This window comes from Amphiura filiformis, chromosome 2, assembly GCF_039555335.1.
Source record: "Amphiura filiformis chromosome 2, Afil_fr2py, whole genome shotgun sequence".
NCBI classification, from domain to species: domain Eukaryota; kingdom Metazoa; phylum Echinodermata; class Ophiuroidea; order Amphilepidida; family Amphiuridae; genus Amphiura; species Amphiura filiformis.
The window spans coordinates 57,597,911-57,669,999 of NC_092629.1; the positions used below are offsets into that span (position 1 = coordinate 57,597,911).

The window sequence follows — 72,089 nt, forward strand, 5'->3', positions numbered from 1 at the left end:
TATTTAATTTCGCTAATCCAGCAATTTATGTGTACAATTCAATGTAAAACTGTTCAATTTGCGGGTATTTAATTTCGCGAATTATAGCTTCTAGCGAAATTAGCGAAATTAAATCCCTAGCGAAATTAAGTGGTTTTACAGTATATTCCCAGCTACTACTGTAGCTATCACTTCATCAGCTATCTACTGCTGATAGTTCATCATTCCATTAGCTATATACTGCTGATAGCTCACTACTACTGAGTGCACCACTTCTTCAGCTATCTACTGTTGATAGCTACTTTTGATAGTGCACCACTTTATCAGCTATCTACTGCTTAAGCTCACCACTTCATCAGCTACATACTGCTGATAGCTCCCACTTCATCAGCTATCTACTGCTGATAGCTCACTACTTCATCAGCTATCTACTGCTGATAGCACATTGCTTCATTAGCTCTCTACTGCTGGTGATCATTTCTGTATTAGCTTATACATGCATTATCATCTATCTACTCTATATAGCTCTAACTTCATCAGCTATCTACTGCTGAAAGCTCACCAATCCATCAGCTATCTACTACTAATAGCTCGCTACTTCTTTAGCTATCTACTGTTGATAGCTCACTATTACCGAGAGTGGACCACTTCTTCAGCTATAGCTACTTTTGATAGTGCACCACTTCATCAGCTATCTACTGCTGATAGCTCACCACTTCATCAGCTATCTACTGCTGATAGCTCACCACTTCATCAGCTATCTACTGCTGATAGCTCACCATTTCATCAGCTATCTACTGCTGATAGCTCACCACTTCATCAGCTATCTACTGCTGATAGCTCACCACTTCATCAGCAATCTACTACTGATAGCTCACCACTTCATCAGCTATCTACTGCTGATAGCTCACCACTTCATCAGCTATCTACTGCTGATAGCTCACCACTTCATCAGCTATCTACTGCTGATAGCTCACCACTTCATCAGCTATCTACTGCTGATAGCTCACCACTTCATCAGCAATCTACTACTGATAGCTCACCACTTCATCAGCTATCTACTGCTGATAGCTCACCACTTCATCAGCTATCTACTGCTGATAGCTCACCACTTCATCAGCTACCTACTGCTGATAGCTCACCACTTCATCAGCTATCTACTGCTGATAGCTCACCACTTCATCAGCTATCTACTGCTGATAGCTCACCATTTCATCAGCTATCTACTGCTGATAGCCCACTACATTATTACTTCTTCATCAGCTATCTGCTTCTGACTGCTCACCTCTGAGCGTTCATGTTCTGCATGTAATGCATTCATGCCGATAAATGTCAGAGATAGTCACAGACACTACAGACTAGTTATCAACAGTCAATGTCCAAGTGCATTGTATGCTGTGAATTCTCGCATATTCATGAGGGCTGATCGTTAAATCGTGCTGTGTCTAACAATCACGCCAGCGTTATGTGCTTTCTCATATACATGATAGAGCGTTATGTGCCTTACAGATTACACGATTGACCGTAAAAAAAAGTGTGAAGCTGTTGCATTTTCTGGAACAATCGGCCCTCATTATCGGGCGATGCCGAGACTTGTACGCAGTCAGTTATCTTTTTCATCCATGGGTACACTATTTTGGTCTGCATGCATGACAAACCAAGATTGGGCAATTCTGAGTTGGTACTATGTAAGTGTAATCTGTTTGGCTACCATATAATTATTCTCTAATAAGCATCCCTCGTAACATTAAATTAATTTGTATTATTTAGACAACGATAATTCCCATCGTTTGTACCATCTGGCAGTGCTGCGGTGGTCCACAAACAATACAGAATTTCTACCAATACTGTATACACTGTCAATAGTAATGGCCAGAACCACATGGATATTGTGAAATTGGTGATTGATGTTCGAAAATATGGGTACAGTCTGGTATTTTGACATCATTTTATGGACTAGTTTGGTGGGGGAGGAGGGAGGGATTATAAGAGGTGGGAGCTTTATTAGCGAATGTACAGTACTGATCCGATATTTACTACAGAGAACACATTTCTACAATACTGCTATCATGTACTACAAAACATGAGGCAAACATAAAAGGAAGACTGCAAACAAATTTTGATACAATTGTGATTTTTATTACAATAAAAATATACTTCATTCACGTAAGTTATAATACTTTGATTTTATACATAATTTCAGTAGAATTTTAAACAATTTCCACTTTCAATTATTTACAATACTAAAAAAAAAGATAATGTAGTGCATTGTTGAGTGGTCAAAGGAATAAATTGAGCCTATGCATAGGCGGCGTAAGCGGCCTTTTTTTTTCAGAGGAGACGTGCCTGCCCTAAAAATCCAAATAGAAGAAAAAATAAAGCAGTAAATGCCCGGTGTATTTTCCTATATAACCCAAAAAACTCTTTGTTTTGCACAATTTTGCGTGCATTGGCCTATCGATTAGCACAATTCATCTTCACTTGGGGCTAAATTCTGGTTTAACCAGATCAAAATTTCTTTGTCGTCCCTCAAATTTAATGCTTACGCCGCCACTGCTATTATGTGTGCACATGAGCACACGCCCAACAATATGTTTTTTAACAAAACATTAAAATCCTATTATGGTAAAAGAATTCTATTTACATTTCTATTTGACCCACATAGTAAAAGGATGTAACATAAAACAAGATTAAAACAATGTTACTGTCTTTTGCCATATGATGGTTAATAATATGGGATCCGAGACTTGCAACCTTTGAATTTCTTAAATAGCAACAATTGTCAAGCTTCTGTTAGGAGGATCTCCCACCACTTGGAACTGAACACAATTTGTTGTCCCAACATATTTTGAAATTAGAGAATCATAAACGTATTGTTTCGAGACCCAGAAGTATCTCTGCCGCCTGATATAACATGGGAGGTAGCATTATGTAATGTGGAACAACAAGGTGTTATATGAGGTGATACAGACAAGGCTGGGTCTCAAAACAATACTTTTATTCTCATTCTTAAACAGATCACCCGTAAAATCATGTTTACATGTAATTTATGTCCAATCTTTATGGCCATTTTTATCAAGTTACTCTCTTGGCACACTGTGCCAAAAATACTCACCAAGCATCACATGCCCAAACTTTTATATTGAGGTACTTTAGTTTGGCCCTATATATAGAACAATTCAATATGGCTGTTTACCATAGCATTATGAGCCCATATGCACACGGATAGTCTAAATCACCTTTGTACAGGCTGAATGAACACAACTTTGGTTCTCCGGAAGCAAGTGCTTAGTAAAGTTTTGGAAAAGAACTTCTTCTCCAACATTGCATTACACAAAACTGCGCTATAATTCAACTTAACTTACACAATTATCAATACATGGAGCAGGAAATAAACTACACTACAAGATTCCTATTGGGGCCGCCTGCACAGGTACATCGTAACTTACTTGGCTGGTACTGTGCAGTACCAGTGTAGTACCAGTGCAGTACCACTGCTAGTGGGTCCTGTGCAGTAGCAGCATTGGTACTATATAGGTACTTTGTGGGCACCAGTCAGGTACCATGGTGACGGTGTACCTGTGCAAGTGGGAAGCAGCTGCAATAAGTATCTTGTAGTGAATGTTTATGGTGTTGTACAATGCAGAACAAAGGTCCTTGCACTTAACTCTTATCTTATCAACATAATTATGGTGATTATCCATAGTGTGACCTGCTCTCACAAAAATTAAAATGAGCATGAAGTTGAGAAAATACTGAACTTTCTGAGGTATTCCAGATTAGAATTTTTTTTTGTATCAGTTTGAAAAAAAATCAAATGGGTAAAATTGTTCTCCAGAATGTCATGCTTAATTCTCACGTTTCACAATACAATACGCCTCCAGCGGTCGCTGAGTCAAGGCCAAAATACGCAGTGCATCATGGGAAAATGTTGACATCCAAAGCCCACGTAATACCAATACAATATAGGAACATACATCATTATGGGTTTAAATGTCATTATAATGATGTTACATTCGCATGCATACTAAAACAACAATTTACAATTATAGTAGATCCATTTTCTATCTATTGATCACCGGGAATCCTTCGTGGAGCTGTTTTCAACAAATTTATTATCACACTCGCGTGAAAATTCAATAGCAGCTAGAACGGAGATGCTGACTCTGGAGTCAAAAATTTGACTGCCAAGAGCATCGGCTGGCGGCGCATCGTATTGTGAAAGGCGAGAATTGTCTATATATTTTAATTTGTCTTGGCAACTTGACACTCATTTTTGTGGGTGCAGGTAACACTGAAAATGAAAGAGTAACATTGAAAATAGTCAGAACAAAATAAGAAGTAACACTGAAAATTGTTTTCAGCTAAGTGGTCTTTCATAATTTTCAGGTGGCTATTGTCTGCTATATGAGCAATGATCCAAGACACTAATTCGCATATTACTAGTAACAATGAAAGTAACTGGCCAACTCATTTAAATGTGATTAATCCATTTCAGTGTGATTAAATCCATTTCAGTGGGATCAATGAGCGGCCATTGATTTTCGAGGCGTTTCAGTGCAAAAATTTCACACTGATCATGCGATATCCCATCATTCTTGTCACTTCCTGCTGCACAAACCAAGGTAAGCAATGTTACAGGGCAAAGATCCTTAGAGTTTACTCTTATTACCAACATATCCATCCATGACCATATCCATATCATGTGATATCCCATCATTCTTGTAACTTCCTGCTGCACAAACCAAGGTAAGCAATGTTACAGGGCAAAGATCCTTAGAGTTTACTCTTATTACCAACATATCCATCCATGACCATATCCATATCATGTGATATCCCATCATTCTTGTAACTTCCCGCTGCACTACCCAATGTTACAGGGCAAAGATCCTTTTCACACCACCTATGAAAATAAAAAAGATGTACATTGGGTAATATTTTGGAAATGGCAATGACTGAGGCTCATGAAATGAGCAAATTAGATGATCTTTAGCTTGTTTTTGTTTTTGAAAGGGATTCAATCATGTTTCATTTGTTATCAACTAGGTGCATCTGCTTGGTTTACTTCACTCGCGAACCACGCGGACGACATGGATGCATCGTTGTTAAACGTGAATGAATCTGCAAGAAATATTTTGCAAAGAAACATCATATAGCCAGAGGTTACCGGTGGTATAAAAATCTCAACTTTTTTTGGAGAAAAATGGGAGATGAGGCTATAGATCACAAAATGCCCCTGGTTGGTTGGTTGCTCAACAAGTAATACCAAGTCAATTTAGCTTAATCGATAAAGTGTTCGACTATGGTAGGCTCTTGTGGAAAAATTGAGTTAACTTGAATTCCCCTGGACAAAGAACTTACTGTCGTTTTGTTGTAACCCGTATGAAACTCGGGGAGCTGATCCCCGGCTGATCCTAGGGCGTACGCTTCTAACCAGCGAAGACCCTAAATGGTTTATGGAATGAGGAGGAGGGGTTGGGGGGCTGCAGTGGTCAGCGACATCCTGCAAAGTGTGCTGAGGCTTGTGGATCAATGTCTAGGCATTGTGTCTGTGCGTAGCACACTACAAACCAGTATGCTTTTTTATGCTAACTCTCACCTGCTAGCCACTGTCACATCAACTTGCGACGATTCAGCCCATGCAGCGTGCTCAACAAGTAATGCCCCAATATACGTCCTAGCCAAACTATAGGCAAAATCTCTGGCAGCGACTTCCATAAAAATGGGTTCCTGAGTACTGGCTGATTGTACAAATGTCATTAGGTCAGCTTTGGCTTGATGGATTTTCTTCATGGTTGTGATCAATAGTTGGTCCTAATGGTGCAATAATAAAACAGTTAAGGTTATACACAATTTTGCCATTTTCAGAAGCAAAATGGGATGCACGTAGCCCCCTTTAAACTTATCTATTTCTGGAAATAAATATCGGAGAGAAAAACGCATAAACTACGTCTAAAAGCTGAAAGTGTAAGGGTCATTATTATGCTTGAATTTTCCACTTGGCTCAAAATGAAATGTACTTTTCAAACATTTCAAATTTTTTTCAATATCCGAGCATCAAGATTTTTGGGAACACGGCCATAATTTCTCATTGGAAGTGGCGATTTTGTTGGGAACTTCGACGCCATTACAAACAAGTCAATAAAAGAATGTGCATATTCATTCTTGATATTGGTTGTCTCGATTTTTTATGTAAGCTTAAAATGTTGGCCGAATTTGAAGTAAAATGGCCTCCACTTGTATGTCGTTTTGTAACCAGTAATAATAATTCCGTGCAAGATTTCATAGACAAAATTCTGACCTACATTATTTCTATAAACCCTCTTCTGCATGCAGGTGCTATTTAAATTTTCATTTCGATAGCAGAAAATTGAGATATTTGCTATTTTTCCGACTCGCTGCTGCCAAATTGTCTAGTTTAGCGATAAAAAGATACAGCGAAATCAATTTTTTTTCGAACCATTTCACCTCGTTTGACTTGTGCTTTGAAGTACAAACTTCAAAATTGATATAGTGATTCTATATTTCAAGCTGCGTCATACTGTGTTTTTCTTACCTCTGATTGTCGCTGCTCAAGGCCAAAATTCGAAATTTTTTGGACAGAAGTGACACTCTCATTTCTTTTTAAAACACGTTGTTTACGTCATTTACATTACTGACGGGCTGTATTTGCCAAGTGGTGTTGCCGAGGGCAAGTGGTGTTGCCGAGTTTGGATTTTAAAATATTTAGGTATTTTCTAGCTTAAAATCCAGCGCCAATGCTGCGCTTGCAACAGGTAGATATTTAGAAATCCATTTAAGGTATGGGTATGGGTATGGAAATTGGGGATCCCAAAAAATTGGCATATGCCTATATATAGGCTATATGCAAAGGGGATGGGGTATTTTTGGCAGGCCAAGGGGGGGCGCCCCTAGCTATAGCCATACCCGTGAGTGGCGGAACCAGAATTTTTTCGGGCATGGGGCCGGGGAAGTGAATTTGAGGCAGGGGCACTTATTGCACTTGAAATTGCCGCAAAAAGTGGAAAATTACATAATTGTGGGGATTTTGCCTAAAAACTGGATGAGAAAGAAAAAATATTGGGGAAATACTGCCCCCCTAGCGGCGCCACTGCATATCCATCCATGATGCTAGAATGACGGAAGTTCTGGCGCTGAAATTCAATTTCAATATCACGAGTTTTTATCAGGGATTTTACCAAGGGAAGGCGATAGTGTAGGATTTTGCTGATATACCAGGCAACACGAGAAAGGTGTGGCTAAATAAGGGAGTGTTCATTATAAATATTTTCCATTATCATACTTTTGGCGCTTGAGAGCATAATTATTTGAAGCGTACATCGTGTCAGTCACATGGTCACATTATTTTCTGTTGAAAGAAAACGCACATGTCTCTGATTAGCTCGGGATTAGCTACTGCGGCTGCGTGCTGGTCTGTTGTTGTCGAGTGGAAATGGGAAATTTATGAATGAACTTCCGCAACTTTGCAACATCATCACGCAGCGGCGTAGCTGGGATTTTTCCGGGAGGGGCAAGACTGTAGGCCCTATGGGGCGGGGCCCAAATCCACCAAATTTTCCCACTGGGGGCGGGGGCCCAAATAGACAATTTTGCCAGGCTTATCATAATCGTATATGGTAGGCCTATTGAGCTGTATTGCATATCGTTTGGATTCCCCATCTCTCTGCCCCTCCTCTCACCCTCTCCTCTCTTTTTCCTCTTTCTCCCCCCCCCCCTTTTCCCTCTTTTTTTTCCTTGCACTAGGGGCGGGGGCCCAAATAGGCAATTTTGCAATTGCCCCCGGCAGCTACGCTACTGTCATCACGGGAGACATACCCGGTAGGCCTACAAGCAGGGCTGTCAACTCTCACGCATTGGCCGTGAGTCTCACGCATTGGTCACTTTCTCACGGTCTCACGCCAAGGTAGTATAATCTCACGCCTAGGTAATAAATCTCACGCAAAAAGCTGGAAAATGAGTAAAATCTCATCGTCCTGAATAATTTGTTGCTCCTACCCCCCCGCTTTCTTTTCACATTCCCGGCGCCGTGGCTCAAATATTAATGGTTCAAAATGAACATTGGAGTCGGCAAATCCCGCATGCGCCTAGCTCTTTATACAGACAAATATAGTAGCCTAGGCCTATCAAAATGTTGTATTTTTATATTTTCTGGGGGACTCGCGGAGAATATCATGTCATGTAGGTCCCGGCGCTGGGTTGGGGGGGGGGGGGGTCTCAAGGCATTTTGGTAGGCCAGAGTCTAAACTAAATGGCTGAAAATGCACCCCAAATCTGCCGCACATCCCCACGACACATTTCACCTTATAGATTTTGAAAATTGTCGAAATAAAATAGGCCCGAACTTATCCCAAATTATCCACAGAAAAAATATTTTTTTTGCAGGTGAGGTTGGAGTCTTATTATTTTTATTCTCAGAGAGGATATGGGTTGATATTTTTAGCAGGGTACAATTTGTCTTGTTTTTTGACGTTGAAGTTCCAGATTCTTTTTTTTATATGTTATTATTCATTTATTTATTTATACCCCGGGATTTATACCCTGTACGTGGGGAAAAGTACACACGGCAGCTACAGAGAAACCACGAAAAACTCCTGTGAAGTGCATGAAAATGCCCCGAAAATGTCCCAACCGAAACACCCGACCAGGAAGATAAAATAAAAAAACAAAACCAGGCCCGTGCATGAGGATTTCTTTTGGGGGTGCTGATTTTGAAAAAGTGGACTTTTTCCAAAGGGGGGGCGATTTTGTGAAAAGTGGACTTTTCCCCAAAATTTGGACCTTTTTGACCAAAAAGCCGTAAAAAACCTGATTTTTTTGCTCGCTATGCTCGCAAATTCATAAATTTTGGGACTTTTTGTGTACTTTTGCAAATTTGGGGAGGTGCGGTCGCACCCCCCGCACCCCACTGCGTACGGGCATGAACAAAACCAAAAACCCAGCAAATTTCCCAAAATAAGTTCCAAATTCTTTGTCCCCCGCTAAAATATATGAACACTCCCTTATGAAGTCTGCCCTCTTCCGGCTATTCTGGTAGTAGGCGTTGACAATTACCTTCATATTTTTGAAGTATGTTTGAACCCGATTTGTTCTCTATTCACATTTTTAACGTTGCAAGTAACATTTCAAGACCTCTATTTGTGACAGGTATTTATTATCTTGCTAGAGATGTGCCTAAAGTTGAAATTCAATATTTCGGATCGCAAAGATCGAGAGATATAAAGTTGTTGAATATCAGTTTAACACCATGGATCATATGGGCGTCTTATATGAACGATTACGATAACTAGGCAAAAATGGCTGGGATACAGGTTGTGTAAATACTACATGAATATTCATGAACTATACAGATTCCATTCTTCTCTAATAATAAAGATGTCAATCACTCTCCCAGACGACAGTTGCTTGGCGCTTGTAAACAAATCGAATAATAGTGCTTGATAACAGCTAAAAAATAGGCTAAAAACACATTTTCACACAATTTTTCCGGATTTTTTATTTCACATGATAAGTAGACATATTTTCTTACGTATAAGGTAATAATATATTTTTTCTGGAGGTAAAGCCCTTCAACACTTTGTTTAACCTTAAAGGCATGAATTTAAATTGATGGACATGGGTTTGAAGTTCATCAGAGCAAATTTATTCGATCCTTGCATCGACCGTCGATACTGCTTCGATGCTTGTAATTAATGAACTATCAACAATTAATCAATTTGTATTGTTCGATATCATTACATGTACAAATTTAAATCAAATTAAATCCTAAATTTTACAAGGAATTACCTAGGGCTTAAAATCTATCAGTCCCGTTGTTGCTATGCGCCTCTGACTGACTGGTTCAAATAACGAGTATGCGTATCTCGTGCACATGTGCTGACCCGTGTTATATCATGTCATATCACACGGGTAAGAACCACTAAGATATTGCAGGAATGTTCTCAAGTGTTTAAAAATAGTATGGTGTTCATCAAACCATTGAACTATCTAAGGTTTCAGTAACAGTGTATGAGATATAGGTTAATAAATGTGCATTTTTATTACAAAATACTAAAAATGTTTGATTATTTTGACCAATATCAATGCACCCACCTTCAAGAAAAATGCACTGAAATGTTATTTCAGCAGGTTGCTGATAATATCATAGGACTTAATCAAGGCAAAACAAGTTCCTTTTCTGCCTGGAAAGCAACTTTACTTGCATGGCCTAACTGTTATGCGTTAAGTACCCTACCTGAGTTTTAATATTATCCATTCTAGTCTGGATGTCTGCGAAGAAAGCTTGCAATGTCTCTCCTTTTGTCTTTGTGATTGATCTCAACACGTCTAAAGACAAGATATTTGTTGTGCCTTCCCAGATGCTCAATACCTGTAAATGAATATAAACATACTTACATTAGGTTTCACTGCCTGAATATTTGTGGAATGTCTAGGGTGTGCGCTCTTGAAGCAGCAAAGTCCCTGAATTGTTGTTTAATTGTTTATGGAATGATGTGGGGCCGTATAGTGGGCAGCGACAACCTGTAAAGTGTAATGAGGATTCTGCATCAACGTCTAGCCGTTGTGCCTGTGCGTAGTGCACTATAAATCACTGCGCTATTTTTTTAAAAACAGAATTGATCATGTATCACCTCCTTTTACAACCAAATTGACGGTAATAACTCCTATAGTGATGAGGGTTCAACATTTAACCACAAATTGCCTCAGGCAAAACTCACTTCCTAGGAACTAAATACCACACAAGGTCATTTTTATGTAACTCATTGACCCATGTGTGTCATATGCTGCCTCTAGCTATAATGACAGCCTGGTGATTCCGGTCAAACCCTTGACAGATACTAATTCCTCTGAGGGAATTAAATTTTTGATCAATTCTCTTCAGGTAGTGAAACATAATGTATATGTCTTAAAACTATTAGATTACAGTTGGTGCTACAAATCCATGACATATCCATGAATATCTTAATTGTCATCTGCAATCACGATTGCTGTGATTAGTATGAATGCAAAAGCCAAAAGGGCTGTATCGCAAAATTTGGCAATTGCCCATCACTTTCAAAAGGCGGTGCATCACTATCACTCAGCGATCGAGTAAAAATTTGGCCATATGCACAAATTTTATTGAATTTCTTTGCAAGAAATGTTTCACATAAATGTAAGATTTACCTGTGAGTCCCGTAACCTGGATGGCAATCCTGTATCTTCAATGTACCCCTGTCCTCCAAAACTCTCTAGACCTTCAGATGCAACACTGATAGACTGCAATAGATAGATGTATAATTGTCACTCAAAATCATAAGGAAGAGTAGTTTAAGAAATAAGGACATCAGGTCAAAGCTGTGGAGGTCTAAGCACACTAACATTGTATGAGGGAGGAACATTCAACAGTCATTCCTTGCACTAGTATGTTTAGGAGTATTCTGCCATTCTTACATTCTAACATTCTCTTTTCATGGTATGTTTCAGTTGATATCCACAAAACAGCTTATTCCCAAAATTTCAGTTGATTCCTATTTTGCATTTGCAAGTTATGCATGATTATGTGTACTATACATATAATTTTTACACATGCAGGCTCCACAGGCCAGTGTTGTAATTTTGTTCTGAAAACAGAACATTATTTGACAATATATTTACCAAGCGAATGAGTGCAAGAAATATTTGCACACAAACATAATGTAGCTAGAGGTATAAAAATCTCAACTTTTTTGGAGAAAAATAAATGGGGAATGAGGCTATGGATCATGAAATATGCCTCACTTTGCATTGAAAGTTTGAGGTTTTGCAAAAGTTCATTCTACAAATCATATACTTTGAAAACTTCCTTGATTTATTGTTGTTAATGAGTTATATACCTTTTACAAAAGTGTTGTTGTTTCAGCCCTCTTAAATCATAACTCAAGAACCACAGGACCTACAGAAGTATATCTGTGATATTTAAATTCTTCTACACACTCTCTATGAAATGATCAATGCAATTTTTGCCAAAGCTCACTACCATTCGTAAGATGCTGTGAACTACCAAATCGCAACAATTTAAAATAGTTGCTAACCGTTAGTTTCATTATTCTGATACTACAATTATGCTTAATCAATGGGAAGAAAATCAAAATATATATCACTTTGATCTAAGTAGCACTAACCTGTTTAGCTGTATATAATTTGGTAATAGGCGTCAGTATCCTCATCATCTGCATATCATGTTTGGTTGCCAAGTTATTTTCCTCTAATCCAAGGAGACGAGCTATCTCCATTATCAATAGTATAGATCCTCTTGTCTCCACCTGTATCATACAAACAAATTGACAGTTACAATCTGATCTTGAGGATATGAGAAAAAATGCAATATTGTAAACATTCTTATTAGATATTTGTAAAATATTTTACTTTGCATCATAATCTGAATATTACCGGTAGTGATTGAATTATGTTTTGACCGGGGTGTGCCGCCCAAGCTTCAAAACCCTGAGAATAGTTTTAATTGAAAAAAAATGGCTAAAGTTGCTCATTTAGGGCAATTTTTTGAAATATGAACCCATGCCTAAGGATTTGGGGGTAAAAACCTGCCACATTTTTGTCCGTTTTGGAGCAATTTTTGGAAACATGGTCCAATGTCTAGGGATTTTCTGTGAAAAAAATGGACATAAAAATTTGGGCGGCACATCCCCATATACTTCAACATGGAAGTACCGCCCCCCAGATTCCTGTCAATCTTTGGGTACATTACTGACATGATAGTAGGGTGGACTATGGCTTACCTCCATCCTAGCTAGTGTTTGTATATGTAATGGATGATCTATTATTCTCTTGCCAAATGCTGTTCTCTTTGTAGCATAGTCTCGGGCAAAGTGTAACATTCTGAAAAAAAAACAAGCAAACAAACAAAATTAATTATTATTAGCTGATGGGTTCAGTTTCTATTCCTGAATGAGATTGTTGATTTGGTAAGGGATGGCTTCAAAACTCAACAACCTATACACCCTGGCAGAACTGAAGGTTGGGCATGGCTTTTATTGTTTTAAACAGGGTCTCCCCGTCAGTCTGAAACACTGTCAGTCAGAACCTCCTTAATAGAACATGGTAGTCTACACAGGTGGTTGAGTTTTGAGGTAATCCCTATGTTCCCTAAACCACTCAAACTAGCTGGCTGAGAGCTAACAAGGTAATTTGCCTCCCCTGGTTTCACCTTCATACCAGTGTTCACTTTAAAGCTGGCTTATGATTTGGTGACTGAAGACAGTGACACTCTCAATGAGAAATTGTATACTTTTGAAGCACATAATGTTGAAGCAGTCAAGTTAGCTCAATCGATAAGGTGTCACAAGTTAAGGTTCCAGCCCTATTGAAGGTGTCTTGTGGACATGGAACTTATACTGCGAATTGTTGTGTAAAACCTGTACGGAACGCAGGAGCTGATCCTGGCTACGAAGGTCAATGTGGAATGTCTAGGGTGTGTACTTCTAAGTAGCAAAATCCCTAAGTTGTTGTTAAATGGTTTATGGAATGGTGTTTAATCTTCTGCCCATTTTTAAATGTTATGTGTTTTCCTAGGTTGCACCTTGTCAATTATGTCTTGTATTACCTTCCTTTTTACACATGTATCTCTTCAGTTTTGACTCAACATACCTTCTCATGCCACCAACAGCAGCAATAGAGTTATGAATACGAGTTATTGTAAGCATTGGTGTTATAGATGCCACACCTCGTCCCTCTTCTGACACCTAAGGTTAAATGAAACAAACAGATCATTTTAAACATGAGTGGCATATGATTATGAACATGAGTTATTATAATTTGTAAGCATGGGATGGGGGAGGTTATAGATGCCACACCATGTCACTCTTCTGACACCTAAGGTTCAATGACACAAACAGAAGACTGGTGAGTTATGAATATGTGTTATTGCAAGCATTTGGGGTTATAGATGCCACACTTCATCTCTCCTCTGACACCCAAGCTTAAATGAAACAGATTAGTTCAAAGACTGGCGAGTTGTGAATATGTGTTATTGCAAGCATTTGGGTTATATATGCCACACTTGGTCCCTCTTCAATCTGATGCTTAAGGGTCAATTGAACAGATTATTTTAAAGCCACAGCTAGAAACAACGGATGTGGAAATGAGAGCATAAACTGACCAGTAGATACCAGTTGTAGACCTACCAATGCAATGGCACATTGGATGGCCTATAGGAGAAAGTTAGCCCATATCGTCGGCTGTATTCCATCCATAGTGGCATATAGTGGGGCACTGCGAATAAACAACTTTTCGAGAAAATCGGGTTTGAAGAAATGCCAATTTAAAATCGAGTTGTGTAAATCAGACACTCATCATATTTTGTAAGTGACGTGAAATATCTGTAGTAAACTAAATAGATTTTATTTTTTATATATTTTTCAAAAGAAATAAATACATAATATTGCTGGCAAACAGTAAGTACAAAACTATACGTCACTATGGAAAACACGCAAAAAGCAATACCCTAACGTTAACCTTACGCTACCTCGATCGCCATGCTTTTTGTCGGCTTCATTCTATAGTGGCGTATAGGTCCGATATGTTACTATGACATGTAGCGAGGTTTACACCACTATGACATGCAATGTTTTTCATTTTTGCCGATATTTCTTAATTATAAAATGTGTATAAAAAGTGGCGTATGGTTGATACGCCACTATGGAAAACACAAAATTTCACTTTGTAACTATACACCACATTAATTCATTAATTAGCTAACTCTGACTGATGAGACATAGAAAATTGAAAGAGAACATAATTAAAAACATATGTGGCAATTTTCAAAAAAATGACCAAAACTCACTATACGCCACTATGGAATACAGCCGATGATATGTGCAAGACTATATATATCTATGCATTCAAGGTGAAATAAACCTCTACTCATGTTACTATCTGGCCATGAGTTTGGTCTGCTGTTTTCCTGGGAAACGATGATTTTCAATTATGGGGCTTTAAAGCAAATCTTCTGACACCAATTATGGGATCAGTGGTACATACTGATTATGCCAATGAATAGTGTATGACTTGTGTTATTACTTTGCAAGCATGTGCACTGAACATTGAATATATCACACAAGCTAATAAATATTAATCAAAATTCAAATCTTACCAGATGTGCTACTGCTCCATCTAGCAGTAACTCTGCAGTAGGGAGTTGTCTTGTACCCAGCTTATCCTTTAGTTTATGTATTTCAATGTTAGCTCATAAATATTCATACAGTGTAATCAATATTGATATCTTACCAGATGTGCTACTGCTCCATCTAGCAGTAGCTCAGCAGTAGGGGTTGAGTTGTCTTGTACCCAGCTTATCCTTGATTTTATAAATTTCAATGCCAGCTCATAAATATTCATACAGTGTAATCAATATTCATATCTTACCAGATGTGCTACTGCTCCATCTAGCAGTAACTCTGCAGTAGGGAGTTGTCTTGTACCAAGCTTATCTTTTAATTTGTGTATCTCAATGCCATTTAATTTTCCATCTGCTCCCTTTGTTTCCAGGTAAAACATGGACAAGCCACGAGTGCCCTGTAGAATAAAATAGACTTAACATATAAAGTGTAGAACATGGACAAGCCACAAGTACCTGGTAGAATACAATAGACTTAACATAAGTCTAGAACATAGACAAAGACTTAACATAAGTCTAGAGCATAGACAAGCCACAAGTACCCTGCAGAATAAAATAGACTTAACATAAACAGATGGATGATTAAGAGCAAGAAAGCTTCACCATTTTTATTTTATTGTTTTTTGTGTCAGTTCCTGCAGAACTGACACCTTTAGTACAGGTTTGACGATCACGTGACAATTCGAATCATCATATCGAAATATCACGTGCTCTGTAAAAATATCAATATCGATATCGATACTATTCGTCAATTCAGCCCCAAACCAAATCGCCCACATGCCAATTCGAACCCTGTATATTGATGTACAAAAAAGTTGGCCAAATTTAACTATTTCGTGATTTTCTCCATAACCGTTGTTTTTACACCAAATCTGTATATTTAGATGAATTGATGTCTTGCATTCGGTCACAAACCAATTCGTTGTACTTTGTGCAATAACCATCTATCTTTTAAACCAAATATCCTAAAGAGTTGTGCAATGTCGAACTTTTCCTCTGGTCATAAAGAACAAAACAAGTCAGCGTTAGCGTATCTGTACGTAGTCACCGCAGTTTGTAGCCCTCACAACACGGGCTTCCGGTCCTAGGAAATGGAATATTACCGATAAATATATAGAGATGGCAAAATCAGTAAACCACTTTAAGTTACAAATAAAGAAAAGTCTAATAAAAATTACATCTAATATTTAGGGATTATTTAATGACCTCACCCATCCCCCCCATCTCCACTCCAACTATCAATTTCTTGTGTGGACTGTGGAATATCTATATGAAATGTTATAAATATTTATATTGAGTCTTTCTTTGCATGTTCTTCTCCTCTTTCTTTTTTCTTTTATTTGTTAACTTTGTGTAATTGTATGTTGTAACTTAAGGCAGTGTAAGGGGGTGCTTGCTTCAGGCCTTTGGGCCTTTTGAGCATCTCCTCATTCAAATGTTGTGTCTTTTATATTTTGTATGTTGATTTGAATGAAAATAAAATGATGATGTATGATGATGATGATGTACATCATTTCCTACAGAGTTGTGAGATATGTCAAACTTTTCCCTTGGTCATAAGGAACAAAAAAGTCAGTGGTCGCATATCTGTAGGATCATTGGTTAATAAGATATATTCACTTTTTTTTTTTTTTTAAACCAAATATCCTAGAGAGTCGTGCCATATGTCAAATTTTTCCTCTGGTCATAGGAACAGAAAAGTCAGTGGTCGCATATCTGTAGGATCATTGGTTAATGAGATATAGTCACTTTAAAAAAAAAATTTGTGCACTTAACCCTCTATCTTTTTAACCAAATATCCTTGAGTCGTGCCATATGTCGAATTTTTCCTCTGGTCATAAAAAAAAAAAAAGTCAGTGGTCGCATATCTGTAGGATCATCGGTTTTAGATATAGTCACTTTTTTGTACGTTGTGCACTTAACCCTCTTTTTTTTACTTCTGGATATCGTTTGGAGTCAAATGATTTTTCATTTTAAAGCTTATGATATATTTTCTAAACACGAAATAAAACAAAATTGACCACGAGCCGACTTTACAGCTGTTTCGAGATGGACGGTCACATATATTCATTAACATATTAAATCGTTTATCCCTTTTGGTCAATATCGAATTGGTTTGTGGCTGACTTAGCTTGGGGCAAATGCATGAATTGGCATATGGCCAAGTCAACTGTGGACGAATTGATTTGGCGAATCCACCTGCTTCCATGCTGACCAGGAAGTGCCGAAAAATTACGTACTTTTACAAGGCAAAAAGCAACTTTTCTAGGCATTGTTGACATGGTGCTTTAGCCCAAAAAGGTTTCCTACTATAAAGACTTAACTTTTGAGATGGTTTGTATGTTTGAAGGTGCAAAATTAACAATAAGCTTAAAATCATGGCCCGGTTTACCACGAGTTTTGCAAGTCATCATCAACAGATGACGTCAAACACTTGATAATATCGACATAAGTCTTGATAGTAATACGCTGTTTTACTTAGCCTATATCTGGTGGCAGCAGCATTTTCTACAGTCACGTGATAATGGTGCCGGCGGATAATACACGGGGGGTACTGTCGGTGTCCACATCTTTCTTTTTTTTTTTTTCTTTCTTTCTTTTCAGTTTTTTGTATTTTATCAGTACTTGGAGCTGGTGGGGGAGAGAAAGCATTAAAATACATTCAGGAAAAAATACAACTCGAACCAAAGATGAAGGCTCCATTTCAAAATCAAAATTACAAAAAAACACACACACAAAAAAAAAACACCAGACAATGAGCAGGTTCAAAGACCCACAGAAGGAAGATGACAAAACAGAGTCCTGACCCTATCCGAATCCTATTTTGACCTTTACACAAATAAACCACCAGCCCCCTTCTTCATCACATACCGGTACAATATTTTTATAAAAACATCCAGCATGTCCAGTGTTAATTAAACAAAAATCTTTTTGTATTGCGCTAGTATAGGAGTTGCAAGGGCCTGATACTTTGCTGATATCGAATGATGAAATTCGCCATCTTCCTCCTGTGAAAAAATTTGAAGAATAGAAGGCTGACGTTATGCCCAAAACACGCACGCCTATGTAAGTGTATAATTAGGCCTATTTAATGATAAAATGAACTACCACTAAATGTTCTTGTCAGTGCTGCAGTGCAAAACTTCTCTTTAACATTACATTAAAATAATAGTTACATTGTAAATTGGAACTGACACCAATTTTTTTCAGGAATACTTGTTACTCCTGTCCAGAATGACCTCTAACTTTTGAACTAGTGACTGACCTGTTGTTCATACACAACTTCATGGCATTTAGCATACATGTTGGAGCAACTTGTGCACACGTGCACATACGTACAGTAGCATACACCATCACATAATTGTTTTTTACCCAGGGGGATCAAAAGGGGTTATGAAGGCTTTACCTTTTGAATATTTCAAGTAAGCTAGATATGGCTCACATGAGAATGCTTAGGGGATCTTCTTTGGAGCTTATAAATTGCAGACTTGGATCAAAACATTCCAACTTTGCTTATCTGGAGCTCGTTTATACAGCGCTATTTTCGTTGGGCGGTCAAAAAATCTGATTACGTTTGTAAAAATCTATAGTTAAAATATCAAGGGTCAAAGTTGATCTTCCAGGTTCAAATTGTTAACATTTCATATTTACGTTTCAGGGAAGGAGGGGCCAGTCTCCTAATGAAAGCACTTTCATTTCATCCAACTTTTGGTTTGTTCCCTTAAGAAAAACATGTTTTTCAATGCCACATAACACATTATTTTCATGATCTGAAGCTTTGGAAGGATATCTTCATTTTGCACAGCACTATGTTTTAAAGAACTACATGTATATTAACAAAGAATTGAACAATCATGTAATTCACTTATCCAGATTATTTTTTGACCAATGTCACATCATCGCCGGATAAAAGAGGTTGAATGTATTGAAGTAGTTAAAATATGTGCCTCTGCACAGGTTTTCTTTTTAAATACATTTTTTTAAATTATTTCCACACTCCTTACCTTGGTGAACTCGCCACTTTCATCCACAATTCTGGCCAAAGTCAGCGTCATATCAGAGTCTGTTGCTGATGAAAACCATTTATAGCCATATAACTTGTATGAGCCATCTGCCTGTCTGATGGCTCTTGTATCTGTACCATCAGCTGCAAACATACAAACAAAAATATAATAATTGTTAATGAGGTCAAAATGGTACACATTTTATTAATGCTGATATAAGAAGAATGTTTAGCTCTTTGTTATTGGCAAATTCATACAACTAGTCTAATAAATTCCACTAACATGCAGACGTTTCGAAAACCACCAGTTTACTTTTTCGATGCTATTGTTGCAATGACGATCTGTGTACAGCTGATGTTTTCTGCTGCTTGGCAACGGAGTCGCTAGTTGATTTTCCATTGGAAATCAGATTATCAAATATGTGACTTAAGTTGTACAGCTCAACTTACCGTACTTTTCCTGACCAGACAGTCCATGCCAAAATTGATACTACACCTTTACATTTCATCGAATCTCTTTTTGATGTCTGTCATTTTGAACATCACACTTGAAAGATGTATGCTATGTAGAAACTTTATTTTGCAATTTCATAATTTGCATATTATTAGCATATTTGCAAGAAAAAACATGAAAATCAATAAATACCTATATTTTTCACAATTTCAATATTTTATTAGAAATTAAGCATGTAGGCCGTTTGTTATGACTTGATGAATGAAGCTGTTAAAACAGATTTTGATATTTTTGCTTATTTTTCCTTTTTTGCCCCAAAATGTGTAAAAATCAACATTTTTTGGATGACCTATATTTTCTTTGAATATTTATAAAATTTCTTAATTTAGGTATAATACAGTGCAGAAAAAGATGTCTAAAAAATCTGTTAAACAGATTTCCAATAAATTGTTCCATTTTCCATTTTGGGTTAAATACTCAATTTTCATGCGCGGGATATTTGAAACATAAAATGAAAACATGTCCATTGCACTTTTTCCTCGAGATGTACTATAATATCAAGGTTACAGATATATTATAATCCCTTCTTATCTTCACTGATCCATCAGATACCTATTGTTATGAATGATCAATGAAAAGGTTCAGAACTGGGCTACTAATGGTCTGTCAAGTATCTATAATTATTTTCATGACTGTGTCAACTCAAAAATCATGCAAGGTCGAATGTAGGAAAAGTATGATCAGTTGAGCTGTATTGCCCCTCGTCTCTGTTCACGGTATACAACTTAAGTCACATATTTGATGATCTGATTTCAAATGGAAAATCAACTGGCAACACAAGCAGCAGAAAACTAAGCTGTACACAGATCATCATTGCATCAATAGCATCGGAAAAAAAAACTGGTAGTTTTCGAAACGTCTGCATGTAAGTGGAATTTTATTGGACTAGTTGTATGAATTTGCAAATGACAATCTACTATGAACAGTCCTGATGAATATGTTCAAGAAAATGTTTAGCTGTTCACATTTTCTGTTGAGATCGTTAAGGTTTATTGAAAGATGATTACACATTGAGTCAAGATGGTGACCAGCAGTGTTTTATATTAATTGTTTTTATTCATAGATGAAGACTTAAGAATACACCCAAATGTACAACTTCAAGATATACACCCAATTGGGGATAAACTCAAAATGTATTAGGAATTCTAAATGTATTAGCAATCAGGCCTGTAACCAGAATTTATTTTTATTGGGGGCTGATTTTGAAAAAGTGGATCTGTTTTTAAAAATGTTGACCTTTTTGGACTGGGGGCGGATTTTGAAAAAGTGGATTTTTTGTCCAAAATTTGGACCGACCAAAAAGGCATAAAAAACCCTATTAGCAATACACCCATATGTATTAAGAATACACACATATTTGATGTGATCAAGCAAAATGAGTCAGATGTCGGGAATATTGATTTTAAGATATAGCCAATAATAGTATTCAACTTCCTTTGCATTTTATTCTTCTGAGCAACATTAAAATGACCATATCTCTAAACCCTAAAGTGTAATTATGATGGAGTTTTCAGCAAAATGAATTTATGAAAATGGCTCATGCAACGAAACTGAGAACAGAATTTTGCTTTTGATCGACACCAGACTCATTTAGCTTGACCACATAACATATACCCAAATGTACTAGAAATACCCCTAAATCTATAAGAAACACACCCAAATCTATTTGGAATACACCCAAATATCTTACTGAGGAATACACCCAATGTACATTTGTATCCTTACCCACATCAGAGCCACCTCCTCTCTCCGTCATCCACTGTCCAGAAGTCCAGAAGGTGTTAGGATCACGACTGGTCAACCTGGGGAAAGCTTTGGATTTTTGGGCAGCCCAGTTACCGTCATGAATCTATGAAAAATTTTTTTTAAATAATTTGTCTTTATATGCATCGATAAATAATGTACAAATATTGACTGCTATGGGGCATGGTTAAAATTATAGGCATGCAATGATTTCAAAACCTTGTTATGACCCATGGATGCATAGCTTGATTTTGAGATCATCAAGGGCTGGGGGGGGGGGGCTGGGGGGCAGTCAAAAATTTTCCTCTGTATTTTTTGTCAATTTTCATTAGTATCTATCACATTAAACGATATTGCACAACAACAACATCCCAAGTCAGCAACAACCGCAGATTGAATTTTTACATGTATATATGACTTATTGTAATTTGCCAACAATCTTATGGTTTTGCAGACAAAACTAAGGATTGGAGGCGTTTCAACCCATACCCCCTCTAGCGACGGCCCTGTCTGCAACTTACATGCATTTGGCAAAGTTTCGCTGCCCCATCAGTCATTGCCAAAGGACACCAATAGAGCCCTGATGATGGGGTGTACAGTAAATACTTGGCAGTAAAATATACACGACTGTAAAAACAAACAATAACATCAAATCAAAACTCGTTAAAAACATTTTTTACTGAACAGTTCAACCCTTAGAAAAGGTCTTTTGTCATTTTCTAAAACAGCGAAAGATTTTTTTGAGAATATTTGATCAAATGTCTAGGTTTAGGGATAAGATTCGAGATGGGGGTTTGTCAGACAACATCTTTTCCATATCCCTTTGTTTTATACCAGATACACAGAAACCTAATTGACCAAAATCTTTCAATTTTGTTTTAAAGTCTTAATGTACGATCTTTTTAAATTTTTAGATTTTCTTTTTTTCTTCCAATATGATTATATGCAATCATTATGAAAGTTCCCAATACATTTGGACACGAAAAACATTGAGAATTTGAAAAGAAACAACATCATAAACTTCAATTCTATTACTCGAAATATCTCACTTTTTGGATTAAAACGCCGAGTGCGGCCTCAGAGTTAGTCTCCTACGCAGCCAGTTTGGTTACGCTCCCTACACATGCGTAACCAAACTGGCTTTGTAGGAGACTATGATTTGAGATTGTTACGACATATTATCATAATCTGAAAAATTATGATAATATGTCGGACCAACAGAAAATCATCCTGTTTTACTACAAATAGGGCGAATTTGACAGTTTGCTCATAGATTTAAGTTGGAACATGTGTAATATGCCAAAAAATCGGTTTTGGAAATCAAAGGTATATTCTGAAATCTGAAAAAAGATCATACATTAAGGCTTTAATTAGAAAATGAAACAAAAACCGTTAACACAAACGTTGGAACTGTTCAGCATGCACTTCAAGCTTGTGTACTCACTTGAAAGAACTTAGCAGCGCCATCAGTCATGGCTAAGGGGCATGAATAGAGGCCAGACGAAGGGGCATAGAGTAACAACTTGGCTGCAAAATACACACGACTATAACAAAATGAAAACAATGAATAACCATGAATGATTTGGAAGAAAAGTCACTTGCATGTAATATCTTTGCCAATGAATTAAATATGAGAACACCTATGCCACCATGTGAAACTATGCCAATGAATTAAATATGAGAACACCTATGCCACCATGTTACACATTGTATGAATATGGAACAGGAAAATGATGCACCACATGTTTGCTTTAAATATAGGCCATTCTAGTTGAAATCCATACACCCCCTATGGAACACATGACCTTAATCTCTCACACAGGGGGTGTAGATAGTGTCTTAGCTAGCCACCCGTCTGGCCGTCATTTTAGACGGGGAGTTTGCTCCTGGGACGGGCAAAATTAATGCCTTTGACAGATGTTATATTATAAATTGTATGTGTTGAGAAGCTAATTGACCTTTTTAGCACACCAGATTTGTACAACAAGGCCATATCAGCACATATTTGAACTCTTTGAACCCCCAGAGGGCTATAGACCTCTGGCAAATGTTTTAAATGTCAAATTAGGGCAGGCAATTTTATTCAAATGACGGGCAACCCCCAATTTCTAGCTAAGACCCTGGGTGTAGATTTCAAATGGAGTCACCCATTCAGGTAAATGGCATTTGAAATTCACACTCCTTGTATGGAATATTATAATGTCATGTCTCCATAGGGGTGTACTAAATACTAATGTATGGCTATCAACTGGAATAGAGCCCAAAGTATTAATTCATAATATCGTAACAGGTTGTACAATGTACAATGTACTTAATAAACACAAACTTTATGCAGGTAGCCTTTACTTCTATATACTGCAAATTACTCGGGTGGGGGACTCCTCATGTATAAAAGTTGTAAGCATCCACATGAATGAACTTTCAAAAATGACCCTAAGCTATAGGATGTCGAAAATTTGTCAAACTAGCCATAAACACGGATTGTACGCAAATAAAAATGCCCTAAGTGAGGAATTGGTTTGAAATTTGCCCATAAACAAAAATAGAAGAGTGTGTGTGTCGCAAATCTGGTTTATAAAATCGCTCGGGAGCCTCTCTTTTGTGCCGAATAACTTGATAAATATGTCACCACTAATGACTAATGACCGTTAATTGGGTCATTTAAAAAAAACTACCCTAAGCGATGATTGTCCTTAAAAAACACCCCTTCTTCTAGTAAAATGAGCGTTTTGAGACCCTAATCGTGGATCTGTGCGGATTCCTGTTTTGCTTTTCAAAACCACCCTACAGCCATGTTTTTTTTTCACATGGATGCTTACAACTATTATACAGGAGTGCCCCAAGTACTGTCTATCTGTTATTGTTATAAGCAACTACTATTCCAGAAAATATACAGCACTAATTTTCTTGGGATTAATAAAATATTATTCTGTTTTGCCAAATGAAACATAGCTAAATCTTAACCCTTTAGTTAGTTTTAACTGGAAATGAAAAGCAAATTTTATTATTTGGTCAATTTTTGGAAATAAGGGCCAAAACTTGTAAAAAGACTAATTTCAAGTGATGCATTTTAATTTTTGGAAAACAATCTTTTTCATATAAACCAAAACCATCAAAAAAGTTTTCATATCATGAACTAACTCTTACATTGTAGCCTATACTCAAGAATTTGAATGCTTAGACAAGTTAGTTAGACTTGTGCCAAGTCTTATAATTTTGTGACTACAATTCGCAGAAAACATGCAAAATTCCATGTTTTTGGCCCGTTCTCCCTCAAATTGCAAAAATATTAAAATTGGACTTTTACTGCCTGTTAGTTAAAGGATTTAGGACACACTACTAGATATTATCTGGGGGCCTAGGGAGTTACGAGGAAGTTTTGATGGTGGATTTTTTTTCCTTTCAATTTTAATGTATTATACAGAGCTGGGTAGGGATTTTTTTTTAAAACTCATCAGTGAGGCAAATTGTTTTTAAACCTTAACTCATATTCAGTGAAGCGAGCTTTTTTTCCAAAAAACTCCCTAGACCTCCAATTATATCTAATAGTGCGGTATGGTATGTATTCCCGTAGGATTTGTTTGCTAAAATTGATTTTTTTGGTGATTTGGCTTCTATAGGGACCAAACTATCAGAAAATGATGGGGTTCAAATTTTCACACCCCTCCCTCACTTTCTAGGGGCACCTCATTTTAGGTCCCCTTAACCTATTTTGACACATATTTCTGCCATTTGTTAACAAATTTGAATAATGTTTGAAACTTTTTGTATCTTTTAAGGTATACTGAATATATTTACTATACTTTCTAAGGCACTTGAAGTGTCTTTTATTCATTTATATGGTCTCTCCTCATCGTTGGACCCCCCCCCCTACAGCTATGTACATGTATGTCACTAATCATGCTAATGGTCCAATGCACAAAGTCATGTTGTTGGTTTCTTAGTATTCTCAAGTTATATATAGCATTTTTTGTAAGAGACAGTTCTGGTTGACAGGTATTGTTTAATTTCAAACGTTTAGGGTGATCTATTCTAAGCAGTCATCCAGTCCTGGGGGGGGGCACTCCCATATAGTAACATACGTTTTTTTGGCCAATCCTACACCCAATGACCCCGTTTTTTCAGTAGCCTACACTGAATGAACCCCTTTTTTGAACAATTAGTCCTCAAAATTCAAATTTTGGCGCGCTTTTTTTTCGCGCATTTTGAGCAAAATAAATGAGTTTTGTCTATTTTGTACTGTAAAATTGGGTAAAAGGCTATTTTTGATTGTCAATGATGTGAAATTTTGGGCGCTCCTATACAAAATCACCCCATTTTTGACATTGCCAACACCGAATGACCCCCTTTTCCTGAAAATAGACCCCTAGTTTCGTACGCTGGTGGGCACAGGTACGTCACTTTCATATTCGAGTGCCCCCCCCGGGCATCCAGTCAAGTTAGTTCAATCGATTAGATCTATTCATCATGAAGTATCATCTGTATATCCATGGCATCATCTGTAACATCAATAGCATTTGCATAGAGGGGTGCAAGGCAGGTTATTGTTTGAGCAGCTGTACCGTCCCTTGGTGAAGGTATATTATTATACAACAACCAACAGGAAAGAACTGTCACTTGAGAAATATTTAAGCAGTCCCTGGCCTAACACACATGTCAGCTTCTTCTTGGTCGATGATGCAGAGAGGAGTTCCTTGATGGACACGGTAAGACTCATTTCTGGATGGATTCGTATTCTACCGATGTAGTTGCTCTCTTCTGTCGAGTCTTATTCTTTAATGACTGACCCATGTATCGATCAAACACAACTTGACCCTCATCATAGCCTTCCATCATCTTTTCAATGCGTTAGTTGAATGCATTCTGAAAATCCGACACAGTTTCAGCATGGTTGGTGTCTTATACTCTGAAGCACAGCCATGGCATCAACTATTAGAACTTTTGGCTGTGGGACATCTGAAGGATTTTCCTGCATCAGGTCAGGTTGTGTGGGAACAACTAAAGGCTCTTCCTGCATCAGGTCAGGCTGTGGGGCAACTGGAGGATCTTCCTGCATCAGGCCAGGCTGTGGGGCAACTGGAGGATCTTCCTGCATCAGGTCAGGCTGTGGGGCAACTGGAGGATTTTTCTGCACCAGGTGAGGCTGTGGGACAATTTCAATGGCATTTTCAACAGCGTGCATCACACTGGCTTTGTCTGTGGGGATGTACATGGTTCCATCGAGCGGGGAACCATTGACATCTCATACTCGCCGATTGTTTCCTCAAGTATAGGAACTAAACTTGGTCGACTGTCTTGGACTATTAGATATCTTCCAAGTAACTTATGTTCCTCACGCAACTTCATGACCTCGTCTCCAATACGCACTTTCCTTTTCGAAAAGGTCTGCAACTTAAGCTTCTTTATTTTGTCCCACACCGAGATTCTTGATGTATAGATCAAATGATCAGAGACGAACTCCTCAACGCGATTCTGGCCCTTCTCTGCAAATTGAGAATATCATTATTTGCCTCATCTGACACAAGCGCTGATGAAACCAGATTCTGTAATGGTGTTTTCTCTTTGAACGGATTGTCTCCATAGTGCAACTAAATCAAGTAACGTAGCTTCACAGCATTTGCTCTTGACCTGACTGCAATCTCTCCTGAGAGCTGATAATGTCCAGTCCTTACAAAAGATCTGGAAGCTTTTGAGGTATTGATTCACTAGACCGGCAAGATGAAGAAAGGTAGTGACTAGTCGGTCCAGAGCAGCTTCATCTCTACTGAGTCCAACCAACCCACCATGTCCCTTTAGCTTCTTGATTTCCTGCTCGAGGGCTTGATCAGTGAAGAAGCGGGTGAAGGGTTTCTTTGATCTTGCCACTACAAATTCACCAGATTTCAGTGAATTCCATGTTTCTGTGTCATCTTTTTCAAGAGCATTCATTTGAGCAAGATAGACAGGCATTCATTCATTTATTCATTCATCTTTATTTCATTCGAATATAAAACATAACAGCACAACAATTAAACACATACATTGAATGAGGAGTTTCACACATACATTGAATGAGGAGTTTCTCGGAAGGCCAGATGGTCTGTATTAAACCCTTGTCCTAACCAAAAAGCATCAGACGGGCATAGTTTAGGAGGTCATGAGCGAAGAAATATTGGATAAGGCTCTCTAATGATGACATGACAAGTAGCCCTTCGAGTCACCTGAACGACAAGAGCTGATGAGACGAAGAACACTATCTACCTGGTGAAGATACTGGATCAAGAACTGAGCGAACTTGCCAATGTCGTTTTCATCTTCCAGTGGCTTGACATTTCTTGAGTACCAGGATTGGATTTCTCCAAAGATCTCTACCATCTGTGGGTTACGTTTATGGAGTTTGCTCTTGAGATCACTGCACTGGATACGAACTGGACCTTTTGGAAGTGTCGATAAGATGGCATCAAAACGCAACATCATAATCGCAAGGCTGGTAATGATGTGGCACGTGGTACTCAAGGGCTTGCTTGTAAGCTTTGCCACCGAAGATCCCACGAAGAGCTGCTGATATGTATGCACCACTTTCAATAGCACATGTGTCAAGGCCACATCCATCAATTGTTTTACCAAGAGCATGAAAGGCAGAAAATGCAATGTGGAGACATCCCGCTCTTAGGATCCAATTAGTGTTTCCAACTGACTGCTGAATCTTCAAAGCACGGGAGTAAAGGTCAAGTTCTAGTGTTATCAGTGTCTTTCTGTGAGGGCCGACGACAGTGACAGATATTCCCTGGGTATACTGCAGAGCGGTATAGAGGGTCCCGTAGTCTGTTGGTGAGGTTTTAAGCAGTGGAGCAATCACCAGTGTGTTTGTACGAGTGCAACTTTCGGAGGACTGTGATAGCAGTAGTGATTTAGTAGCAGCCCAATTAGTTGTCATCACATCTTCTTGCCAACTTCCCTGATTTACGTATTTGTTCTTTGATTGACGGAATAGAGTTATTTTGATTCATATCCTTTGAAGACTCAGCATGGCTATTCTCTTCACTGTCCTGTGTCTGTTCGCTTGCCAGCTGCCGTTCAGTTGATGTTGTCCCCTACCCTATGAAGACTTATCATGACTTAGCGTCTCTATCTTCACTGTCCTGGATCTGGTTGTCTGCCAGCGGAGGTTCGGTTGAGGTGGCCTCCTTGTTATCATCAGTTGCAAGGCATTTTGCGCGAGCCCAGGTGTGAGTGAAGTCTTGAGTTCAAGATTGTTTCGCTTTCTTATCCTGTAGGTTTCAAATCTAAGTGGAGTGGTTTTGATGATGGGCTCTTGCAGCATGTTCATTTCAAATATCAGAGGTGCCCACCAGGAAAAGTTCTCTGGTATAACAAGTGGTTGATTCATCTGCTCTCCAGCTTGTACCCCTCGCTTGAAGGGTTTTTACTTGTAAATGGGTTTTATTAATATTCTTTACAAGAGTACCGATAATTAAAAGAGCTTAAAAGAAAGGAAGGAAACGGGAATCAATGACATATCTCAACCCTTGCTTTTGCAGAATCAGAAGAAAACAACAGGAAATGCCCTTCATAATGTTCTGCACCTGCAGTAACAGGTTAATGCCCCTGTAATGATCAAATAATGGTAAATGTTGTTCTTGCATTGGCCAAGAAAAAGAGGATTAGGCTGAGAAATGCAATGATAACTGAAAAGGGGACATGGGCCAGTCCAGGCAGGGGGTCTGGGGGTTCCAACTGCACAGAGACCCTAGGTACTGCTCCGAAAGTCAGAAACAGACACTTCTGACTACTTTAAAAGTGTAATAAATCAACTCAGAATATTTCAAATCCTACAAAACAACTTTAGTTTTATGAAAATTGGTTCTTAACTGGCTAAAATGCTGTTTTGAGGGTCCCAAAATGGATGACCCCCCAGAAAGTGGGCGAGGGTCGGGAAAATTTGAACCCCGTCAATTTCTGATAGTTTTGACCCTTTAGAACCCAGAACTGCAAAAAAATCAATTTTAGCACTCTAATCCTACGGGAGCTGTTTTCTTGACATACCATACTACACTGCGTCCCTTAAAATTTAGCTGTTTCATTTAGCAAAACCTATTTAATATCTAACCTCCACGTCCCATATGATCTCTCATAGGGTATAGCTACAATGCCTTCTTCAGCTGAGATCTGTTTCTGTCTCTTCCACGCATCACATGTGATCAATTCGTCAACTCTGTTCCCCCATGCATCGTACGGCTGGTGCTTTGGTGGGTTCTCTTCGCAGGCCCGGCCTAGAGACTCTATCTCCGAAGCGACACGGTGGCCGAATCGCACAAGATCTGGAGTGAACTTGTCAAGAATCTGTAAAAGTAAATTTCAAGCAAATGTCATCATGACAAGCTTCGAAACAAAACTTTGCAGAGCTTCAAGTAGGGATGTTAAAATTTAGCTACCCATGTGCCGGGGTGCCAACCAGTCTTTACCCCCAGGATGTTACCCAAATACATGTAGATAACTGCCTGGATTGACCTTGACATAAAAAATTTACAAGAAGAGTCTGTAAAAATTTCTGGGGGGAAAACTCACTTCAAATTTTTCAGGGCGAAAATGTGGACAGCAAGGAGTACAATGCCAAGTTAAAATGACTTAAAATGGGACAAAAAATTGACAAATGGCAACGAAAATTTGGCTTTTCCCCCTGCGCCCACAGACTAAAATCTGAAGTTCATTAGGAATGTTGATTTCAACTGTAAATATTGTTCAAGAACAATTCCTATAAAAATCGAAGTTTTTAACTCCCATTTTAGTGACATTTCACCACTAAACTAGTGGCTTCATCAGACTGGCAACTAATCACATCTGACTTTTTCTTTTTATGGGCAACAGGAACCGCTATAGAGGGCATGATGAGTTGGTCAAAGATGTTGAGTGCGTAGGCCCCCTCGTCCTTATTTAGATGTGATGATTTGCCAGTCTGATGAAGCCACTAGTGTAGTGGTGAAACGTCACTAAAACGTGAGTTAAAAAATTTTGTTTTTTATAGGAATTGTTCAAAATGAACAATATTTAGTTATTTGTGAAGATTTCGTGATTACGTATTAATCCAATGGTGACGTTAAAAATGGCGATATCGCATCTGAACCCCATGAGTAAGTAAATACTTACCTCCTTGGGTACCATTCGTCTTAATGCAGCCTGCAGAAAACCGTCTTCTGTGAAGACATTTCCTAACAATGGTTTCACTTGAGTAAATGAACCTCTCTTAGCTCCAGAGTATGGCATTGTGTTCACAGGATCCTCACCTGGAGAAGAAATAGAATTTAAGATCCGTCGACCCACAGATTAATATACGGGTCATTCCATGCCAACTCAATAAAGGGGTGTACACCATACCTCATGATTTTTTTCTTAAATTGGTTTATACCGTATCAATGAGAAATGTAAATCCTGCAATTTGAGCCTCTGTTTTGTTTTCACACCGTGAGCATCAATTCAAAATTTAGGGGGGGGGCGGCACAAAAAGCGCATCGTCGCACAAAAGTGCAACTTTAAGGCAGCAGAACTCCCAAACTACACCCCCCATAGAACATTCGAATGCTCTACATACTCAAAGGGTTTTTTGGGTGTAAATTTCAAATTTGCTAAAATCAAATCCATACCGTATTCGTTCCAATAAGCGCCTATGCCCCAATAAGCACCCACCCCGCTTATTTTCAATTTGCTAAAGGGTACAATCAATATTGAAGTGACGGATAGACGTAGATACAGTGAAATAGCTTTAGACTAGAAGTCCTGTGTAAACTTGCAATACGGTCATTTTCACAGTAAAGGGTGTAACTTTTGATTTTTGGGGTCAAAATTTCAAACAACTTAAATATGTTTCTGTTTACTGAAATCATGCATAGAAGCAACTTAAATTCCAGTAAAATAATATTTCAAGGCTTTTAAAAACCTTTTGATTTATAATAAAAAAATTTGACATCTCCATAACATTTTGGTTAAAAATCCAAGAAAAAATGTATTTTGTACGTACTGTGTGTTATGAACATCGTGTATGCGTTCGACTAATAATTCCATCGTAATAATAAAGTGTTTTATTCAAAATCTCGGATTTTGACAAAACTACAGCACCTAGAGTCTTGATTTTTGCAGGGTATATTGGTTTAATAAAGTACAATTTAATCGTGTAAAAAAGGAATTTTAAATGTTATAATATGGCTTTAAGTAATCAACTGTTATGAATCAAGAAGAAATGAAGAAATAACAAAGAATTATGAACCAAAGCTATACCCACAAAATTTGTTAGCAATTGTTAAAAATCAAGCTTTCAAAACGACAAATATCGAAGTCCGGTTCTCAAAAATACAGGGCTGTTCATAATTAAAACTAATGTGGCAGTTTTTACTGAGCATATAATATGACTACACTTTCAGCATGTAAGAAAAATTATCCATGAACTAACTGAAGAAAACACAGGGCTTTACAAAAATGTTACTATTTTTTTAGTACATCAAAAGGCCATATTTATGGACATTTTAGCCTGCCAAAACTGAACGGAGTAACTTCCAATGATGATTATGCTACCCAAGGTAGCTGCTAACTAGATGACTTGAGTTATGTGGCCAAAAATCGTGTAATTCTGTAGCTTTATTTAGACCACTATGGATCAAAGTGTTAAAAATCCAAAGTTACACCCTTTACCGTGAAAAAGACCATACATTTTCTGCATCAGAAAAGCTACTAGAACGTTTCAGGACCCTTTTTATAACATAAATTTGTCTCTAATAAACACCCCTTTCGAAAAAATGAGGTAGGCCTAAACCAGGTAAAAAATAAGTACCCACCCATAGAATGAATATCTTGCTTTTAAACAAAGTTATAATAAGGCTCTCAAATCAGCAACTCCTGTACCTAGAGTTACAGTTCACTCTATTGCTATCTTTTCCACAAATAAGAAACATCACAATATGTGGGCTCATTTTGGGCTCTAAGGATGTAGCTGAGGAACTCTCTCAAGGACAGTTTGGCATGCACTGATGATTTTAATCCCATTGTTATTGTACCAGAGTTTGGGCGTGCACTGATGATTTTAATCCCACTGTACTAGTCTATGATACTCACAAAGTTGAGATAATTGATCTACATTGATCTCATCTTTTGGGTGGGTTCAAAATTCCTTGAGTTGGCAAAACCTGCAATCTGCATGGGACTAATTTACTTAGTGCAAAAGTGGTAAAAATATTGCTCTGCAAATTGTCTTAATTTTCATGATTTGGATTTATCATATTGAGCAGCATTCTACTTGTGATGTTTCTACACTGTGTAGAGAGGGTCTACAGCATCTCTGAGGTAAAACTGACAAATACAAGGTATATTTCTTGATGCTTGAAGTTTGGATTTCTTAAACGTACAGTGCATCCCTATATACCGCTGCATGACTTCAGGTCCGTAGATGTCATTATGATAAAGACTGAAGTCTTGCTGGCAGGACTAATACCGGGGTACCATATGTTAGTTAGTATTGTGTACATGTATACATATGTATGGTCTTGTTTGAACGAGAAAGTGCTTTAGCACCAAGCTGGAATCGAGCATAGGAGACTTTTGGGCAACTTTTCAACAATTGACTTCCTCGACTTCTCTGTAATTTCTATGAACCATAGAAACCATGCAATTAATGGTCAAGAGAAAACTTGGGTAACTTTTTGATTATTTGGCTCAAATAGCCCAGAATTAAGAATGTCTTAATGCTCTACATAAAGGGCTAGGGGGGTACTCAGTACAAACGATGACCATACAGGGACATGCCGCAAACCCGGGTAGCATTTTCAGCTCAAAATTAAAAGGGGACTGACAATAAAAGCTAATCGATTTTATTCTCTTGGTCGGGCTGACGGGGTGATGTCACAAAGGGGAAATAACCTTGTAAAACCAGTGTGCGCATGTGCAGTTCCCCTTTCTCGAGCTGGTTACTACATGTATGCACGCGCTTGTGCAAAGGGGACAGGGTTCGATAATAGAGGGGTTTTACATGCACAAATGCATGTAACTTTGGCTCTGTGCATGTTGAATTTTGCCTGTGATCATGTGCATGCAAAATTTTGTGTTATTCAGCCCATTTTGAGGAAAAAATCAGAGTTGTGCATGTAAATTTTATTTTCTAAATCGAACCCTGAAAGGGGACGAAGGGGACAATGTTCCCGGATGTCCGACCGAGTGAATGGAAAAGAAATGTACCGGTATCTATTAAATTTTTTATGGAAATGTTAACTTTTAAAATAATAATATTTTAAAAGTGATCATGGTAGTTACTTAATCCGATTCATTACATGTACGTCACTTCTACGGCGAATTACCTTCTGTTTCTGCACTATAGTGGGAATTCCAATTGAATGAACGCAGCTTTCAATAGCATGACGAATTTTTGCGTACACTGTGCGATGTACGCCAGTGTGTGCGACTGTACGTACATGAGTAACGCGGAAGTGAATCCAACCATGCCAACACACTCGTGATTGGATTAGTTCGCAAGGCAAACTTAAAAAAACCGGGCAAAACAGATGTGTCATTAATATCGGTATGACATTTTCGTTATTGATGCTGCCCTAAGTACGGTATGGGTTCCTCGTACTATGATTGGATAGCATATTGTATTCAGGTTGTGTGTTCGCGTTGTAGTTTGAAATACGCAAAACGATCGCGGTTGGATCGAGTGCAGCTGTTAAAAGCTGCGTTCATTCAATTGGAATTCTTAAGCCTCCAGCATACTTTCCTGCCGCTTGCCGCTGCGGCAAGCGGCAGGGCGTTTCAACCAATGACTGTAAGCCTTGATTGTGTCCGTTTGTCTGCAATACGCGTGCGCCACGCCGCTCAGCGGCAAGCGGCAGGGTAGTATGAAACCAGCATTACTATACCTTGTGATGATCCTTTTGTGTGCATCAATGGTTCCACTACCGTAGACGATGCTGCTGTGCTTTTGCTACGAAAATTGTGCACTGGGCATGCTGGATGTGCTGCAATACGGCACCAACTCCGCACTCCACAGATTCGTAACTGAAACATGCTAAGTTTATGCACAATGGTCAATGTCAACCCAGTTTAAGAATATTCACCTGATATCAAGAATTATTTTTAGAGCATGTTTTATCAGCGTTTTCTAGACACGATCCATCCACAAAATTAGCCCCATGCAAAAATACTTTAATGAGTTCACACTTGTAGTCGCTGTGCGACCACTGATAAATTTGTGCTCAATGAGCTAGAGCGGTTTTCAATATTGCTCGGTGTTTGGGACATTGATTGGTCGAGAATCAGTCGCTACTATCGCTCAGCGACCAAGTGTAAACTCAGTTTAAGCCTTGGGCACACCACTAATTTAACACTGAGTGTAATACACGTAAAAAAAAGTAAGTCGATCCCAAATTTAGTCTACCGTGTGTCTGGACCAATTTTGATAATATTTGAAAGTTTTGATTGAATTTTGAAAGTTATAAAATTTTACAAAATTGGAATTTTGATTTTACAACTCCATTTCACTTTTGAGGAGTAGACTACAGACGTGCAGACCTATTACCGCAATTACCTGGTGGTGTGCACCCGTAAATAATTATGATCATCGAGACAGCTCGTAGTCAAATTAATTAATTTATGTAAACATGATGAGCAGGGCAAAGTGCAACTGTTAACTGTGCAGCTGCTAATTCGGGCTGCTCATATGTATGCTTTCATTTTCAGTATTAGGCCAAGTAAAATAAAAAACATGTTTCACGTCCGGGTTTTTGAAAAAAAGGAGGAAGAGGGGACTTTTTATTTTTTATTTTTTATCGCAAAATCAGTGTAAATACCCATAATTAGAGCTGTTTTAGTAGTGTTTTAGCGTATACAATAATGCCTGGAAAAAGGAGGAGGCCTCTTTTTATTTGTAGTTCTGAGAGATAGGCCCCCTCTAACTATCACAAACCCTTATAAAAGTGTTTCTTGTATATAAGCAAGGCTATAGAAAGCATCTCTACTTCCTAGACATATTTTTTGTAAAGTTATAACTGAATTTCAAAAAATAAAAATAAAATTTAAGAAACCTCAAAAAAGGAAGCGGGAGGGGACGTGAAACATGTTTATTTTTTTATTTGGCCTTATTTTGCTTCAAAATTTGGATTTTATGCTCCGGAACTGGACAGCCCGCAACGGAGTCGTGTATGTGGTAATCTTATTTTTTTTCCACCAATAATCGCTATTCTAACTTCCGGTTTTTGAGAGCAGTTTTGGGACACTTTGACCTCTGACATATCGGGAAAATTTACGTAATTATTATTAATTTTCTTATTATTGTCACAATTTTGATCATTAAAAATACCAAATAATTAATTTTAAAACATTCATATTTTTTATATTAATTTGTTTTAAATATTGTAAAACATTTTAGATTATATTTTGAACGTACAAAAACCCAATATTTCTGAAAGGTCAAAGGACAAAGTGTCCTAAAACTGCAAAAACTGTCCCACAATGCATTACAAACTTCCAATGCCGATTGGGCTTACTGCTTTGTCTTGGGTCCAATCATGGAAAGTTTGCTATATCTTTCTAAATATATATGATTGTTTGTTCTATATTTGGGTTTTAGCGTTTCATATTTGAAAGAACTAATGTTTAATTGCAACATTTCGAAACCACCAACCAAAACTGGGTGCTATGATGTACAAGATTGGGCTACGAGTATGCATTTTACCAAGTTAGCAATAAGTAATTGCTTCATTTTACATATGCATAATGCATGACTTTCTTTATTATACTCAAAATCGGATTTTATTATACATGTTATAAGGAAGTTGTTTACGTGCATTAGGCTCCTTCACAGCCGGTTTCTGTCGTGTATGTTTGCGAGTGAGCCTCAAGCAGACTGGGTTGCCAGGGACTACAGGACAAAATACCTGCTGACTATAAGTATAACTATTAGCAAGGTCTGGATTTGGCACCCTACCAGATAATACTGATTTAATGGTTAATTGGAAATCTGAAAATAAACACTTATTTTGTAAACAGATGATACTCTGTGATTTATGGATGGAAACTTGCTGTTAATGGAATAATTGATATATTAAACATAGGCCTACATTTTGTTTTGTCAATGATAAAAATCCATTCACAAATAAGGTTTTTAGGAACCATTTGACATTAAATATTTTGAACAATTGCTCTATGAAAAATGATATAAATCATTTATTAAATGCACCCCTGTTGATCCAGGCTACTGATAAGCTGTCAACAAGTGACCACTAATTCAACAATTATAATGAGCAATTATCTGACCAGACAGGAACCAAGCTGGGTATAAGGTGCCCATGCACCTGCACTGTTAACTAGGGGGTCATTATTTCTCAAATCACCCAAAAAAAATATGATTTTACACCTCACCCCCTTCAAATTTGTTCAAAATTGGTATACAGGGTGATTTTGGCTGGCAAAGCTCAAATTTCAAATTTTAGCTTAATCGGACGTACGGTTTTTGCGCTATGCCCCGCCCATTTTTGGCGATTTCGGCGAAAAATGGCGCGCCCATCAATATTGTCGTGACCATATCTCCGTAACCGTTGGTCCTACTGAGCTGAAATTGGTGTCATTTTTTAGCTAATCTCTCAAAGAATCCAAATCTACTATAATTTAGTGTGTAGGAGGAAGAGAAAAAATATGACCTTTTTTTCTGTACTTTGACCTTGAATTTGACCTTGTTGCCCACGTGACCGCGAGGCGAATTTGCGTTGGAATTACACCTCCATATGTTGTCTACATAATATCAAAAAAATTGGAGGGGTAATATTTTTTGTTTTCTTGCTAGGCTTTCATAAAGCAAGCATGTGGTTGAAAAACTGTAATTTTGTATGTAGGCTCAGTATATTGTACACATGATACTATTATAAGATCTCACACCACCAAATCAGAGTCCCATAGAGATATGTGCTAAATTTGCCTTAAGAAAACGTCATTTTTTCTTCACAGGAGCGACTCAGTTTTAAGCGACAGCTATGATGGTTGAAATCAGCCCTTGCCTGATCCCTCTGGCTGGGAAAAAATATAGGTTGACCGTCATTATTTTTTACGACTGGCCCTCAAAGTCTACGATGTCTGGGAATTTCCTATTTTTCAGGCAAAACCATGCCGGTGTTTCTGTAAAGAAAAGGCTGCTTAAAATCATTAAAAGTTATTCGATCTCTCCCATCTGTGGTACACTTGCAGGAATTAATATTACTGATCATGACCAATCCAAATTTGGCTAAAATTATGCAAATTTCTGCTCATTTTAATGCTTATATTCAGAATCAATGGGTTTTTCTGAGAAGTGAAATTCAAGGGCGCACAACCATATATACTATTTGGTGGTGTGAAATCTTCAGATCTCACACCACCAAATCAGAGTCCCATAGAGATATGTGCTAAATTTGCCTTAAGAAAACGTCATTTTTTCTTCACAGGAGCGACTCAGTTTTAAGCGACAGCTATGATGGTTGAAATCAGCCCTTGCCTGATCCCTCTGGCTGGGAAAAAATATAGGTTGACCATCATTATTTTTTACGACTGGCCCTCAAAGTCTACGATGTCTGGGAATTTCCTATTTTTCAGGCAAAACCATGCAGGTGTTTCTGTAAAGAAAAGGCTGCTTAAAATCATTAAAAGTTATTCGATCTCTCCCATCTGTGGTACACTTGCAGGAATTAATATTACTGATCATGACCAATCCAAATTTGGCTAAAATTATGCAAATTTCTGCTCATTTTAATGCTTATATTCAGAATCAATGGGTTTTTCTGAGAAGTGAAATTCAAGGGCGCACAACCATATATACTCTTTGGTGGTGTGAAATCATAATATAGGCCAATTGTATATAGGCCTATATGTACATGCATTAAATACATATGTTTTCACCTGCATGCTTGCTTTGTGAAAGCCTAGCAAAAAAACAAAAATATTACCCCTCCAATTTTTTGATATTTTGTAGACAACATATGGGGGTATAATTCCAACCCAAATTCGCCTCGCGGTCACGTGGGCAACAAGGTCAAATTCAAGGTCAAAGTGCAGAAAAAAAGGTCACAAATTTTCTCTTACTCCTACATACTAAATGATAGCAGATTTGGATTCTTTGAGAGATTAGCTAAATAATGACACCAATTTCAGCTCAGTAGGACCTACAGTTACGGAGATATGGTCGCGACAATATTGATGGGCGCGCCATTTTTCGCCGAAATCGCAAAAAATGGGCGGGGCATAGCGCGAAAACCGTACGTCCGATTAAGCTAAAATTTGAAATTTGAGCTTTGCCAGCCAAAATCACCCTGTATACCAATTTTGAACAAATTTGAAGGGGGTGAGGTGTTTCCCATTGGGTGAATTGAGAAATAATGACCCTAGGGTTAGTTTATACCATCACTAATTGATGTTGGGAGTGACACTACATGTACATGTAGTGGGGGGGGGGCTAAATACCAGTAATTGGGGTAGATAGTTGCTTTAGAGCAACTGGGCAGTTAGTAGTAACAATTATAATCAACACATTCAGAAAATAAAGATTGAATTGAGCCAGGGGCAGGGAACCCATGGGATTGAGTAATCAGTCTTTTTGATTATAATTGTTAAAGGTCATCTGAGCCTGATGTGGAATAAGTATATAATGTTGGATTGTCAGAATGTTCAAAGTCATGTCATAAAACGTAATCACAAAGTTGTCTGAATATAGATTGTTGGATTGATGCGAAACTCGGTGGATGTGATTTCCATTGATCCCTTTGTACAAGTATAAATTAAGTATAAATTAAATGTAGACCTATTTAACACACATTTTTCAATTTAGCTTATAGTATGTCATTGGTGGTATTCGTAGTAACAACATTTCCAACCCGATTACTAGCATTCCAAGTACTTGTCAATGTAAAATTATGAAACATGAATTTCATCCATGGTGTTGTCTTTTTAAAGACATTTCTTGTTAAAGATTCTTTTCCCGTTCTTTTCTTGCTATACTAATATAGGGACCGTTCACAAAGTAAACACTTGACTTGTTGGGGGGCCTGATGCAGAAAGAGGGGGCCCCTGAAAATTTTTGACCCTCCTTAGGGGGGCCTGAAAAAAATGACCACAAATTTTCCTGGGAAAATTGAGTTTACATGTATGCTTTTCTATGGGGTTGACCCATGATTTTCATGTCAAAAAGGGGGGCCCTGAAATTTTTGAGATCTGTAATGGGGGGGCCTGCTGTTTTCTTCGTTTTTAGCCAAATTTTAATTTTAAAAATATCAAATGATATTGAATGACTTATCCTTCACTTTTCAGCAATTTATTAAACAATTTTTTTTTACACTTGCGCTGGGATCACTGATTGAATGGGTCTTTAATTTGTCCATGATTATTTTTAGTTCAATTGACCTTTTCACCCTGATGTCCGTCTGTCGAATAAAATGATTTAATATTGTGTTTATGGAAGCAAATGAATGTTATTCTAATTTCAGAGCCATGGAATTTTAACAACAAATTCAGCATTAACGGAGGTTGATCTATCAGGGATTTTGTCTCATATCCCTGGATCTATCAAGCAGAACCTGAGCCAGATCACTCAAAACATTTCCATGTATAAAAATGGTATGTTTTTGCAGATGGTTTTTCAGTGATTTCGGATATTATTTTAAACACGTCATAAGACACAGAGCTAAATTGCACAGGTACAGCTAACAGCTGTAACCTGTATCTTCATACATGACAGAGATGAAACATGTTACAATTTATAACATAAAATGCAATATCACATGTGATGTAAAGGACCGTATATCCAAAAGTAATGATCCTCAAACTAGTCATGAACAAAGTCACACCATAAACAAACAATTTATATTTTCTGGACATTCGTAAGGTGTATGGGACTCAAACTCTGTGTCAACAAACCTCATGACCAGGGAATCATTTTTGGAAAATCTTTCATGGGTCAGATACCTCCAAAACACCAACATGCCCCAGCTAGGTTTGTGGTCTATGACCACCATTTGCCACTAGTTCATACTGTGATCTAAATGAAGTGGCGCTAAAGCAAAAGCACAATGTATGGATGAATGTGGCCTTATATCTATCAATAGATCAATATTCCGTCTCTCCATTTTTCTTCAAGGTAGGTGTCAAGCAGCTTGAAGCTTTACTTTACAGCTATGAAATTATTCATAAACAAGCTGCATTTCTTTTCATTTCAGAACCATGGAATCTAGACAACAATTTCAGCATTTACGAAGGTCCATCTACCAAGCGGAACCTGAGCCAGATTACTCTAAACATTTTCAGCCATACAAATGTATGTATTGCAGACGGTTTTTCAGTGATTTCACATATTATTTAAAACATGTCTTAAGACATAGAACTAAATTACACAGGTACAACTGTAACCAGTTTCTCTTGATGACAGAGATGAAATATGTTATGATTAACAAAATAAAACGCAATATCACGTGTGATGTAAAGGACTATATATCCAAAGGTTTATGTGGTCCTCAAACTAGTCATGAACAAAGCCACACCATAAACAAACGATACCAATGTAAATATTGTGAAAAGAGGTTCTCACACCTGGGTAACAGAAATAGACATGAAAGGATTCACTCCAAAGAGAAACTTCACCAATGTAAATATTGTGAAAGGAGGTTCTCACACCTGGGTAACAGAAATAGACATGAAAGGATTCACTCCAAAGAGAAACTTCACCAATGTAAATATTGTGAAAAGAGGTTCTCCCTTACCAAAGTGTCAGGCCTGAATTAAACCTGAATTCAGCTAGAAATCAGGCCTGAAATAATGACTGAATTCAGGCCTGATTCTAACCTGAAAAAGGGCCGAAATATTTAAATGAGATAAGCCAGAAATGTTAATTTCAGGCCTGAAATTTTAGCCAGAAAAATTTAACCAGAAATAATAAGCCAGAATTTTAGCTAGAATTATTAAACAGAATTATTAGCCAGAAATATTAACCAGAAATGAAATCAGGCCTGATTCTAACCTGAAAAAGGGCCGAAATATTTAAATGAGATTAGCCAGAAATGTTACGGCTGAAATCTTAGCCAGAAAAATTTAACCAGAAATAATAAGCCAGAATTTTAGCTAGAATTATTAAACAGAATTATTAGCCAGAAATATTAACCAGAAATGAAATCAGGCCTGATTCTAACCTGAAAAAGGGCCGAAATATTTAAATGAGATTAGCCAGAAATGTTACGGCTGAAATCTTAGCCAGAAAGATTTATACAGAAAAAATTAGCCAGAATTTTAGCTAGAATTATTAAACAGAATATTAACCAGAAATATTAATATTTAAATTAAGTATGTGTATGTCTCTGGCATGGTACAGAAGATAAATCCCCCCAATATTTTACAAGGGGGGATGCTCCATACAATCATCCCCCCAATGTTGATGCCTGAATATGGGTTTCTGACCAAATTAACCTCATATTTGCCCATTTTAGACTCAAAAGTGCAAATGTTGGCGCGCTTTGCGCGCATTTATTCCACTTTTGCACCATATTTCATCAGTTTAGCTTCAAAATGGCAACATTTTTTGCACTATAGACTTCTTCTGTCGCCAAAAGGCGCTGGATTCACTATACTTCCAACATTTTTTTCCAACCCCATCCCCCCCAATGTCAAAAAGAAATCTACGCCGCTGGAATGCACCAGTGGCATAGCATCATAGGGGCGGGGTGTGGGGGGCACATGCCCCCCCCCCCCCAATCGATTGCAAAATTTAGGAAAATTGCCAAAAAACGTACAGCTTGTGCCCCCAATCAGACCCGGTGCCCCCAATCATGGTTGGTGCCCCCCCCCCCAATTGGATGACCCATGCTACGCCACTGGAATACACCCAGGTGAAAAGTGTTACTGATGTTCTTCGGGTGTTATGAAGTGGGGAAGGATATTTGGAGAGTTCAAATATGGTGAGTTGTCATTTGGAGAGTTCCAATATGGTGAGTTGTCAGTTGGAGAGTTCATCTATGGTGAGTTGTCATTTGGAGAGTTCCAAAGTGGCGATTTGTCACCTTGAGCATATTGGAAGTTTTGTTTGTAAAGTTGGGATGTGGTGTGCTATGTCAATGTAATGGGAAGGTTTCTATTTTGAAGTGGGGAGGGTAATTTAGAGAGTTCAAATATGTATAGCTACCTTTAGCATATTGGAAGAGTTTATGTTTACAAACCACATCCTAACGGTACTACACAACGCTCCCAATATGCAGAAGGTGACAACTCACCATATTTGAACTCTCCAAATAACCCTCCCCCACTTTAAAGTACAAAAATCTCCAAGACATTTACATATACCACATTGCAACCTTTACAAAATATATAACTCCTGGATGTAGGTGATAACTTAGTGCTCATCCTGGTGCACTAAACTCTCCAAATGACCCTCCTCCCATTTCAAAGTATATACAAACACTCCCAATTTATGCATCAACAGGTACACCACACCCCAAGTTTACCAAAGCACTTCAAATTTGGTGATGGTGAAAACTCACCACATTTAAACTCTACAATGACCCTCCCCCACTTCAAAGTAGAAACATCTCCAATGTACATCAACATTGCCCGAAAATCATCCCAACTTTAAAACCAATACAAACGTACCACTATGATGTGACAACCTTATTTGAACTCTCCCAATGACAACTCACCATATTTGAACTCTCTAAATAACCCTCCCCATACAACCTCCCCAAGACATCGGCATAACACCCCAACAACATTCAGTAACACATTTCACCTGGGTCAGCCAGCATCAACCCACATAATTAAAATGATACATGCATAATACATGCATGTCTGCTGAATTCAACAACCTTTATAATAGGCAATGTTTCCTGGGGAAAAAGAATGACAAAATATAGACTTTGAAACTTACGAACAGCTGATCTTCCTTCCACAGACATAGTTGGTATGCTCCCCATCAACTAGACACCGTTAAAAGACCCTAAAATACCCTTTAAACTGTTAATTTTTCAAAATTTGTGGCAGTTTCTGAGGAGCCTCAGTATATCTGCTTCCTTACAGTTGGTGACCTATGACCTAATATCATGTGACCATAATTAGCCTGAAAAATAATTAGCCAGAATACCAAATCTGGCTAATATATAGCCATATTTTTGATTCTGGTTAATGTTTTAACCAGAATACAAAATCTGGCTAAATATCTTAGCCAGAAAACTTTTCAAGTTAAGACTTTAGCCTGAAATTGGATTCAGGTTATGATTTCTGTTTATTAAATAACCAGAATTGATATTTTGATTAATTTGTTAACCAGAAATTGATATTCTGGTTAATTTATTGGTCGTAGAATAATTTCTGTTTAGATTCAGGCTAAATTAACCAGAATGTTTGGTAAGGGCTCACACCTGGGTAACAGAAATAGACATGAAAGGATTCACTCCAAAGAGAAACTTCACCAATGTAAATATTGTGAAAACAGGTTCTCACACCTGGGTAACAGAAATAGACATGAAAGGATTCACTCCAAAGAGAAACTTCACCAATGTAAATATTGTGAAAAGAGGTTCTCACACCTGGGTAACAGAAATAGACATGAAAGGATTCACTCCAAAGAGAAACTTCACCAATGTAAATATTGTGAAAAGAGGTTCTCACACCTGGGTAACAGAAATAGACATGAAAGGATTCACTCCAAAGAGAAACTTCACCAATGTAAATACTGTGAAAGGAGTTTCTCACATGCAGGTAACAAGACCCAACATGAAAGGAGTCACACCAAAGAGAAAACATTCCATTGTAAAATTTGCAACAAGAATTTCTCACGTGCATATAATAAGATCATACATGAAAGAATTCACACCAAAGAGAACCTACACCAATGTAAATATTGCAAGAGTTTCACACAGGTATGTGACAAGACTGTACATGAAAAGGTTCATACAAAAGGAAAACCATATCTATGCAAATATTGCAACAAGAGTTTCTCACAGACGAGTCATAGGATTGTACATGAAAGAATTCACACTGAAGAGAAACCATACCAATGTAACTATTGCAACATCCGTTTCTATAGTAAAAGTAACAAAGCAAGTCATGAAAGGACTCACACCAAAGAGAAACCATACCGATGTAACTATTGTGGAAAGCATTTCTCAACACTAGGAAACAAGAATGTACATGAAAGGATACATACCAAACAGAAACCATTCCAATGTAAATATTGTAACAGGTGCTTCACACAGGCAGAAAACAGGAATGTACATGAAAGGATTCACACACAGGAAAAACCATTCAAATGTCAATATTGCAATAAGAGCTTTATACAGCAAAATCAGAAGCATTCACATGAAAGACTTCACACCAAAGAGAAGCTATTCAAACCATACCACTGTAAGTATTGTGACAGGAGTTTCTCACGGGCAGGTCACAAGACTACACATGAAAGGATTCATACCAAAGAGAAACCTTACCAATGTGAATATTGCAACAAGTGTTTCGCAAAGTTAGGTCAAAAGACTAGACATATAAGAATAATTCATAACAAAGAGAAACCTTATCATTGTACGTATTGTAAAAAGAGTTTTTCAACAGAAGATAACAAGACTATACATGAAAGGATTCACACCAAAGAGAAACCACACCAATGTAGCTATTGCAACAAGAGTTTTAGCCAGCTATCAAACAAGACCGTACATGAAAGAATTCATACCAAAGAGAAACCTTATCAATGTAAGTATTGTAATATGAGCTTCTCAATGAAATATAACAAGACCATTCATGAAAGGACTCACACCAAAGAGAAACCTTACAAATGTAGCTATTGCAACAAGAGTTTTAAACGGACATCAGAGAAGACCTTACATGAAAGGATTCATACCAAAGAGAAACCATACCATTGTAAGTATTGTGACATGAGTTTCTCAAGGTCACATCACAAGGATTCACATGAAAGGATTCATACCAAAGAGAAACCATACCAATGTAGCTATTGTAATAAGAGTTTCGCATGGGGAAGTGGCAAGACTAAACATGAAAGGATTCACACCAAAGAAAAACCTTATCAATGTGAATATTGTAATATGACCTTCGCAGTTAAATGTAATAAGACACGGCATGAAAGGATACACACCAAAGAGAAACCATTCTAATGTAAATATTGCAATAAACGTTTTTCATTGGCTATTAACAAGATTGTACATGAAAGGGTTCATACCAAAGAGAAACCATACTGTCAGTGTAAGTATTGTGAAATGAGTTTCTCACGGTCACATCACAAGATTACACATGAAAGGACTCATACCAAAGAGAAACCTTTCAAATGTAAATATTGCAATAAGAGTTTTGCTCGGGCAAGTAACAAAACATGCCATGAAAGGGTTCACACCAAAGAAAAAATAACATATAATTGTAAATATTGCAATAAGGCATTCTCATCATCGAATGGCGAGAGAAGACACGAAAAAAGGAAGCACACTACAAATGATGCAAATTATAGAAGATTTCAAGACTAAAAACAAACAAAAAATCAAAATACCAACATTCACCTGGAAAGAGCTTCCTCCTAACGAAATCCGGAGCCAGTAAAGTTTCATAACATTTCCCTATAGTCACATTTTGATCGTTTATTATGCAGGATTCAGCCAAATTTTATAATATCAAGTTGTAAATCAGTTGCACATAGAAATCAAATATTTAATATTGGCATACGTCATAGAATGGCACCACTGAAGTTAAATAATTCTGACACTTCATAGCACAATGTATTCCTCTGATATTTATTGTCAGATATAAACTATATTTAATAATGGGCTGTGCAATAACTATGAGCCCTGGGGGAGGGTAAAATTGGGGGAGGGCAAGAAATTTTTGGTGAGCCAAAAGGGGGGGGGGACAAGCAATTTTTGGCAAGGCGAGAGGAGGGGGCAAGCAATTTTGGCACACATTCATGGGGCGCCTTTTAAATAAAACGCTCTAAAAAGGATCAGGAAAACAGTTCAGAAATGCTTTTAAAAATTTAAAAATAGGCAAATTTTCCTGCTCGCTGCACTCGCAGCATGTATCTAGACCATTTAAGGTTGATCAATTGGGATCCCAAAAATTTGGCATGCACAAGGGGGGGCAAAAGAATTGTTGGCCGGCCGAGAGGGGGCAAGCAATTTTTGGCCGCCAAGAGGGGGGGATGCAAGCAATTTTTGGCGAGCCGTTGGAAATTTTACCCCTGGGGCTCATAATTATTGCACAAACCCTAAGCTATTGTAACCAGAATTATTGCATTATATTTCTACATGTACAGTGATCAATGTGAAATCATGTAAATAAATAGTCATAAAAAGTCGAGTGCAAATTATATGGTTCAAATTTATAACCCTTTTGTCCGCTCAATATTCTTTAGCCCCTACGAAATAACTCTTTGATGATTAACAGAATATATTAGTTTCTTTAAAGAGCCATCACAGGTTAGCATAGAACCTTGGAAAATTTCAAGTTATTTTTAAGTTGTCCTGTAAACGACTACTCATTTGAAAATGTAATATTTTCAGCCTTGATTTGTTCCTCTAGTTAAGGATTCAGAAAATGCACAGTTGGACCTATCAAACATTCTATTTGATGTAGCCTATAATGTAACTATTACTTGACCTGAAGTACAATGTAAATACTATATGTAACTTTTGCTTCCATGTATTGCTTTTTATTTATATTAATTTCTGTATTGTGTGTCAGTTGTAAATTGTCACTCATGGAGATCAGTACCAATTATAATAAATAGGACGTACCGTTCTTGAGTTATTACCAAAACGATCAAAGGTCACGTTTTTTGCTCTTTGGGGGTCAAAAACACAAAGTTCTCCAATTTTAATCAAAGATACGTTAAAATATTTGTTTTGATAAAATAATTCAAATAAGGATAGGATTGCACAATCTACATGTAGTATGTTTTGTTATCAAAGTAATGCATCAAAGTAGGTCAAGGTCAATAGGCCTGGTACTTGACCTTCTTTGCTGTGTTACATAGGTAACGGAAGTATATAGCAATGTCTTCATGGAGTGATTATATTGCTATCTCCAGTAGATAGCAATGTCTATCAAATATTTTAATTGAGTGATAACTGTTAAATTGTCATCTTCAGTTGAAATTGAAAGCAATGTCTTTGTGGAGTGATATCCATGAAATTGCTATCTTCAGTAGATAGCAATGTCTTTCAGGGGTGCAAATTGTGATTACTTCCTCAGGAGCAAGGTTTTTAAGTTCAAGATTTTCTCAATCATACCAGACATATATTATTATGCACTTCGAAAGATGGGAATGGTAGCATAGCATGTATTTTTAGAGAGACTCCACATATAAAGTCTTTGAGCTTAAATAAGGGGCTTTATTGGGACATTGTGTGCGCGTAGCGCGCACAAATTTGGTATTTTACACTTGTTCGGCGTGAATTTTGGGGACACAGGCTTCGTTCCCCTTTGCTTCCTCCCTGATCATGCTGATTTTCTCTTCCATTCTTGGCCCACACATATGTGACATGATCAAGGGGAATGAGTCACATGTCGGCAATTTTCAATTCGTAGTTTGTTACACCATTTTCTGCCAGTTTACAAATGCTACATTTTGATGCAAACCCCATCAAAATCAGACATCTGATTACCGAGATATGAGCAATTTACCAATGGCTAAAAACAATAAAAAACAAAAGAATTTGAACACTGTTTTTGCCAATATCTCAAAAACAATATTAGCAACATCCGACTCATCCCCCTTGATCATGTCACATATTTGGGGAATATTTTATCGCCCAGATGGTTCTTTATTTTTTTCGTTTGGCTGTCTAGTTTGTTTGGCCTGGCTAACCATTAATCCACTGTGCAGTTACAGTGCAATAACCGATCAACTTTAATCTTAGTTTGGTAATTGGATATGGTGACTGATCTGATGTGCTGTATAGTTTTGTGTCATCTTATTTCCATATTTATGAATATTAATGCGCTGATTTCCATATTTTGCTATCATTTCCATTAATCCGCTCTGCAGTGTAAGCCTGAGACGAATTCGTCTCAGGTGTAAGCAATATCAAATGAATGGTACAAATATTGAATTATTTACTTTTAATAGCATCTATATCCCACATACAATATACATTCAGCATCCCCATAAAATCCTCATTGCCGCCTCTGCAATAATTTCCTCAGATATGTGCCCTGTTTCCACATGCCTTCACCCAACTTCTTTTTTCCCCTTTACATAGAATACCTCCTCTGGTGATGGTTTGTTAATTTCCTCAAATATGAATTATTACCCATTTTCATATTCAAACACCCTCACCTTCCTCTTCTCTCTTATTTCTTGAACAATTATGTGAATTCCTCAAAATTTTGCACAAACAATCTTCAAGTTTCCTAGCTTCACTGCCTCATGGCCCTCACCAATTACTTGTTATCTTTTGTTGACATCTGTTTCCCTAGCTACGTCATCTTTTACTTCACTCCTCCTCTTCTTTTTATTTCCTCTTTTTCCCTTTTCCCTCTTCCTCTCCTCTTTTCTTTTTTCTCCCTCCCTCTTTTTCCTCTCTTTCTTTTTTTTCTTCTCAAGGCATTATTTCCTCAATTTTGACTGCCATTTCCTGGGAGCGGTGCTCCCCGCTCCCGCACAATTTGCATCCCTTTGATACCTATTAAATTGCTATCTCCAGTAGATAGCAATGTCTTAATTGAGTGATATCTATGAAATTGTCATCTCCAGTAGATAGCAATGTCTTCAAGTAGTAATAGTGATACCCATCAAATTGCCATATTCAGTAGATAGCAATGTCTTAATAATTAGGTGATATCTATTAAATTACCATCTTCAGTAGATAGCAATTTCTTCATGGAACTGCCACCTATTAAATTGCTATCTCCAGTAGGTTGCAATGTCTTAATTGGGTGATATCTATTAAATTGTCATCTCCAGTAAATAGCAATGTCTTAATTAGGTGACATCTATTAAATTGCTATCTTCAGTAGATAGCAATGTCTTCATAGAGTGATACCTATCAAATTGCTAGTTAAATTTGGTGTCAAATTAAAGCTTGTGATGAGACCAATACAGTAAATATAATACAAGTTGTAAAAAGTTATTAACATTTGAATAATTAGCATCTGAGACATCAGACATCATGGAGGTATTTTAAATGTGTCCAAAGTTGTAGAAACATTAGGAATCTTAATCGTGATCATTAAATGGTACAGAACGACAGAACATATAGAGTATTCATTTATGCATTACATTACACTATTAAGGGAGCTCAATTATGACCCCTACCCTCCCTCAGATATGTGAGGAGGGGGCCGGGAGGTCATCTTTTGTGCGGTTACATTAATGACTTTACCCACCCCGGGGGTACATTGAGGGCATCTTATACCCACTAATGTGACGTATAGACCTAAGCACACAACACATACACAAACCCATCTCAATATGTGACTTGACCTTGACCGTGGTGACGTTTGAAAAATGGCTTAAAAATCGAAATTTTAGCCTCCATTTTCCCCCCTCCCCTCAAGATGTGGGTGATATATCCAATATTTGTAATGAGTGAATTTTATTTACAACTTAGGGAACAAGTTATGTAATGAAAGATCAAGCTAAATTATCAATAATATTACCACCATATCCAATGTTTTCAAAAATGTTGATTATCTTCAACTGATCCTTTAATTCTTTTGAGGAGTGTATAAACCCGACATTAAAATGTTTTGAATAAAAACAAAACCTGTTTACAACACAACTTTTTTCAAAATTTTTTATCTTTACTGGGTTGATAATTGTCAATGTTGTTACTGCAGTACAGTGGAGCTTTGACTGCAATTTTTCTAGTTTAGTCATCAAATTTTGCATCAAGTGCATCAAACCGTTTTTCAATGTAGCTCCTTAGTGATGCAATTGAATTTGTTACTTGATCTGAAATATTCTGAGCACCTTCACTAAATAACAGCTGCCCTATTTGCTTTTGCACACCAATAAGAGTACCCCGAGCACTTTCACTACCCAAACGAACAGCAGTCACATTCGTCCTTGTTTGCTTTTGCACACCATTAAGGCTACTCGGACCACCTTCGCTACTAATACGAACAGCTGCCATCACATTCGTCTTTGTTTGCTTTTGTACACCATTAAGGCTATTCGGAGTCGGGCTCGGAATCCATTCACTACCCATACGAATAGCTGCCACATTCGTCCTTGTTTGCTTTTGCACACCATTAAGGCTATTCGGAGCACCTTCGCTACCTATACGAACAGCTGCCACATTCGTCCTTGTTTGCTTTTGCACACCATTAAGGCTACTCGGAGCACCTTCGCTACCCATACGAACAGCTGCTACATTCTTCCTTGTTTGCTTTTGCACACCATTAAGGCTATCTGGAGCACCTTCACTGCCCATACGAACAGCTGTCACACTCGTCCTTGTTTGCTTTTGCACACCATTAAAGCTACTCGGAGCACCTTCGCTACCCATTCGAACAGCTGCCACACTCGTCCTTGTTTGCTTTTGCACACCATTAAGGCTACTCAGAGCACCTTCGCTACCCATACGAACAGCTGGAACATTCGTCCTTGTTTGCTTTTGCACATTATTAAGGCTACTCGGAGCACCTTCGCTACCCATACGAACAGCTGCCACATGCAATCTGGTTTGCTTTTTCACACCATCAAGGGTGCCGTCATCTAGGGCGCATAACAGCTTCCCTGTGTAATGATAAAAAAATTGAGTGCTTTCAATCGGTCATTTAAATTTCAAAGTACCATTGTTTTATTTGCATCATGCAAACATGTTTAATATATTGTGTTACAAACTGAGCAGTCTTAAGGTTAGCAACTATTTTAAACCGTTGTGATTTGGTAGTTCACAGCATGATCAACACTGATTTAAATAATGAATTTTTTTTGGCTGCTTCGGACGCCATCAGCTCCCGAAGACCCACAACCTCAACAAATTTCAGAGGTTAGCCACTAAAAATGTATGATGTGCCCCCCAATTATAATCAGCAAGAATTAATAACATCTATTTTGATGGGTAATGGAACTCAGGGGCCACTTGAATTTGAAGTTGTATATCACCCGCATACAAAAAAAGGAAGTAAAAATGGTATTTTTTCACGTTTCAAGTATCTCATTTACTATTTTAGGGTATCAAAACAGCAAAGACCCCACCCGATATGGATTACCAGGGTCTTTGACAAAGACTAGGCCAGATATAATACCTTGACTTACTTTTTCTAGTTTCCTGCTGTTGAAGGATCTTTTGGACACCCCCAGTTTCTAAGAGAGAAAACAATGAGAATATGAGGTAAGTTCTATGGTGCATGTCTGATGTCAATCAATACTTAAAAGTGCCTCATCGGGGTCATAACCCACTTTTCTAAAAAAAAAGTTAAGATATTTATACCACTGGAAACCTCTGGCTACATGTTTATGTACAACAAATTTCTTGCATATTACCGGGTAATTCATTTAGCAAAAATATTGTGAAATTTGAATTAGGTTCTGGTGTACCAGAACGAAATTACAACACTAGCTCTATGGAGCAGTGTAATACACATATTCATGCATAACTCGCAAACGCAAAATCAGAATCAACTGAAATTTTGGGAATAAGCTTCTTTCGTGGATATCTACTGAAAAATGCCATAAAAAGAGGATGCTAGGATCACAAAATGTTCCTTTAAGCCAACAAGGACTCAGGTATTCCCTTTAGAAGGGCTGAATAAGAGGAGACACATAGTCGTCCACACCCAAGTTTGAGATTTCTTAATTTTTACGAACACTAAGATGTATTCTTGCAGATAAAATACAACTTTAAGGGGCTGTGCAATAATTATGAACCCTGGTGGGAGGGTAAAATGGGGGGAAAGGAATTTTTGGCCATCCGACAGGCGGGGGAAAGCAATTTTTGGCACACCACATTCATGAGCGTCTTTTAAATAAAACACTCTAAAAAGGCTTGGGAAAACCGTACGAAAACGCTATAATATGCGAATTTTGGCATGTGCAAAGCGGGGGGTATGGGGGGGGGTAAAGATTTTTTGGCAGGCCGAGAGGGGGCAAACAATTTTTGGCGAGCTGTTTGGGGGCTCATAATTATTGCCCAGCCTCTGATATGTTACTTACACTCACCTGTTACACAAAAAGTTGGTATAGGTTGTTTGAGGCATCCTTAAAAACACATTTCTACTTTGAAAGGCTAACTGAAAAAATCTTACTCCAAAGCATATTTTTGGTAATTTAAATTTTCAAAAACCCAAATTGTTACCATAGATTCCTTGACTTGTTTCCATTCCAAAAATTGTCCTACCAAAGTGCTATTTACCTTGATACATGAAATGCTGCCATAGTTGTTCCACCTGAGGATACTGCTCCCTAAACCTCTGTCCAAGTCCAGGTGTACACATCACTTTGCTATGGTTTCTGCTAGGGTTATGGTCAAAGCACAAACTTAGACAGTGAGTGCCATAGGAAGCATTAGCCTGATACATCTGCAATAAACAACATTATTGACACATAAAGATTAAGTATAAAATTAATTTAAACTGTTCAATGGCAAATAGTAAAATTTTATAACATGAATATTGTAGATATTGAAACTTGTACTCATTGTTAAAATATTCCCCAAGACATACTAATAGGCATCCTTTTGAGGATTATAGTCATGCATGCTGTTAAAATGTGGGATGAATTCAAAATAAGGTATGAAGTACATTTTCATAAAAACAAAATTGACCATGCATTTATAAGAAGTCTTTCAGTATGAATTATATATTATGTTGTGGCAGGTTGATTAATCAAAATCAAATTTTTTGAAATTTTGCCAAAATTTTAGGGAAAATTTGTCAAAACTAAGACAATTTGCCTTGAATTTGGGTTGAATTTGGCCGGAAATTTTGACTAATTATGGTATATCGATGGGTTCAATTTTCTTGAAAAGTTGGTATATAGCTGTATATTGATGGGTTTCCACTTTCAAATTCTCAGCAGCACATCCCTACCAAAACCAAACTTGAGTACCCCCCCCCCCCCCACCTCGGAGGGAAAAGGTAATGACAGCATATTCATCATATTCCTTCTTTAATTAATTCTTGACAAAGTTTCATCAAAATTTACTAAACAGATTGTTATGAGAAATAATAATATGTCTAATTTTATCAATAAGAGAGGTACAGTATTTTGGTAACATTTTGTTGTGCAAAGTGTGCTTTGTAAATTAAAATCTGAGCTTGTCTATATTTCATTTGATGTATTTGATGTATTGTAAAATTTGTGTGATATATCATTTTTTATCTGATCTTGGAGCACAGGAAAAAAAACACTTGCAGGAATGACCACATAAGGAAGCTATCATTTTCTTTGGAAGGGGGGTCACAAATATACTGGGGGTGGGTGTCATAAATTTTGGAAAGAAAAATAGGGGGTCATAAAATTTTTGATGACCAAGATGTAGGGAGTTAAATGATGACAACAGATAGTGTGTTTATTTTATTTAAAAAGACTGATTTCAATACAATTTTAGCCTGTTTAGGGGGTAAGGTGTATCAGTGTTGGGGGGTCATAATTTTATTGATGCTGACTTTTTGTAAATTTGGTAGAAAATGATAGCCCCCTAAAATGTGACAGAAATATAAATATTTATTAATCTGACATTTTTTCCAACTTACTCTTTTTTCAATGTTTTTCTTTATTTTACACAGTGGAACCTTGGTTTTGAACTCGTCCAAATTCTTCACTCTCTTGCTGAAGGTTTGGCCACAACTGATGCATTTCTGTTGTGCATTAGGATTAATGCTGTTACATTTAGGGCAACTTTTGTGCTGCACTCCTCGTTTTCTCTGAGAAAGCAAAGAAACAAAAACAAAGACTATCAAGAAAATGATTCAACAAAAACTGGAAAAAAAAAGCGTTAAAAAAAACCCAAATTTTTTTTGCTTGCTGGGCTTGCAAATTGTGATTTTTTGGGACTTTCTTAATACTTTGGGCAGTGCATTGTAATCATTGAATAAACACATGCATACAAAGAGAAAGTCCTTACTTATGTACCCGGCTTATGTAGCCCAGTAATAATGAAAACCTGTTGTGACGATTTGATCGAGACACTCGTGTGCAGCATCTTGTTAGCTCTAATTTGATATCACATTTGCTACCAAAACCTCTAAATGGCCAAAGATAAAACCAGCTGATTTGGTGCATTTGTAGAAGTTGCAAATTAAAAAAAAGCACATAGAGCTGATAGGGAATTGCACAGTATAATGCTTGACAGGCATCTGTACCATAAACTTATTCTCTCAACAAAAGGTGCTGGATTAATACAATATCTTCCAACCCCATCCCCCAATGTCAAAAAAAAATCTATGCCACTGTAAACTCACACATCAATACATAATACTTGACTGCCCTGATATTTAAGATTTTTAGGTTTTTTTTTTTTTTTTTTTTTTTTGGCACTTTTTAGCCATTCTTGACGATTTTCATCAAGGTTTGCCCCCTTTGAAAGTTGCCTTTATCCCCCTTTGCCACTATCAGACCAACAGAGGGTATTTCAAATGTAAACACATGTCAACTTAAAGAGAGCATGGCCGAGCGGTTAAGGCGTTGGACTGTGAATCTAAGGGTCAAGGGTTCCAATCCAAATCTGAGGGGGTCTGCTTGAGCTCGGTTGGCTCTTTGTGTCCTTGAGCAACTAACTTCACTCTACTTGCTTAGTGCTTCGGAGGGCACTTTAAGCCGTCGGTCCTGTGTACATGTATTTCTTACATTAATGCAGTGTGCACGTTAAAGAACGTCACAGGCTATTGGAAAAGAGCAGGGGATCATCCCGGTACTGTTGACTGTACTTCAAAAATACACTCATCTACTCTAGGTTCCAGAGTAAAAAATAAGTACAGCTTGTCTGTACGCAGTGCGACAATGAGGTAGGCACTAATAAAGAAGAAAGAAAAAGAAAGAAACCTTGTTGTTGCAACTTCGTCCATTTGGTGGGCATGATGGTGACAAGCATCCTTGTGCTGTATTCACACATGTAGTGTCTGAAACAAAATAGAATGTAAAATCTGTTAACCAAATTAAAAACAAAAAAAACGCAGTGATTTATAGTGCACTACGCACAGGCCCAACGCCTAGACGTTGATCCACAAGCCTCAGCCCACTTTACAGGTTGTCGCTGACCACTACGGCCCCACATCATTCCATAAACCATTTAACAACTATTCAGGGATTTTGCTGCTTCAAGAGCGCACACCCTAGACATTCCACAAAATAACCATCGCAACCAGGATCAGCTCCCCAAGTTTCGTACGGGTTACAACGAGACAATTAGCAGTAAGTTCCTTGTCCAAGGGAATTTCAAGCTAACTCAATTTTTCCACAAGATCGTAATAGGCACCGCCAGGGTTCGAACCCGCAACCTCTCGCACCATAGTCGAACGCCTTATCGATTGAGCAAACTTGACTGCTTGTTAATACATTAGTACATGTATTAACTTTGGAAACATTATTTTTTTCAGTTAAGCAGATATAATGCAAGAAACAGTTTGCTGCTATATTTCCAGCAATAACCAAAAATGCCCAGGCATAAATGCTACCCAAATGTTTACAATTATGCATACAGAGTCAGATACATACAGTACCCCATAAACATCCAGAACAAGCATACACACACACCCTTCTACACAATTCCTGGGACATAGACAAACAACCCTACACAAAGGCATACACATTCACAGTATTTAATTTACAGTATTATGTACACTACTTGAATCTTTTTAAGATCCATTCAAAGTTTCCCTGCTGGTCAGTTGGTACTGTTTTAGTTTGCTTTTTTGCTCTAATTTACAGTAGTAAGTTACTAACACATATTAAATAAACTAATATAAGGTCCTAACAATGAGCAAACAAGGTTACACTGTGTAAAAACACTGCATTTATAAACTTCTTTGTACTTGAAACAAATGATCAAATTTGACATATTGTACCAAATCCATCTACAGAAGGTTAGCATTGTGAGTTGGGATAGATTACTGTAAAAGTCAATATTTTCGCGAGAAGATATTTCGCGATTTTGAAGATTTTGTCAATTGTGTGAGAATTAAATTTCACGGTTTTGATATTGATACAATAGAAACCTAATGCAAAAGGTTATTTTCCCCAGTTTTTATTTTCGCGATTTTATGTCCACTCGCGAAATTCGCGAAAATAAAAACCTCGTGAAAATTTCTACTTTTACAGTAATTACCTGTTCCAAAACTTTGGTGCAAAGAGGAACTATACCAATATGTCTGTATTTTCACCCTATGTCTTCGCATGTGGCTATGATAACGTGTAAAGTCACCCGACATTTTTCCGCAGTATTTGCATACGTATGGTCTGACTTTGACGCATTTGGCGTAATCCATATCTTCAAGCTGTCAACTCGTTGTTCTTGCTCTGTAATCAAATATTAATAAATTTACAATACAATCAAGGAAGATGTATGGTTACGCACGAAGTGCGTGATACAATCAATTAACACGGCTGTGTACTCTGGACATTGTTTCTTTCGCGAAATCGAGCTTTTTTGAAATGTATGTACTTTGTTATGTTTATTATAAATACAAGGAAAGAAAATCCAGATTTGTAAACTCCAACTGCTCTATTTTATGGATTTTATGTCACTATTTCAATCGTTTCCGCAATTTAAAAGGAAAGAAAATCTTTGTTGTACCAGCAGGATACACGCGCGCAACAACGCATCGCGTTGCGTATCGCGCAATTTGTTAACGCACAGATACGCTATGCATACGCGACGCTTATCTGCATGCGCGGTGCATCTTATGGAAACATCACGGAAGCACTGATTTCACAAAATCCTAGTGATCAAATGGCTCCGTTTTAGCTGATAAAATGTGGGGTTTTTCAAGTTCTTTCCCCCGATTTAAATATCAAGTTATGAATGGATTTCGCTCAAACTTCTCAAGGGGCTGTGGGTTTACCCGATGTTCACGTAATAAAGGTACAAAAACGAAAACTGCCGCATTCTCCTGTGAGATTCGATGAAAGTGCAAAACGTGACCACTTTAAACTTCAACGGCCATTATTTCAATATTCATTTTCTCGGTAAAATGACGATTTAGGTACACGATAACTCAATAAATACAGCATCTATAGGTAAGCAAATATGATCATCGTATGAAGCATGATCGACTCAAGAAACCGTTTTCCCATTTTTTTATATTTAGGTCTATTTCCGATTTTAGACATCATTTTGTGCAAATAGGCGTTTGTGAATTTTAAAAAGTTCATTTTGATGCCTTATATGGTCAATATCTCCAAAAATAAGGCAATATCAAAAAACTAAAAAAACCGTTTTTGGAATGGAGCCTCAAGATTGAGCTAAAACAAAATAAAATATTTTGGAAAGAGAGTTTTTTTGTTATGATGTACCTAACAAATATTGCCAAAAACTCACTTTTGTGTGGTTTTCTTCATAATTGTTGTTTTTACCCCAAATCTGTATTTATATTAAGATTTATTGATGCCTTGCGCGAATAATTACAAAGTTATTGCACTTTTACTACATGCATGTCTGAGAGTACACAGCCTCCTTAAAGGAAGGTGACCTGATATATTTGGAAAATGGAATTCTTTAAAACTGACATAAAATATGAAATGTCATCCCTTTCAAGCATTCATTCAAAAAGAACATGGAAATATTTCTTGTAAATAAGACAAATTCCTATATGAAATTACTGACATCTATACAGTGTGATAATCTTGATAATATAGTCTGTAAGTACTGTAATAAATTGCTATCAAATGAGAGATCTTATTTTTATCATTAACATATTGAAATTAGGAGACATGCAACACATGATAAAGACCTTGCTACAATCAATTTCGATCAGGGTATGTTTTTCCAAGTGTTTAAATTATTGCTTTACACAGTGTCATGATAGCGTTGCTAGTAGATGGTTGCTGTTTGTATCTCTCTGTTCAATCATCAAAACATCCAGGCCTATAGGCTATACTTGTTTGGCAGAGTAACGGTATTATCTAAATTTGTGCCGCAAATTAATAAAGCCAAGTTTATACTCATGGGGTACTATGAAAACACTGAATCCATGCCACCATCAACCCAGGCAAGATGCGTACTTATTAATGTGTGACATAGTAACTGTTGACACAATGATCGACTGATTTTTATGTTTACCACTATACCAAAATTGGGAGGGGGGGTCATTTTTTTTACAAAATCGGAAGATGTTTTGTGCTATGTTACGACACCTTAAGCTTAGTCCTGCAAGCAAGACTTCAGTCTTTATCATTTAACATAATGACATCTACTGACATGTTAGTATATCCAATAACGTCCTCATGATATATGACAGTGCCACCGAGAGCCATTACAGGCGCAGGGGTAAAATGAACATCAGGGCCCCCTTTTTTACGGGCCCCATGAGGTCGTGTTTTCTTTGCTTTAATTGGCATTGCCATCATGATTTAAAGTATGTTTTCTTCATTTTTTACTGGCCTAGGACCCCGGGGTAATATACCCCAGGCCAGTAAAAATGAAGAAAACATACCTATAAAGGCCCATTCAGTGATTTGCTCATCCGGACGATCGTAAAAATCATCAAAATTCAGATTTTGGTACCTTTGTAATTGTCATAGATGTGCTAACATAGCCTGCTAGTGGTTCGGTCGAAAGCCGTGTATTTTAGACAAAATAAAGCATTTGCATGATTCTGGACTTTTGATACTGACAGTACAAAAAGTCCGACTCTACTACTTATTACATCAGTAGCTACTATTTTAAACAAAATACACAATTTTAACAGCTTTTAACTGTTTTTCATATTTGAATTGACCGTTAGTTTGCCTCGGTGACCTTTAATTGCTGATTTTGTTTTCTACTACAAAAATTAAGCGTCTGTTTTAAATCAATTTAGACTCTACTTCCCCGTGTTAGAAACACTGGACTAGGAAGTTTTTCCAGTCGATTGGTGGCGCACTGTACTGAAAATCTCGATTTTCTCGAGTCGATCTGAGTTGAAGTAGAAAACCTTTCTAAAACTTCTGTTTTTAGACTAATTTGTCGATGTATTCAGGGAAAAGTGGTTTAATGAAATTCTGTAGACTTATTCTTTATTTCTAAGCAACTCTGACAAATTTCCATTTTTTTAATGTTCCTGTGAAATCACTGAAAGGGCCTTTAAATCATGTAATGCCGATAAAAGCAAAGAAAACAGACCTCATGGGGCCCGTAAAAAAGCTTAACCCCCTGCCGATGGCACTGAAGATACTGACAGTTACTGGAACTAAGGAGACCTGTGTCGATATACTATGTATAAATTGTAAAGCATGCAATCATTGCATAACACTTAATACAGTAAAGCTTTTCAACCTTTAGTTTTTGAATTTTATAACCATAACATCATGATCATCAACATGTGCATGTTTTTGTTTCAATCTCCATGCATAGTACAAAAATTATGTACCGCGGATACTCACCGACCGGTCACCCGTACTCCCACGTTCGCAATTAAAGGATGTTATCCCTGTAAATTGACAACGGGGAGACTATTTATGAGCATTTAATTATTATGATGAGATGGGCACGAATATTATTATTGTTTTGTTACAAATAGCGCGTCACCCAATCGACAGTTTCTCTAAGGGCGCATAACACTAAATCACTATACGTGTTGATATTATTTCCATCATCATGTGCATCCGGCATGTGAATCAGAAATGTGAAACACCGGGGTAAAACATCGGTAGCAAAATTACGGTGTCTGATCTCCGCCAAATCCCCCTTTTCTTATTCATTCCCCTTTTCCTTTCCCCTTTTAAAATAGTTCCTCTTTTTGACTTCCCCTTTTCAAAGAGTTTCCCCTTTTTTACTTTCCCTTTTTACAAATAGGTCCCTTTTAAGTTCCCCTTTTTCAAATAAATCCCCTTTTGACATTCCCTTTTCAAATAGTTTCCCCTTTTTCAAATAGATTCCCTTTTTTGCAAATAGTTCCTTTTTACTTTCCCCTCTTCAAATAGTTTCCCCTTTTTGCAAATAGTTCCCCGTTTTTTACTTTCCCCCTTTCTGCAACTAGTTTCACCTTTTTGGCAAATAGTTCCTCCTGTTTTAAAAATAGTTTGCCCTTTTTCAATCTCCCTCTTTTACACTCAACAATGGTTTCTCCCATTTTTACTTTCTCCCTTTTCAAATTAAATTCCCCGATTTTTAGTTAAACCATACTGCAGTTACTGTCCGTTTTCCTATACACAATACACAGTACTCTTTCCCATTGACGCGTGACCTTTACAAATAGCCCTACGTTAACAGTATGGGGATATGACTAGTTAACGTCGCTGTGTGAAAAATAACCGGCCAATATTAAAAGTACTCTTCTAAAGTTCTAGAAAATATAGTTTTTAACATGTCCTAAATTTTTAGCTAATTTAGATGTTTGGAAATATTCGTACTTTGGTGTTTTAGTTAATGTTATAGGTAATAGTACATTGCCTAGTTAACGTCGCTGTGTGAAAAATAACCGCCAATATTAAAAGTAGGCTCTTCTAAAATTCTAGACAATATAGTTTTGTAACATGTCCTAAATTTTTAGCTAATTTAGGTGTTTGGAGAGGGTCGTACTTTTGTGTTTTAGGAAGGACATGTAAACGACAGATAACACCAAAAATATGAAGAAATTATTTCCAAACCGTGTTAAGTCAAAAATCATTATGTTGCTCATTTTCAAGAATGCTGGTTTACAAAAAGCACGCTATTGTCTGATTTCGTGAACAAAGCCACACATAACATTGTTTCCTTTCGTTTCCTTTATAATCGGTTACCCAACTGAAGCTATGAATACCAGCTTTATTGCGATATCGCACATGAAAACAGTCACTTGTGCACAACCAGAGAAGATCCGATTTAATCAGTTGAGCTGTTTCAATGAGTGTTATCTTGGTTTAATAGCTTTTAATGGGGTTAAGTCCTGCAAAGGTCGAGATGAATTCTACTGTAGACATGACTGCATCATGCCCCGCCTTCTTGGTGCGTGTGGATTCATTTACATGCTGTGAATAGGCTATTAAAATTACGCCTGTACCCATGTGGAGTGTTAGTGTCGGATATGCAGTTTACCATTCTGCTACATATAAATTAGCTATAATTCATCGAACTCGCGATGTCAAATACAAATCTTTTCATTTAATATTTAGGCCTACATATATTAAAAAAGATTGCAGATGTCATCATTTAGTAAAAATCTACCACAAATTTGTGTGTTGGACTGAGCCTGGTCTGAACTGATATCCGCATACAAGAGAATGCTTGAAAACATACTTTGTGCATTTTAGTGTTCAGATAATTACCACTGACCCCCCCCCCCCCAACTCAACACAAAAGTTGACAACCATGAGAGTTACCGTACCAAATTTTTCAAAAGCCCCCTTTTGCAATGATTTTTCATCAAATTTACCCCCTTTTTCATTCAAAATCGAGGACAAAATATGGCCAAAAACACTGTGACCCTTTTTTTGCGGTTTTCAATGACTAGAATTTCAAACACCCGCTTTCAATGATTAGAATTTCAAACACCCCTTATCAATGACACTAAATATTGACATAAAATTACTGGATTTTCTCAATTACCCCTTTTATCAAAATTTCGCAGACAGTGCAAATTAAATACCCCTATTATGCTAATTTCACTGTCATTGCTACTGGTAAAAAAATAACCCCTTTTCCGCGCAATTTGGTAACTCTCATGGTTGTCAACTTTTGTGCCATTTGAGTTGGGCCCGGGCCGGGCCACTGATCAAGTCACATCATGACATGTGTGTGTTTGTTTGTTTGTTCATTTGTTTGGTCTTTTCATCGTTCACAGACTTTCAAACATTTGCTATGAATTTGCCCAGCATAACGGTAGTAACTGAAGTGAGACATATACAAAACATGTCATGTCTCATCCAGTGGCGTAGCTGCCGGGGGGGGGGGCAAGGGGCATTGCCTATTTGGGCCCCCGCCAAAAAAAAAAAAAAAAAGAGGAGGGAGAGAGAGGAAAAAAGAGGGAGAGAAAAAAGAGGGAGAGAGAGAGGGGGAGAGGAGGGGCAGAGAGATGGGCAATCCATACGATATGCGTCTATAACCCCGCCCCTCCCCCCCGGGAAATTTGGTGGATTTGGGCTCCGCCCCATAGCCCTACAGTCTTGCCCCTCCTGGAAAAAATCCCAGCTACGCCGCTGGTGTCACCCGTTTAAATATTCTGGACATGGTTTCATCTACCCTATCAAAATCGGAGTAAAACCCCTCTATACATTATGCATAAATATGTTGACGGATCCCTAACCCATTGAATGTAGAGGTCGCTTGCACTACAGGCTGTAAATCTGCCTACGTTGGTATCCAAATTTATGTCGAACGCCTTTCCAATAAATGGATATAGTGGAATGAGCTCTAGTGAGTGCACAGTACTATCTAGGGTCCATGCTTACTGGTAAAGCCTACGCACGGAAAACGGGGAGTACCCAAACAAAAAGGGAGTATCCAACTATTAAAAATGGGTATCTATCTGTGAAAAGCGGAGGAAAGTAAAAGGGTTAAAATTAAATAGCAGGGAACTATTTGCAAAAAGGGGAAACTATTTGCAAAAAGGGATATTAAAAAGGGGAACTATTTGTTAGAGAGGGAACTATTTACAAAAAGGGGAAATTAAAAGGGAGCTATTTGTAAAAAGGGGAACTATTTTCAAAAAGGTGGAAATTAAAAAGGGGAACAACTATTTACAAAAAGGAGGAACTATTTACAAAAAGGGGGAAAGTAAAAAGGGAAACTATTTGTAAAAAGAGGAATTTTTGCAAAAGGGAAAATTAAAAAGGTGAATCTAGTTGTAAAAAGGATAACTATTTACAAAAAGGGGGAAGTATTTTGCAAAAAATCGGGGAATAAATAATAAAAGGGGGAATTTGGCGGAGATCAGACACCGTACAAAATAGGCCTATATCCAAAACCAAATCCACCTTATAGTAGACTTGCTAAGGGGTGAAAATAGGGTGAACGCTGCATTTTTAGTACAAAGGTCCCACTTGGTATGGATGTTCCTTGGGGCAAGAGGAAAAGAAAGAGACACTCTGTATCTATGCATAAAACCCCCTAATTAGCATAAATTATGCAAATTAGTACCCAAAATATGGTATTATCTAGCTTTTGAACCATTTCTGCTACAGACATGTGTAAACATTTGGTACTGGCTTAATTTAGGGAGTGTTCATAAATACTTTGGTGGGGGGGGGGCTGGAAATTTTTTTTTCATGTCGAAAATTTTTTAACCCCCCTCTTCGCGAACCCAAAACCTTTTGACCCCCCTCTTAATGGACCTAAAACTTTTTGACCCCCCTCATATAGGTTCAAAACTATTTTGACCCCCCCCCATCATAATGTACCATTCTACTAATTCAATTCTACTACCATTCAAATGGCATTAATGGTATTAAAATTTGTATTCAAGTGCAATAAAATTGTACGCATGTCATTGATGTGGAAATGTGGAAGCTAAACGAATGAAATTTGATGTAAAAGTGGATAACATAGGCGCGAAGCGCGCAAAAATTTGTACTTTGGGGGCTAAAATGGCCAAATATGAGCTTAATTTGGTCAGAAACACATACAAGCGTCAACATTGGGGAGATGGTTGAATGTGCCATCCCCCGGGATCTACGCCTTTATGTTTACTACGCCTATGTATTTTAGCCCAAAATACAGGGGCGTAGCAAGTTTTCTTGGTCGCGGGGGTGAATAAAATTTCGGGGACACAGACGAGAAAATAAATTGCAGTTGCAAATACATATACCGGTTTTGTTTTTAGAGAGACTGTACATGTATTTGAGCTTCAAAAAAGGCTTTATTGGGATAATACGCGTGCAAAATTGTGTATTTCGCCCATGATGGGATGAAAATGCCTTTATTGTGACAATGTGGGCACACAGCGTGCAAACATTTTGTATTTTACACTATTTTGGCCCATGATCGGGTTGAATTTATATGGAATATTGTCTAGGCCCTATAGCATTGCATTGCTTGTTGCATCGTATAATTTTCATTTGTCCATGCTAATCTCCTTTTTTGTCAGAGGGGCACTTTTCTCTTTCATTTCTCTTAAATTGATGGGCCAGTTCGCATAGCTCAAAATTTTGCAATTTTACCCTATTTGGGCCCAAAACATGGTGCTTTTCGATGTGCTAAAAAAGTTGCACATGGCAATTATTATTATTATTGCTTTATTTTTTTTTTCTTCTTTAGGGATTTTTAGGGGATGTCCCCCCATGGAAAAAAAAATTAGAGGGGAGGACGTGTACCCCGTTTCTCCAAGCTTCCTCCGCCTATAATTGTAATGCAACATGATTTAGTTGTATATATTAGTGATAATAAATGAATAATCTGTACTACATGAAACATTATTGTAAAAATTGTCAACACTAAAAGAAGAGCAAAGATATGCAGCTTTTAGTAATTTAAAGAGCTGACCAGAAAGAACTGACACAAACCTCAAAATTAAGTTATAGACGACAATTTTTAACACTGGATCAAATGTACTTTTGTTCTGGATTAATACGGGAACATTTGCGCGCGCAGCGCGAGAAATTTTTTACACCCCCCCCCCCTCTACATGCCGAAAAACTTTTTAACCCCCCCTGTTCATACACCCAAAACTTTTTTACCCCCCCCTATTCAGAACTCCTAAAATTTTTGACCCCCCTACATATTTTCCAGCCCCCCCACCAGAGTATTTATGAACACTCCCTTAGGGTAAGAAATTCATATTTGGGATTGTTTTGGGGATTTGTGGCCATTTGGACGCTCAAATCCAAGATGGCCGCTGTCCGCCATCTTTAAAATTGGCGTTTTTACAACTTTTGAACCGTTTGAGCTACAAACTTTAATAAGTGGCAAATCAATTTGTACTAATTTTGGCTGGGAAACTCATTTCTGGCACTGTTCATGTGATAGGAGGTAATTTGAAAAGGGTACAAGGGTTTTTAAATGTGAATTCCATGGTACCTGTAATTGTAGAAGGATTAACATCACTAAGGTATGTTTTAATATACCTTTATTTTTAGCACCATTGAGGACACACTTATAATGCATGTTTGGTTTTTTGAATTACTATTTTCAGTTCACTCTAGATCTATTAATGGCAGCAAGTGTTATTTTATTTAAAATGTCCAGTATGGATATGCACATATGTGACCGTTCACGGCGAATGAGCCGTAAATTCCTCCCCCGGTCAATTTTGTTTTATTTCGTGTTTAAAAAATAAACATCATAAACTTAAAAATGGAATATCATTTGACTTCAAACGATATCCAGCGGGGTTATGGTTTGTTAAACTTTGCCCCTTCAACAAAATTATAGCTTTTTTCATTTATACAGGGTGTCCCAGAATGATCTATACCGGGAAAGATGGAATTTTTTAGGTATGAAGGGCATGTTGAATGGTTATATTGTTTTGCATTTTAAGTTCTACATATATTTAGCTTTCTCAGATTTTTTAGATTTTAAAAATTGGACTTTGCTAGTAGGAGTTATAGAAGATTGTGTAAAAATGGTGAATTCTACGTTTTGACAACGCAACCTATTTTGAAAATCTGTAACATTACAAACCGTTCAGCACAAAGTTATTTGGAAAAAGTTATGCAGGTATTTTAGTTGTGCCGTGTTCATATTTCCACTAAATAGCCGATATCTATCTATTATTTATGACGTTACGAAGCAATAATTATATGGAATTAAGGGTTTGTGGCCTAATCCCATTCTCTCTTTGGCGGTAGTTTTAAATATAGTTATATTGTGGTGTGAGGTCCATGTCATTTGAAATGCTTGCAGAGATCGAACTGGTTGTGGTACAGAAAAGACGGCTCCTCAATTTACTGTACAGCAGCGTGGATTTCTTTCAAAAACTTACTGGCAAACCGGCAGCTATGTTGAGACGCAAAGAAGATTCATTAGACGATAGTGTATAACGTAAAGAAGTTTGACGAGCACTGTCAGGAATCGGCAGAGTGAAGCTTCAGGTGCTCATAAGACTGTAAGAACTAGAGCGAACATTGAAGCTGTCCGGCAAGCTTTAAGGCGCAACCCCAACAGTAGTTGTCGTCGAAATGCTGTTCCAAACATCCCACGTTCTTCATTTAATCGTATCGTGCCATTTTTCAAAGGTATGCGAGTCGTTTTTCATCGATTTTACATTATTGCATGCCACGCCAAAACAAATAAAGGTAGCGTGCTGAAATTAACAGAATAAGTAGGAGACATGTCCAACATTATAATGCTGGTATCAAAAATAGATACACTGCCCGTCTTCTATTTTTAGTTATTTTTGCAAACACGGTACAAATCATTCTGGGACACCCTGTACATGCGTCTCTTTTTCTACATTGCTGGCAATAAATATCAAACAGTCATAATTGGCGGTCATTTCAAATCATCCCCAAGTCCCGGCCCCAAGTCAACGAGGTTTAAGATGGTTCTCTCATTGTTAATTGTTGGTTATGCATACCTATACAAAATACAATGCCTGGTAACCCACCACTTGAAAAGCATTTAGCAAAAGCAAACAAAGACCAGAGCTATTAAAAGTTCTATAGCCATCTAAGGTAGAAGCTTATTATCCACTTCAATAATAGGATTATTGATTGGTGTTGTGACTATCAAAATGAGTCAGATGTCGCGCCAGCTTAAGTAGCTTTAAGTTACCGATGAATACGACCTTCGTACACATTTTATACCGTAACTCAGAATACAATTTAGGGAATTTACGGCTCATTTGTGCTGCCGGGTCACATGACTGGCATTCTCAGTCGGTCAGATATGAACCAATTACTGATCCACATCATCTGTAAAATTATGTGGGCAACTAAAAATATAGAAGCTTGTTACACAGAACTGCTGAAAAATATATCGGATATCTGCGAGTATGCCAATTTGCCCAGCTTTGTACTAGTAGATGATAGTCCTGTTTGTGGTGGTGGTGCAAGCAGTGCAGTAGTAGATAGAGCCAAGGAAAACTAAGCATGCCGTATTACATAAAAAATACAGAAGCGCTGTCAACCAACAGAACTCAGAAGGTGAATCGGGCAAGTAAAGAGAAAGGCTGAGAGGATAACATTAATCCTAAATTCTGAATTCTGAAATCTAAATTATAATATTGTCATTTCTGTCACAGTTCTTGATGATAGCACAATCGGTGTAGCCCTACTGAAAAAGAAAAACATCCATGTAATTGTTGTATGGATGATGGTAGTAGCGAAATACTGAAGAAATTGCAGGAGCTGATGTCTGAGGCGGATATGCCCAAACAGCGCTAGCCTTCGTCTTCCGGGAGCACTTCTCTGTATATTAGCTGATTTGATCAATCGTTCCTTGATATTTGGAACATTTACAGGAATAAATTTTGCTGATGAAGTAGCAATAAGTTGGAAATATCAGAATGTGAATATCAAATCGGTCATTTTGTCTGCAAGTACAGTACAGTCGCGGATACCGAACACGCGGCGACTGAGACTCAGTCAGTCACTGAGTTCATCCCGTAGGCCTATGTATCTCCCGCCGCGGATGTATCTACGAGTTCGCCTATCATACATGACCGGTTGTAAAGCTAAGAAATAATTAAATAATCCTGTACATGTACCTTATTCTATTCCTTCATTTTCTCATTGTGATAAGTTTATCTCAACTTGGTGTGACGATCTGAACTGGTAGCACTAGCAGTTATTTGTTGCAATCTGTTTTCATTCCGGTTCTTCGGCGAATCTTCGCTCTTCGTGCTTTACTGTAATATTCCCTATGCATATCGTGGATGGCTTGGCCTATCCCAAATCACCCCGGCCAGCACTTTTTCCATTTTTATCACACACTTTATTCAGGAACTTCATTCTTGATTTGATCATGATGTTTCCTTCATGTTATTCTTATTTTATTGAAGATATTTTTCATGTAAAGTAAGTTGACAATGACTTAATTCGTACATTGGCCCGATGCATGCCACAGTAATGCATGTGAAACGGTATTGGTAAATCAAGCCAACACATAAAATTATATTTGGGTAATTGTCTTTTCATTTTCCTATCCCCAAATCGCGTGTATCCCTTTTAATTGGATTTCTTGTAATTTTCAGTCAATCAATTATCTCCGTCAGCCAATTAGCGCGCCGTACGTATTCAATCAATTATCGCCTCAGCCAACCAGCGCGCCGTATGGGTGGGCGACCGCATGTCATTCTCATCCTTGCTGTCAGGTGAATATATACAGTTTTTCTTTGTCGTATTTTTAAAATTATTATTTTTAGAGTATTATTATGTTTTCGGAATTAAAGAGTTCCAAATTAAGCTAGGATATTGTGTATAGAACGCGTGGAGGTGGTTTTGAGATCGTTTTTCTTCATACGTAAGTTGGGTGATTTGGCTATGTTGTTTCGCACGTGTAAGCGGTGTGCATAGCGCTGCATCCAAATTTCTTGTCGTTCATGGTTTCAAATGCACCTCCAAATTCATGATTTCTCATTCTAGTATTTTATCGTCATAGGTCCTAAACCAGACAGCATACCTTTGCCCTTACTATGGTGTACAATTCAGCTTTCTAGGTAAAGTGGGAAGTGAGAAAGAGCTGAGTTAGTTTGGTGTTGTGAATTATTTTATATTTGTAATTAAATATGGGTTCCATAATTGTGTGGGTGCTTACGTGCGAAGGGATGGCTGGCCTTATCTTCAAGGTCAGAGGTGCGTGTACAGTACAGGTGCATTACTGGAGTGCATATACAATGTACATGTGCTAATTGCATCAATACGGGGGTTCCCCGTTTTATATTTTCGGATCTTAGATTTATTTAATTATTTTAGACGTGGCATGTTGTGCATAATTAAATAGGGATCATTATATTGTCGCGTTGTATTATTTTCGTTTGGAAAATAATACTCACACTCTCTTTCTCACATTTCACAAAATTTTGTGTGTTGCAATGTTGCCTGACCTTTGACATTATTCATGATTATTATCTAATATGCAATACGGCCTCAACCAAAAGTAGTCTTTTAACGAAATTACAATTTGTTGCAAATCATAGAGGCTTTAACATTTAGATCATAGTATTTATGTACAAGTCACACCCAAATGCTACTTCAAGATAAGTAGGTTTTTATTATGAGATTGTCATGTGTACAGGGCCTATAATCTTATTTAAGCCTATGTGTTGTGTGAAAAAGTATATTTAAATATTCATATATATTGATGTGAATGTTTAGCGTTCACGGAAAGATGTGGTAAGTGATGGGTAGTATTTATTATTTATTTTTATTGATTCCAACGGACTTTGTGCATATGTTTGCTCTTTGTAGGATATACTTAGGCCTACAGGCCTGAGTGGATTATCAACTAATATGGAGAAGTAGGGATTAACGCCGACCCTGCGAGAAGTTCGGGGTTAATCCTGAGTGGATTATCAACTAATATGGAGAAGTAGGGATTAACGCCGACCCTGCGAGAAGTTCGGGGTTAATCCTGAGTGGATTATCAACTAATATGGAGAAGTAGGGATTAACGCCGACCCTGCGAGAAGTTCGAGGTTAATCCTGAGTGGAGTATCAACTATATGGAGTAGTATTCCTTAGAGTTACCTCAACTAAGTCTGAGGAGTATTGTGGCTTTTGAGAGGATATCAATTTGGTGAGTTTTATATTTTATAAACAAGAGAGGATTTTATTTGGTGAGTCATATGTTTATTTTTATTATGTACGTGATTAGTGCACATGCTGTTGGAATCATATTGTTTTATTATGTGTATATAGATTTTATGATGATACTTTACCAATATATGCTTGCATGCGTTCGTAAGTGTCATTACTATTAGCATGCGCTGAGCGGGGCTACTATGCCCAATTTTTCATTTAGTACCAAAATAACTTAGATTTTTGTAGGCCTTTCATGTTAAATTGTATTAACACATTTTTCTTGTGATTCTCATCCTTGCTGTCAGGTGAGGGAGGGTGCTAGCCGAGTTATTACAGAAGCATTGTAGGAGTAGGGTGCCAGAGTATTGTGTGACTGAAATCTGTATGTTGTAGTCTGGAGTTATGCAAATAAAATATTGTTGAGGATAAGTAAGAGAACAATCTACGTAAGAGTTATTTAGATGCACTCCTGTTTGTAAAAATATCGAAGGTGGGGTTCTGCCCCCACAACTTGCCCACGCCTCAGTACAAAATTTTTCGTGTTCCCATTTTGGGAACTGGTGTCAACCCGGCCACCTGACTTTCATAATCAAATTACAGTCCTGCCAGGTTTCTTTTCAAAAACACATTGAGGCATTCGTGCTCTCGTCTCGGCAATCGGCCGTCCCGCCACACATGGACATTGTGTTTACAATCAAACCCGGAAGTAACTGTGTGTCCCCGAGCTGACGTCATCAACGAAAGCGCCCAATTTGAACGATTTCGTTTTGTAATTTAGGGGGGGTGCCAATATCCAATCTTTGCATGGAGATTTTGTCTAGCCTGGTACGTTAGGCAAATAAAAAATATTCTTTTCTGCTTCCTGACATCATAAGCTTTCCATTGATATATAACTTTATTTTCAATGAGGTTCACCTTCAGTAATGTCTGTTTTTGAAACCTTCCACAGCAAACGCTGTGCAAGTGTGTACAGTAGCTGATCAGCTACCACGACGGGTGTCTGTCCTGAATTGAGGTATTATAATACTCAATGGCGTGTCTGATAGTCATCATACAGTGAAGCATATTGTAATGGGACTGTTTGCTGACTCTGTCAGCAGTGTGAGCATATAGGGCCTTGAAATGAATGAGGGAGGACCTGGATGAATGCTCTGCGTGGTAGGTAGCCCAACAAATCCAGTCGTCACTTGTCAGCTGAGTTTCCAAGTGATCATCTATAAATTCAACCACTGATGGCCATATTGGAGAACCTGCTGCTGTGATCTGGACAGTGCCGCCAACAAGGGGTGTTAAGGGGGTGCGTTACCCTAGGGCCCGAAGACCTAGGGGACCCGTAAAAATATTTAAATAAAAATTCCTTTAAAAAGGAATGTGGCGCCCAATGTGAGCTGGACGGGATATGGTGAATTCCATGGTGATTAGATTTGGTATTATAATGATTTTTTTAGGGAAGAGTAGAAGATGATCAAATACGAGAGAAATGCTTCATGGAATGAAGCTTTCGTGTCAATTTGCGATTATGTGGGGTGGGAGTTCTGTTTTGGGGGCCGTTGTAGTGAGGATATTGCTTTGGATATTGAATATTGTTGAATTTCGTTATCAGGGCCTAGGGTATATGATGGATAACTAGAAGACACAAATAAGTAAGCTTCCCCTAGTCATCTATACACTCATTCTTGTCACACGACGAATTTCGACAAAGTCATGTAAACGTAATTTCGTTTTTCACCCGACCTCCGTCCAGAAACAATCCTGAAATGTTGAAAACTTGGGGTCGGCGCACTCATGCCAGTTTATAAGGTATAGGCTACTCTGTGTCTTTTGTAGCCAACCATGTGGCTAAGAGAGGCTAGGAAATACTTAAACTAATACAAAACAATCATACCCTCCTTTCATATCAAACAATACCAAGAAATTGACAGGCCTGTTAAATCAAGGGTAAGATCGATCGTTATTCTTCATGAAACAGGCACAGCCCATTTTATGTTATTAA

The 72,089-nt window shown here is 37.6% G+C and overlaps 2 protein-coding genes across 3 annotated transcripts; both read right to left on the minus strand.

Moving 5' to 3' along the window:
* Positions 1-2,107: 2,107 nt before the first annotated feature.
* Positions 2,108-34,731, minus strand: LOC140146439 (acyl-CoA dehydrogenase family member 11-like). Of its 2 annotated transcripts, none has more exons than XM_072168289.1 (14): positions 34,287-34,731; positions 30,538-30,674; positions 29,501-29,733; positions 21,933-22,038; positions 21,394-21,517; positions 19,156-19,298; positions 15,400-15,549; positions 13,624-13,718; positions 12,756-12,855; positions 12,141-12,281; positions 11,164-11,256; positions 10,232-10,366; positions 5,579-5,793; positions 2,108-4,882 (listed from the first exon to the last, which is right to left on the minus strand). In XM_072168289.1, exons 1-14 carry the CDS (start codon positions 34,432-34,434, stop codon positions 4,756-4,758), a joined length of 1,947 nt encoding a protein of 648 aa, XP_072024390.1. In that variant the 5' UTR covers positions 34,435-34,731; the 3' UTR covers positions 2,108-4,755. The 2 variants fall into 2 exon arrangements, with proteins under 2 accessions (XP_072024390.1, XP_072024391.1); XM_072168290.1 differs by lacking the exon at positions 21,933-22,038 and adding an exon at positions 22,856-22,955 and having other exon boundaries at positions 34,287-34,729.
* A 14,873-nt stretch (positions 34,732-49,604) lies between these two features.
* Positions 49,605-60,096, minus strand: LOC140136343 (uncharacterized). Its single transcript, XM_072158076.1, has 7 exons — positions 59,885-60,096; positions 56,631-56,821; positions 55,349-55,425; positions 54,061-54,231; positions 52,719-52,884; positions 51,623-51,670; positions 49,605-51,097 (listed from the first exon to the last, which is right to left on the minus strand). The coding sequence occupies exons 2-7, from the start codon at positions 56,788-56,790 to the stop codon at positions 50,229-50,231; spliced, it is 1,491 nt and encodes a 496-aa protein (XP_072014177.1). The 5' UTR covers positions 56,791-56,821; positions 59,885-60,096; the 3' UTR covers positions 49,605-50,228.
* Positions 60,097-72,089: the final 11,993 nt, after the last annotated feature.

Bases quoted from the DNA above. Each gene is read 5' to 3' on its own strand.
- LOC140136343 (XM_072158076.1), bottom strand. From the start codon at position 56,790: ATGGATTACGCCAAATGCGTCAAAGTCAGACCATACGTATGCAAATAC. The intron at 54,232-55,348 runs GTTTCTTTCTTT...TTGCTTTCTCAG, and splicing joins GACGAAGTTGCAACAACAAG to AGAAAACGAGGAGTGCAGCA. The intron at 51,098-51,622 runs GTAAGTCAAGGT...ATCATTACACAG, and splicing joins ACAGCAGGAAACTAGAAAAA to GGAAGCTGTTATGCGCCCTA.
- LOC140146439 (XM_072168289.1), bottom strand. From the start codon at position 34,434: ATGTTTCAGTTACGAATCTGTGGAGTGCGGAGTTGGTGCCGTATTGCA. The intron at 22,039-29,500 runs GTTAGATATTAA...TTGTTTTTACAG, and splicing joins AGATCATATGGGACGTGGAG to TCGTGTATATTTTACTGCCA. The intron at 4,883-5,578 runs GTGAGAGTTAGC...TTATTTTCATAG, and splicing joins GATGTGACAGTGGCTAGCAG to GTGGTGTGAAAAGGATCTTT.